Consider the following 64,798-nt stretch of genomic DNA (forward strand, 5'->3'; position numbering starts at 1 on the left):
GGTATGCATGAGACTCCTCGTACACACAACTTTGTTCCTTGATAAGTGAGTAGTGGAAAAGCCAGCCGCTATCCATGTATTAATCGCATGATCGGTGTTCCAAGCTCATACGCATCGACGCTCACTGCGTCACTGCTCCTTTGTGGGTTTTCACAGAACAGATTGGCACTAGAGAAGTTCTTGGCCCGGTTGCGGCTTAGGCCTTTACCTCCTTTGGAGCCTGTACCAAACCACCGCTAGTTTGGTTAAGGGGTCGAGCGCATCCATCACAGTAGCCAGAGATAAGGAATTTGTTTAATTTTCATCCCCTTCCTCAGCTTGGTTTCCCTGGTTTTATGACTTGATAAAATGACCAGGTCTTTCCCCCAGATGATGAACTAAACAGGCTTGTTACAAGAAACCTCTGTCCCAGGATGCTGCCTTATTTTTATCAGTCTCCCAGTGATCAGATGCAGAGTTAAGGCAGGGGGGAGGGGGATGTACCCGACACAGCGCCTGTACCATCAGGCACGTGAGACGCGCTCCTGCAGTTCTCTTCACGTCCCTCCTGCAGCTGGAGCAAACTATCAGCTCCCTGGGTGGGGGTAAGCTCGGAGGGTCGCTGGCTGCCTCGGGCACATTGCACCAGCTGTATGAAATAAGCTACCTCCAGAGGGACAGGGTGCCCGGCTTGGCTTCAGCTCAAATCCACTGTAGAGTTAAAATTTAGAATAAAAGAACTGAAGCCAAGGCAGTTGGTTTGACCTATGACACCTTGCTAAGTTCCTACCTGGAAACTCCACAAAAGCAATTCCCTCCTTTTTTAGAAGGTGGTTAATCAGGAGTGGAAATGACAGCTCTTTCTCAAACCAGGGTGCATCGAGAGAGATCTTTCCTCTCACACCATTTCGGCTGTATCTTTTAGGGGGCCAGCTCAGATGATAAGAATCAAAGGAGTTTCTCTCCCCTATAAACCTGCTACCTAGAACGGAGGTTTAATTCCTTGTTGTAGTAAGCTGACTGCAGGTAAGTGCCCAGCACTGTCTTAAGCAGTGCTCTTCTTAGGGCTGGCTGCTTATAATTAGCCATTGCTGCAGAGTGGAATTGTTTCTTGCCATATGAGTTAGTTGTTTACATACAGAGTGACTTCACTTCCTTTGGCTGTTAGCTTAAGGCAGTACATAGCAGGGCCTGTTATCAGAGCCTATTATACAGGAATAGCTTAGGATCCGATCGCCACAAAAGCTTCCCTGGCCCACGGTGTGGCCTCTTTGTTTGGTTGATAAAGACCGCTGTGGACTTCGACAGCAGAAACGGCGCGCGGCCTTTTTTTCCTGTTGTTCCCACTGAATGCTGACAGCAAAATAATTCAAAAGTCAGAAATGTCTGACACAAAGGAACAGAAAAACCTGAAGCAATTTTTGTCTCTTTCCAGTGAATGTGCAGAATCTGTGCCTGGTATGGAACAGTAAATATTTATGTAGTTAGAGGGAGGGCGATTCCTACTGAGTAGTACCAAATATCACTTGTATAAAGTACAGTAGGAAAAAGCCATGCAGCTGGTGGTCAGACAGTTTAAGTGAAGAGGATGCTGCAGAAGGCAGCATGATTTTTACTACTACTCCATCGCGTTTCAAGGTGCCTTCAACTTCACCAAAATGTCCTAGTAATTTAAGTATTGTTTCCAAGATCAGCTTGTTAATAGATGTTGAAGTTGTTTTGATGCCTTTATAAATTATTGTAATATTACTGAAAAAACATGTATTATAGGTGGTTTTTTTCAACCTTTCTTTCCAGTGTATCAGCTAACGCCCCCAGAATAGGTCACCTCAACAACCACCTCCAAGAAACTGACCTTGTGAGGCAGGAAATAGCGTAATCGTCTTCTGCTTTTCCCAGGAAAGGAGCTGGCCTGTCCTGAACTATGCTATGGCTGTGACTGGGGAAAAACCTGAACAAAAGTAAATCCCACATACCCTTCCCCTCCATTGTGCCCCTGCTCCTGTCTGCGAGGCTGGCCACAGCCCACTAGTGCCTGTGGGGCTCAGAATTAACTGGACTGAAAAGCTAACCCAGGGAATAAATAAAGCTTTATTTAACGAGGCTTAACTCCCCGATGCGGCGTGCTGCAGAGGTCAGCAACTAAGAGGCGACACCGGGGCTGCCGCTGTTGCTCCCAGAGGAATTGCGTGTCCAGGCTGGGGGCTGGGTTAGGTTTTGTTGTGACTTCTACTGCTGCAGCGCAGGCAGCGCAAAACACCCCTGACTGGAATGGCAGCGTCTGATGGTCTGGGAGTAAGACATCATTGCCATTAACTACATGCTGCACAACCGTAATGAAGTTAGCCTCTCTCCTCCGTAACGCTGTGCCTATTTCATACTGTCAGGAGCTGAACGACCTGCCAGAGGTTCCCCAAGATGCCCTACACCTTCTCTCCGCACTAAGCTGGCTGGCGCTTGCGTAATAAGACTTGTGCAAGTGCTCGTCTCTGGCTGTGAAATTCACCCCCGCAGCAGTGCTGGGCAGCCGGGCATTCTGCACTCAGTAACGCACAGGCCCGTTTCTCAGCTCCAGCTTTGGCCCCGTACACGTCCTGATGCCACCAGCGCAAGAACTGGCCTCTTTTCTGGGAATTATTAGAGTCACCATTCAGCATCCCCAGGGAACACGACCATGAAACCTGCAGTAGTTGCCTGATGCAAGTAAAGATTATTTCCAAAGCCCCACCTTTAGACTTCCCTAATGCATTAAAGGTAAACACTTCACCTCTATTTATTTCATGAAAATTAAACCATTTCAAACTATTTCCCTTAAATTCACAGCTGCTGCTGGCAGCGTAAGCCCGCTAACATCAGTGAAGGACTTGGGTTTGTCTGTAAAACATTCAAAAAACACAAGAGGAAGCTGCAGCGCTGGCTCCTCAATACAAGATTCTCCATCCCCTCTCACACCACCACCGATAAGCCCCGGTGCAGAGGGATGCAGGCTGATGCGATCACCATTAATTATGGCTATTTACCAGTTGAGTAGCTTCTGTCACCTCCGCAAACAGAGCAAGAGACTAAGGGAGTGGACGCAGAACAGCTCTGCCCACCCATGGAGAGCTCCACATACACCTTAGCGTGCAAAAATGGAAGAAATACTGCTGACTGGGGGCCAAACCCTAGGCTCACCTTAGCGTAAAACTCTATTGCCAGCACTTTCCCCTGATTCAAGAGAGGCAAAAACCAGCTCAGGCTGGTCTGGGGGGCACCGCCCGGCCTTTCCTTCGGTGCGAGCTGCCCTAGCTATTTCAGAGTTCACGTTCCGGAAAACCCCCCCCCCAGATTTCATAACTACAGAACACAGGCTCTTTACGGAGGCAGAGGCAAGGATGCTGGGCCCCTCTCCCACCTGACGCTCCCGTGTCCTGCCAGTGAGCCCGCGCTCTGGAAGCGCAGGGCGAGCACGTTTGTCATCGCACTGCAGACGAGTGTGGTTCCAGGGGACGCGTACCAAGCACTCTTGAATCCTTCCCACCAGTTTTGATTTCTCCTCCGCCCACGCCACGCCACAACTGGATAAAAGCAAGTTCATCCCAAGTTTCCGCAGCTGACACCCACCACCCCGACTCCAGGAGAAGCCTGCCGGGAGGCTTCCCCTCGCTCCACCCGCTCAGCGCCAGGAGCTGGGATTCCTGCAGCTCGCCTCTCGGCGAGGCACCGCTGCCCTCGTCTGACGCCCCAACAGGCGACCCAGGAGAGATGCCGTATTCCTAAATCGTGGTGTTCCACCGATCTCGGACGCGGCTGCAGAGGAAGGAATACTTTGCAGCCTGATTCCAGGCCCTGCCCTTTAACTCTGGTTCAGTGCACGCACCTCCCCACTGCACACACATTTCCCATGATCTCAAAGCACATTTAAAAAGCTACATTAAAACCAAAAACCAAACAAAACCCCCACTCTTTCTTCTTCTCCCCACAGGTTAGACTCATCAAATGCGCTGTCATAGCATATAAACTTATCACAGCGCTATACTGGCCAAGTCTCTGAGGTTGTAAGCTTCACATGACACTCAGACTTGCAAGATTACAATACAAAAAGAAAAAGTAACATTTCAGAACCATATTACTTTAGAGCAAAGATTTAAGACAGTTTTAAGTAACAAGTCAAAGTAGTGGAAGATTCTTAAAAATGAGACACTTGTAGACTCACACAAACAGAAGTGCAGTATCCTAAGTATTAGACATACCAAAAACCCGCAAAATTATTTCCCCTGTTCTTCCCACCCAGGAACATCTCTGTTGCCACCCTCCCCAACCAATACTAAGTCCAAACAAACTTTGGGATTTGACTGAATTTATTTTGAGATCTAGGGGGAAGGAATTGCACAGGAGTGTTGGTGATAACCAAATAGAAATAAGCCGAACCCATGGGGGCAAACTGCTAAATGGGACTTCACGTTCTCTACTGTGCTAGATTATTCAGCTCAACTCTTAGTAAAAAAAAAAAAGTTAGTCAAATCTAATTAAAGAGAAACTCATGCTCTTACATGGGTCTTCCGTTATTTCCCACTTAGAGGTGTAATACATGATAGAACTATTTTTGCAATGAATAAAAAAAGCGCTAGGTTTGAAGTCTTTGCACGCCCTGTGTAAACACACGTGACAGCTTCTCAAAGCCGTCAGACCAGAGCAGGATCTTGTGACCCACCAGTAAAAGCAGTTCCTCCTCACACGCTGCCCGGCTGGCCACAGAGAAATCAGACGACGTTTTTGTAGCTATAAAGAAATTTATTTGGGGATGAGACTTTTCACTACGAGAAGCCAGACTCTAAGCTGGCTCTCAGGATCTAAATCACACTTTTCTTTGGACAATAAATTTCAAGTCGCGCTTACTGTCCTATTTTTCAAAAAGGAATGATGATGACAAAAAATAAACAAAAACTATTACCTAAATGAGTTAGTTTCAGCTGAAGCCATCTTCCATCAGAAACCATAGGATCTGATACGACAAAGTTCTCCCTAGGGATGTTTATGAGTAGAGTAGCTCAGTGCTCTGTATACTAGTACTGCTGTATTTTGTCTCGTATCAAAAAAAAAAAAAAAAAAAGTGTAACTGCATGTGCAGCCTCAGCTCTCAAACCACTGCCACATGCTTCACTGCTCCCCCAGAGTCAGCCTCTCTTCCCTTGGGGAAAAAAAAATAAAAAAAATCAACCCCCCAAAACAAAACATCACCAATGCCACGCTGGTTCGAAAGGAGTAAGTTCCTCCCGAGGGCTGACGGTGGGCCTGGGTCACTCCTTGGCATCCTGCTCCTCTCCCTCCTGGGCACCATCTTCACTGGCCTCCTTCTCCTCTTTGCTACGCTTGTTCTTTTTGTGCTTGTGACGCCGATGACTCTCCCCTTCCTCGCTCTCGTGTTGCTTGCTGTGGCGGGGAAGAAAGGGGAGAAGAAAGTTACATCAGAGCCTGCCTCAGCAGGGCCCTGCCGCAGAAGAGACCCAAACGCACCGACTACGGCATGGCGGGGACAGAGCGCTTTGATCTAGAATAAACAGGAGACAGATCAGACGTGCCGAGGGCATCACAGTGCCACTGAAAGGCTTCATCGTGTTTATTTGGGATGATCTGATATCGCGTGTGGCTGAACCAAGGGCAGGTTATGCAACCGCTGGAGGTGGCTGCTTTACACCACAGGCTGCATCAGCGCAGGGTTTAGGCAGGCAGCACACTAGACAGACTGCCGTCAATAATTTTTGGATAGTTTTTATAAGCAACATCTCTGTGTCCTTCCCACTCCTAAGGGAGCTCTAACAATTTTGACACATCTCAAGCTTCAATGGGAAGCACTGAGGCTGCTGAGGGAAAGAAGAGTCGTAAATCTGAGAGGTGTTTGAAACTTTCACTCTGAACGTCTTGGGGAAATCCCTAAACTAGAGGCAAGAAAGGGATCAGCGTAGCTAGAGAAACGTGGGTTTCCTAATGGGAGGCAGATCCTGTTTCTACTTCTGCTGACTCATAAATGACCTGGCACTTCACTAGCTTTGCGCTTTAAAACTCCTCTATCTCCTCACCCAGAACTGTTTTCCAGATGCAGCTGGATAGCTGTGGATGTTTACACAGGATTTCTGCGACGTGGGAGAAATCCCAGCCAGAAGTAACTCTGACTAGGTTGCGCGTGCCTCCGGGCCCTGCACCGCCGACCACAGCCAGCTGCACTGCGTGGGCACAGCGCGCCTGGCACAGCCCACGCACGCCGAGATCAGCCTCCGCCTCCCATCAGGGAAAGCGGAAAGGTAGGAGCGCTGGTTTTGCCCACTCTGGTTCTTGGCTCCTCCCGGGAGGAGATTTTCTGCTGCTTCTCAAACATGCCATTATTTCTGCTCACAGGTTGAAAACCAAGTGAGGTCTCTAGAGCTGACCGTGGTGTGGAGGTGGCAGAATTAAAACAGAGCACAGAGTACAGGAAAAAGCAGATTAAATTTACCGCAGGAAGACGTACGGTCACACAGTACAGACACCCACCTCCACGAGTGGGGAGAGAGTCAGGTGTAGAGAAAAATTCTTACCACAGCTGGGATACCAGTTTAGCAGCAGAGACACCTAACTGGCTGAACCACTGAAGCCCTGGCTGAAAAGCTTCTGGCTTCGAGTAATTTCCTGACTTGTTTAATAAACGGTTTCATAGTCATTAAAATGAAAAAAATGCCTCTCCTCAACACACCTTCAGCCACCTTGTGGACAGCAACGCGGCAGTGGCTTATGCTTGAACAATGTGACCGTCCTTCAATATTTAAACAACCGTCAGCGATTTCCTTCAGACTGTCAATTTGCAGTAAACTGGAAACAAGAAGGAAACCCTTTCATCTTCCTGCAAATGCCTTAAACAGGCTCAAATCTCGAAGTGCCTCAAGCAGAGACTCTGGTATGCACTTGAAGTGGCCTTAAACAAAAAGTATTCATCCATTTGCTTTAGCTAACGAACACTTCCCATCCTACCACTTGAGCAAGACAGAGAGCATCTGTGTGTGGTTTGAGGAGCAGAGGAAAAGTCACCTCATTCCCACCTCGTGCAGTAGCCCAGTTCCATAAATCGAGCTCTCAAGCAGATTCTGTCACTGCTTTGGTGAATTCCACCCTCTTCATGCAGCCAGGTATCTAACACTAGATTTCAATTCTAAGCAGAGGAAGCTGAGAAATAACCCTTGAAACTATTGGCTTGTTAGTCTGGTATCGGTTCAGCTTCTGTTTGTTTTGTATTCAGTTTTGATTATGGTCCTGGCCTTTCTTCCCATCACTTTGTTTCCAACCCTTCAGCAATCAGTCCTTTCTTGAAAACTTAACTCATCTCCTTAAGGATGAGAACAGCCTTTTGCCTCCAGTCACTACGTAGGAGTTCTTCTGATACCAACTTCAAAATAAGGGTAGTTACCTACAGAGCTGCCATGAATTTCATCTAAAAGAAGGAAGTAAGTTGAAGCACCAAAAAACCCAGCAAGCCTGCTCAAGTCATTACCAGGATGTAAACTGACACAGGAACTGAGCATTGCCTCAGACCAGAGGCCAGACCTGTTACTTTGCTAGAAGAATGCTCTCACAGGAAGATCATCTGCAGCAAATACATTTTCTCCAGAAAAGCTGGGACTTTAGGACTTTAGCACTGCCGTGCTCCAGAAGTGTTTCACCTTTGTCCAGACCATCATCATCCTCTCTATCAGAAGCACTGGGCACAAAGCTCTGATCATGCAGCGCTCAGCCTCCTGCTCCAAGAGGAAATTTCAGATTACAGGCTGAAGAAAGCTCTTCCCTTCTGCACAAGACCACATAACACTGAAAGCTGATCCTTCTGTGATGGTTTTGCATTTTACTTTGTGTGTACTTTCTTAACAGTGGGAGCTATGCTGTTCTGATGTGATGTTTAGCACAGGTTAACCTCTCCTTTGTCAATCAGTGCTGCAATTCTGTCGGCAGTGACGCGGCATCCTGCCAGCTGCCTTACTGAGAGCTTACGAACACCAAGGACTCCTCTCCCTATCACAGACAGTTCTGCCTCTGGCCCAGGCACATGCCCGAGAGCGCTTTCTCTGCCTGAGCGTCACGTCCCAGGACAGCCACAGGAAGCTGGGATGACCCAGGGCGACAGTTCACTCCGAGAACATCAACCTTCTTGTCTGCACCTAAGGTGTGTTCCCGTCAACAGCCCTAGACAGCTCTTACCGTCTCGAAGACTTATGCTTGCTGCTCTCCTCTTTGTCTCTGTGCCTGCGCTCTCGGTGACGATCCTCTCGCTCCCTGCTGCGATCTCGACTCCGTCGGTAGTCACGCTCAAAGTCGTAGCTGCGCTCTCGGCTGTAGTAGCGGTATCGTTCATCATCACTTAAGGAGAGAAAGAAGAAGTGAGGCAGAGGAACACACCACTCGTGGACCTGAAAGTCAGGAGCCACGTTTACAGGACTGTAGAACCCCATCCTCACCAATAAAATCTGTCACCTCTTACTCTATCAACAGGCTGAGATATTCATGATGCTCCTGAAAAAACCTGTAACAATAAGCTGCTGCTGTTGCTTATTGAACCCAATCCCAGTTTCTAACCCCAGTGAAATAACTTCCTCCATTTGCCTATTACATAGCTCATAAGCCCAAAGAGTTGAGTATCATGGCTCTCTCCTGGCCTCTCAAGGCAAAGGGTTCACAAAATTTGTTCTCTGGATTTGCCAAGGGAGTACCTTAGCAACAGGCATGTGGCCAACATCTCAGGGCTTTTGCCCTCACAATCCTTCTGGAATATGTCCAAGACACCCAGCTACCTTGTTCAAAAACAAGAGAAACATCATGATTCTGCCTCCCCTGGTGCTGGATTTTACCTCACAACACTACTGTCCCCGATTACCTGTAATTCTTTTGTGTGAGTTTGACTAAGAGACTATTTTCTTCCCCACGAGTTCAAAAACTCAAATTGTGAGTACAGCTGACATGGTCTTTCTGCCTACACCTAACTACCTGCTCAAGGCACCTCATTCAATCCACATACAGGACTGTGGGCAGGATGTACCCCAAATTCAGACACATCCCACGCTCCCCTTCCCTCTACATCTTATAGTCCCTATTCAACTTCTGAAAGCCAAAATCTAAAGGTTGAACAAGTCCCACTGTGGGAAACAATATTCAGACTCTGAGAGAAAGGAAGTCTGAAACATCGTCCTAACACTCACGGAAACAAGTCAGACAAATAAATATCCAATATCAATCATCTGGGAGTGCTCCAAAGGACTCCACTGAGCATGGCTACTTGCTCTGCTTTGGCAAGCGTGATCTTAGAGGTCAGCACGCTCGAAAGCACCCAGAAATGCTAACAATGTGCTCAGGAGTGCTGATCACAGGACTTGGCTGCAGCATGAACCTGCTCAGGAAGTGTGGGAGTCTGAGCTCTTCAAACTGTAGCAAGTTTGTCTTCTGCTCTATTCCTCCCCCTTCCACCCACAGCGCCCACAAGCTTGTAAAGGAAAAAAAGGAGGGGGGGGGGAAGGAAAAAAAAATAAAAAGGTTAGGAAAACGTTGCCCTATTTGCTCACCCCCTGGGCCGGGAAGTTCCCCGGCAGGCAGCACCCCTCTGTCAGGAATGCGCATTCTGATCATGTTTTGAATGATTATTGGTATTTCTGAGCCTGAAGCCTGCAAAACACTGACGCTGCCTGTGACAGAACAAAAAAGTGATGGGTTTAGAAAGAGTCTTTGCAGCCTACCCTTCACTTTAGCGCCCTAGATCAACACTGGGAGGCTGAAAGCCTCCTCTCCCAAGCGCTCCCAGCGCTGCTGTCGCCTGAGATCAGTTCCCACCAAGGTGGTTGTCTCCAGCACTGCTCGCAGGGACGCCTGGCTAAGGATTTACATTTCATGGCTGACTCCTGGTGAATGGCACTCCTTGCCCTGAAAGCCTCTACAGGAGAGCTGAGCAAAGCATGGGTGGTTTTTCCTTTGATCTGACAGTTGCATTTAGAAGACAAGAAGCAGCAGCTTCTATGGCCAATGTTTCACACTGAGCTGTGAAATACCTAGTAAACAGAGAGGGGCTATTTCACTTACTGGCCTCACATTACAGGTGGGAGAGCAAGCGTAACTGGTTCTGCCGGATTTAAACAAAAAAAAACAGACACAGGAAATCAGCCAGTGACATTGGCTCCTAGTTTGTCCTCTAGTTATTGATCCAAAGTATCTCTTCCCCAGACATTTCAGAAAATTAAACTGGTCTAATCTATAATCCCATCCCTTGACCAAACACCTTCTTGCGCTCCAGGGCAAGGCCAGAGCTCCCTACTGGGTAGCTGTGAGCAGAAGCTGCCGAAAAACAGCACTCACTTGTTGTATTCACTAGTGGTCGGAGTGCGGTCTCTGTCTCTCTCCCTCTCCCTTTCCCGCTCACGCTCCCGCTCCCTCTCGCGCCTCGAGCCCGAGTACTCCCAATGGCTGCTGCTGGAACTGCTCGTGCCTTTGTCCACCGTTGTTACCCAGGGCGTGTGGGATGTGGAGATGGGTGGGTAGCTGATGAAACCCGAATCTGCAGCGAGAGAGCAGAATCCTTGCTCATCTGAAGCATTAACAGCATCCTCTCTGTCCGTCCTGTTCCAAAGATACCCTCTGGAGGTGCGGCTGAATCCAAGGAGACAACAATGACCCAGCTCCCTCCTGTCCTCACGCTCCCTTTTTACTTTCAGCAGTTTGCTAAGAACACGTGAACACCTTTTCCCTGAGGAAGACGCAAGCAAGACCAGGTATTCACAGACGTCGCTGCAAAATCCCCCCAGCCCCTTACACAGCACGTTAATGCAAGAGCTATCCACTCCTCCAGCTCTTGCTCTCTAGCTCCTGCTATATAGGGCATGCTATAAGGTCTCCACTGAGAAGAGTTTCAATCCATCCCTCCCAGACATCCTGGCTTAGAGGGCAAAGGTGCAATGCTGAGACACCCCTCTCCCACTGCTGAGCCAGCTGAGTTTAGTTGGCCCTAGGCTCTTGGCCACCCTTACAAGGTCTCACCTCTCGCCTAAGGTGGCAGCTGGGGAGGGCCAGGGCCACCAGCTGTTAACGAAGGATGCCACCTGATGAGCCCAGAGCCACCAGCACTTCCCCATCCAGATGCTGGCCTGCTGGGGCCTGCTCAGCTGGACCAGCGAGGTCACACCCCGAAGCAGCGCCAGCTGCTGAACAGCTGCACGTATGGCAGCACTGGAGGCTCCTGCTTCTCAGGAAGGCCTCACACTGCCACTCCTCCAACCACCTCCTGCAGAGGAGACGGCGCGGTGCTGCCTGTGATTCTGTCCCTTCGGCGTAGCGAGGAGGTGCCACGCCAAGTGCTGGTCACTAAGGAAATGGGAGAGGACATGGGCATTGCTGGCAGGGCTGCAAAAGGGAAGGAAATTTGCTGAAATTCTGGCACTGCCTCTTCCATTACAAAACAAAAGGAGACAGATGCCTGGATGTGCCTGTAGGCAAGGAAGATGACAAAGTCGGGGAGAAGGGCATTCAAAAGCTCAGGGAGGAGATGCGAAGCTGATGGTTGTGCTTGTCCCTGAGGGTGGGAGAAAAGGAAGAGAGCGTGAGTGAATGTGAGCAAGTATGTGTGCAAATAAGCACAAGAACATGTTGCTGAGGCACATGGGGAAGCTTCCCTGTTGCTGGGTATCTGCATTGAAAACAAGCTTAGCACTCAACTACAAAATTACATTCATCATTGCTGCAAAACATCCAACTTTCCAAACACCTTATGGTGTAGTCAAACTCAGCATGTGTTTCTAGTGACTGGGATAGTTTGGGGCATAAGCAAGACCCTAAAGTTAAAGCAAGCATGATGTCCATCAGCTTAAGAAAAGTCTAAACTACCAAATACCAGAGAAGAGAGATACAAGCAGTTTGACTGTGTGTGATCTTCAGTGCTCACCTGCAGAGTTGTAGCCAAATGGAGGAGGCTGCCTATTATTGTAGCTGGCTGGCTGGCTTTGGAGAGAGAAAAGGATGCAAGTTACTAACATCAGTGACCCCCTGCAGGTAGGTCTGTGCTGCAAGTTTAGCCCATGTTTTCTGAAGGTCTGTAGAACATCCTCAGGGGAAACCCATGGTTTCTGTGAAATCTGTTTCACTTTGCACTGCAAACTATCAGTTTGCAGTTGCTTTGCAACAGTTCAGAAACTGCTATAACTCAATTGCTTGCCCTGCTTTACCTCTCCCTTCTGTAAATCAGGCAATTTCCCAATCCTGGGAAATAACCAGTGCTTACAAAGTACCTGGAGAATCTTTATAGAAAACATCTGGAGAAACATAACATGCTATCAACTACTCTGCACTAGACCTAAGCACACGCCTAGATTTTATTGACTCCTTCCAGTGCCATGAACATGACAAATCAAGGCAAATGCACAGAGGATTCCCTACGGACTCTGCTCTCACCCCCCACCCCAATCCATGACCAAACTAAGAACTACTAGCACTGATTTTAGACCTACCCTCCACCCCTCCTCACTACGGAGGAGCTGTACCGATGGCCCAGTGTATGGTGAGGTGTGGTCTTACCCATCCAAGGTCGGAATGAGGAGAGCTGGTGGTGGTGCCAGAGGAGGCGGGAACAACCCTAGACACAGAAGCGTAAGTCGTCATAAAGATCTCGCAGCTTGCCGTGAGGGAACAAGACTTCATTGCTGTTTACAGTTAAAAGCAGTTAAAGCATCTTTTTACTCTAAACAAGGCCCTGTTTGAAATGGAATAATTTTCCTTCAGGGTTGTACCTCCTACCAAAATTAAAACCCTACAGCTATGTTAGATCTGTAGGGGTATGGAAAGAGAAAAAAAGGCTTCTATTTTGGCTTATTCATCATAAACATAAGATTCATTAAGGAGTAAACATTAACCCTTACAGTCCTGTGGAAGACAGAAAAGTCTGGTTCTTGGGATGCAGACACGCTGCAACTACAGCAAAGGTTTTATTGCTCCATTGATTAAAATGAGTAACTTTGTCTCTTACAAAGCACGTAACATAGAATTCACCTGGTTTTGTTTGTTTTTAAAGAAAGCCAATTTTCTGAGCACATATACATTTAAAAATCATGAGAAGACACAGCACCAACGATGCAGAGAGAGTTGTCTGAAAGGTCTGACACTTTACAAATGGGCCCAATGTCAAACACGTGAAGAGTTATTATACAAAAACCACAAGGCAGTACCTTCAAGAAAGCAGAATTAAGCATAAGTTTATGAAGGCCACTTCCAGAAGCAACATAAGCCTTGGAAGCCAAAGGCCTCAACCTTGACCAATGTGAAAGTGAGAAGGACATGCTGACTGTTCCTAAGGGAACGTCTTAAACTTGTATCCGTAACTATAAGCAACCTTTATTTCTCTAGGCAGTTACCAATGCCAACAAGAACAGACTAACCACCCATTGGCTTGACTTCGCATAAAAATTCCTGTTTATTATTAAACAAAAAAAAGGAGCAAACTGTACTGATACAAAGGATAGGTGTCATCTGACTAATTGCAGTCATCTACGTTGAAGCTAGCAGCTCCAGGTTCCTTTTCAAGTCAATGGAGATTGAGCCAGCATAGTCAATGAAACCGTGGGACAATTCATCACCTCTTACTGTGAACACTTAAAATGGGTCAGGAGAACCCCTCCCTAGAAGCATCTCACTGCAAAAGGAGGTAGCCTGAAGTCTCCAGCTCAGCTAGTGGAGATCTATGCTGCAAACAAGTTGGGGGACACATTTCACTCTTAGATGTTTTTTTTTTTTTCACTCCTTTTCCAAAGATCTTCCAATAAAACATAATGCCTAGAGCATTTCAATCACACTTGCTCACCAAGCGCAAGTACTCCAAAGTACTACTGTTACAAGCACCTAACTCTAATGGTGGTGGATCACCATCATTATCATAATTAGCAGGTTTCTTCCTCATCTCCCTTTCCAACCCAGTTACCTGGAGTGGAAGTTCTTTGCAACAGCCTGGTCATTTCGTCCACCTCGCTTCTCCCAACCCAATCTACATGCACTTGACTAGCAACTGGGCGCTGCAAGGTCTACAATCAAGACCAGTTTGCATCCAGTTTCATTGCAATATAGTTCTTCTAAACCCAAGCTTACTATGAGCAGGTTCCTTCTAGTACAACAATGAAAACCAGCTCTGCAATATTATTGTACATTGAGAGGAGTATGAAAAGTGAGATTTTAACAAACACAGGAATTTTCTCATTCTAAGAGACAGCCCAGCTAGCGTAGGTTTTCCATATTTCCATTTGGGAACCCCAGGGAAGAGGATGAATACAAAAGCATGGACGCAAAAGCTGTGAATCAAATCCAACATGTCTGACATGAGGACATGCACATCAAGTCCAAAGTGCTTTGGGTGCAGACCTTTTCCAAGTACATGAATCAAGTGTACAGTATAACGTAGAGACAGTGGCCTGACTGCACATACGCAGTCACCATAGGCCTTGGATTTCCAGATGTATGGCATCCGGTAGAACTATTGCTCCAAATGGTCTGCTATACAAACAGCTAAATTTGTTCTCCCTGGACTAGACAAAATTTCCAGTAGGAAAAAAAAAAAACAAATTACAGCTAGAGAAAACTCAGTTTTATAGTAGTTCTGAATTAGTGGGGTTCTTAACTTATGCACAAGATCGTTGTTACATTTCTTTATTAGTATTCACCATCTCTACTGTACACCAGGGAGCAAAGGCTTTTGATGGAAATGGCACTTGCTCTGCTCAGTCTCATACTCCAAATTCCTATACAAAGCACCAATTTGTCACTCAGACTTTTGCTGTGCAAATGCCATAATAAGAACTAAACCACTTCAAATCTAAGTGGCTTTTGCCACCTGAAGTTCTCCATTTCACTTTCTAGATTGGTCTTCAGAGACAAACCAAGACAGTATTAAGAAGCCCTACAGATGATTATTTAGGTCCAGAATATAAGATAAACAGCTAGAGTTCAATGCTGCATTGGAGTTTATTAGCCTTAAATTAACTGTGCTCTAAAATGGGTCCTGGTGTCATCCTATCTCGCGTTACTTAATCCAAATGCTCAGATAGGGCCACCTCTGTGTTCAGAATCATTGCTGTTAGTAAGAGCAATTAACACCTACCTGGAATAGGACCGGGTGGCGGCAGACCTATGGAAATAAACAAACAAGCAAAACAAGTGAGGACAACAGGTAAAGCATGTCATCGCTGTACCTCAAGCTAAACCTAAAAGCATATTTCTGAATAAATTTCACATATTTGAGCAAACAGACCAGCAGAAAAATTGGTGCTATTAAGCAGTAACTAGCCTACAAATGATATAATTTTCCCAAATGATGATCTCTTTACTTTTATATTATAATTTTAAATGTTGCTGCTCTCTTATATTGGAGAATTCCTTTTTCCAAGTGTCAACACACAAACAATTGATTTGGCCTTCAGAACAACTGAAGGAGCTGGAGAGAACCTGCTGCAGACATCAGTGTGTCCTTTTGCTTGTTTGTTGTTGGTTGGGTTTTTTTTTTAATTTTAAAAAATAATGTCAATCATAACTGCATAGTGAAGTCAGACACCCTGGTCAACAACTGAAAGAACGAGTGAATAATTTATCTTGATTTTCCCAATCACTTTAACAAAAGGCAGTAGGAAAAGCTACCCTGGTCCATCAGCGCGTACTGTAGTAATAATCCTCCTCAGATTAAAGGCCTTGGCGGTATTTTTTGTTCTGTATCTTCTGCATGTGGAGCCAATGCAAAATATAGGAGTTACTGCATGACATGGTCTTGGTGACTTCTCAGAAGTCTGGCTGCTGCCTACAGCACCAGGGAAAGCCCAGAGCGTGGCCTTCGCTTCAACCTCAATGCCCTATTTAAGCCAGAAGCAACAGGGGTACAGACGTGACTCATAGTGGATCAGAAGATGCACAGACTTAATAGGAAGCGAAGACAGAAAAACGTGTCTTAGGCTGTGGCCAGTATGTCTGTAAACTTGCACTGAAAAGGGTCAACAGAAAAATGACCCTACGCGCCCTGTAAAACGTTGCACGAGTACACATATTTGGCCTTTTCAGTTGCAAAGATCTTTGTTCTCTCCACCAGTATTGCCCTATTTTGCCTGGTGCCCAGAAAGAGTACTACTGGTCTCCACGTTGCAGATGCGTTAAGAACCTTTGTGGAAACTGAGTTATTACATGCACAGAAGAGACAGTGAAACTGTTCTGTAACATGGTGCTCAAGACAACGAAGTAGAAGAAAATTAGAAATTTTACCTCCGCTATCTCAATAGGTTTCAGGACCCAGTCTGTAACTGCAGAGGCAAAGGGCATTCCTGCAGACACAGGACTTCTCTTCACAGTGTCTTCTCAAGTGCCAGGTGCTCTTAGCACAATACAAACCCATCTGGTTATCGATAAGAGCACACAAACTTGCCAATGCTGAGGACTGACCACAGCCAATGGGCTAGAAACCCATGGTAAAGACCTCATTTATATTATTTATATTTTGCTTTTCAAATGAAGCACTGCTCTAATGTCTGCACTGGACACTAGACTCCTATCATCCTGCGGTGGCAGTTGGTACAATAAAATGTACAAACACAGAAAGATACAGATCTTGGTATTTCAAGGCATAAACCAACCAAGAACTAACCTGGATTAGGAGGAAAGTTGTTTGTTAGAGCTGCTGTTGCAGAATTGCCAATTTCAGCATCACCCTTGAAACATTTGGAATCGGTCATAGCCAGACAGGATCCTGAACTAAACATCCTGCTGATCTGACACAGGATAGCAATTCCTACGTTCTTAGCTTCCTCCACAGATAAACAGGAACCCATTTCTTTACATTTATCAATAAAGCAAATGGATCGGTAGCACCCAAAGGCACCTTCACGGAAACAAAGAGTATTTTTCAAGGAACAGCTGCCATTTTTTAAGTTTTCAAGGGCAAATGTTAAATAGGCTGATGGAGACACTGAACAAAGACTGGCCATGTCTAAGGACCTGTTACCTGATTACTCCACTGTCCCATAGTGTTTAATGATTAAACCTCTGATGTGCTCCAAGCCTGGGACGTCCTAATTTGCAGCCTCAGACTGCCATATATTGCTGTGTGAACACATACCTGGAGGATGCAGGGGAGGTGGAACAGAAGTAACTGGTGGAGGAGGGTGGAGGAAGTGTGGTGGAGGTGGCCCAGCGAGCGGGGGAGGCGGTGGGCCTGCTGGTGGTGCGAACGGCTGTTGCTGAGGTGGCTGTTGGGGCTGTGATGGCTGCTGGGGCTGCTGGGGGGGTTGTGGCTTACTTCCGTGGTCTCCAAGGACCTTAGAAGGCAGAGGAATGAGAAGAGAGCATTTTAATCTCTTTGCTCCTGCAGCTAGAACCTCACTGCGCTGGCACAAAGGAAGCATATCACCAAAACAGGCAGCATTGCGATACCTCGAGAGACCAGGTTATGCTATACCCAGAGGATAACATCTTTTGGGGAGGAAGGAAGAAGGTTGATCAAAGCAATCAATATGCTTAGCAAGGTATCTTCTCTTACGCAGAACAGCAGCGAGACGTGATTCTAGCTGTAGACACAACTGTGCAAGACAGTTGACATTTCAGTGTTATGAACACCTTTTGTTCATGGGAACTGCCACTGATACAGGCTTCAGATTAAAAGCTGCTGTATGAGGGTGACACAACAGTGCTTCCTTTTTTTTTTTTTAAACCCAATTTATCTTTCCTGAGGGCAGCAAGAGGCCAAATTCTGCTCTAAATTGTGCCCACGTAGGTCAAAGGAAGACCGGATTCACAACTGTCTGACAAAAGCAGGTCACATACTAATGGAATGATCAATATGCAGAGATACCAGAACGACCTGGAAATACAGGTATCAATGCTTGTAAGTGGGAGGAACAACAATCATTTCCCAGCAAATTCTTTCTCTTAGGCAAACTTTTTTGGGCCATTGTCGGCAAAATTTGGAAAACTGACTAGTAAGAAAATAAACAGATCACAAAAACACACGTAAAAAAACCCCAGGAATTGCATCTGGACAGGGGAAAGGTTCCATATTTGGGGTTTTTTTTTGGTGAGTTAGGAGCGGTTGGTAGGCGGAATGTGGTTAAGAGAAGAGTTCTCGGCAGATGGTCCTCAAACCATACATATAGCACTTTTCTTCCTACCTAGAAGCCAACGAGAACATTATGGTCATACACTGGACGTGCAACATCAGAACTGAGTCCAGTTTTAAACTCCAGGCTTTTATTTCTTGTAAGGGACAACATTCAGTAACACAGGCCCACCCTAAGTCTGAAGTGTGGGCTGCATCTAATGATGCTTAGACTAAATGTTACTTCAAAGTACAAAGAAACACAAGCCCCAAGTAGAAGTCCTCCACTGCAGAACTGGAGATTCCAACCCGACAGTGGAGGGGAAGGGAATAATCCACACAAAAGCCTCCCAGCTATGCACTCCGAGGAATACTTTGGGAGACCTGATGAGAAAAGGAACTTGGGCCTTACCACTCAGATGGGAAGGCTAGTCTTTAAAGGACAATCCCTAGCTCCGAGCAAGATAAAGCTTTCAACATAGAAGTTAATTCAACCTGCAGAAGGGAACGATACATGCATATGCTTCGACAGGGTTGATATACTACCTACTGCTTTGCAGATAGAAACAGTGATGTGGGAGGTCAGGAATGCACAGACATTTGCTCAGGGTTCACTAGAAGCGCAATAAAATCAGTAATTTGTCAAGACGGCGCCAAACATTTACCTGAATTGGGTTTTCCTCAGAGGCATGCTTATCACGACGTCTTCCTTCTACTCTCCTAATTGTGCCTGCCTGGCCACCGATCACGTCAATTGTCCCACCCAGCTTCCTGGTACAAAGCAGATGCATTTTTTTAGGCTCAAAGACATTAGAAGGAGCAGTTTTCCCCACTATTAGACAGATTTCTCTCGTACATTCTTTTCCACCAGGGAAAAATCTCTAGAGGCAGCACTCAAACTGGACAAGAAGTGAATGAGAAGTCCTTTTCCACTTTTGAGCAATTTGAGCTCTGCTTGCAGGGGTGAGTTAGGTCTCTCTGAACACCTAGAAACATAATCCAAAGAACTGCCACATACGGGTGTGTAATAACACGGATTGCACACTTCGGTTCAGAGTTGAAATCCTTTACTCACTCTCCAGATGTGAATAATCATTCCCAGATCAGGCTCAGAGAAAGTGGAGAATATTTATCAGGAGAAGCCTTTAATGTTATCAGCCCAGATTTCTCCTGCTTTCTGTCCAATCTTCCAAGTGTTGCTGATACCACTGAAGTTATTTACAAATCAGATTCTCAGATACTTTCTAGCCATCTTCCTGGGGTCTACTCCGTTTCTATTAAAGAAAAAGTTTTGCCACCGCTTTCAATGAAATCAAGGCTAGATCCTTGAACAAAAATACATTCATGTAGCCAAGAAACAGTGCTGTTTATCCACTAGTGGAAATCAGTCACAGAACCTACAATTTTCCATGTTCTTTTATCTCCATACCCAGATCACACTTGGGGGAAGAACATTTTTACAGGAGCTCGTTGGAAGGTCACCGCAAGTAAAGGTTTGTGAGAGAGAGAAGCACCCGCAACTGAAGTTTAAGAATCCCTCATCCTATATTCATGCAACAATTGATTTGTGTAAGTATGCCTTAAACATGTTTTCCTGCAGTGAGGACAGAAAAGCATCACACTTTTCCAAGTCAGACAGCAGAGTTTTCTATCTCAGTAGGAAATTTAGACAAAATGCTGGCTAGTTGGTGAGATAAAGTTTTCTCACTGTAATCTGCTCACTTTTGTTTGGTTTGGGTTTTTTTTGTTTTGTTGGGGTTTTTTTGGTTTGTTGTTTTTGTTTGTGTTTTCTTTTTTTTTTTTTTTTTACTTAAACAAAAACCAAACCCAATTCATTATTAAGCCCATGGTTTTGATGCTGCTGCAGTGTATGAACATACTCGTTTTGGTCCTGACCAAAAGCTCTGCTGCAGGAACAGAATCTCATGTGTGTGTCAGTACTTTCAAAATCAGACTGCAAATTAACATGGACAAAAATGCTGTATAGTTACCATAGCATCAGCTTATTTTGCAATGGTGTAGATTTTCGAAAATCTCAGGAGATACACATAACAGCTGGAAACAAACCTGACTGATTTGATGGCACTACGAAGGGGGAGAGAAATGCCAGCAAAGTGCTGAAATGCAAACAGACTATGTAAGGCTTTAAAGCTTACACTTGAAGCATATAGTTGGTTCTCTCTCCGACAAAATGGAAAGTTGGAATGCAAGACTGATTTCTGCACGACAGGTGTGCCAAAGATGTAACGTGAATAAAGCAATACAAACACCCAGATCCCAAAGCTCTGGCTTTTCTTCATAGCTTTGTTTTTCTGAAGCTTTTTATTAAAAACCATCAACCCCATAAGGTCAAAGTGGTTCTCCCAGTAGAGGCTACCAATCAAAATGACTCAATGTTTTCCTTTGTCCAGCCTTGTGGATCCTCTCTCTCATTGGAGAAAATAACTAATTAGTATGCATCAAGCAGCATAGCGTACAGGTACAGAAACCAACAGCTCCTCTTATCAGCCGCCAAACATGTAATCCAATTCCACTTCAGGAGGCAAAGATTAACATCGTGGGAGTAAGAATAAGCCAAGTAAGCACAAGCAGCCAGCAATGTAAGCCCTCAAAGCTGAGGTATTTGCCTTGTTTCTCCTACTCCCAGAGATGTGTCCCTTCAGCTGGGATATAGGTTTCCCTCCCTGTGCAGCACTATACTGAGGGTATCACCGAGGAGAGGTAAATGGGTAGGTAGGGGTTGCACAATCCTGAGGAGAGCACTGCTAAAGTTAATGAGTGACCACAGCAGCTTCCTGTAAAGTTTAAAAGCTTCTTCTGTTTCAGGTTTGAGGAGATTCAGATATGGCCCAGGTGGATCCCAGCTACCCCTACGAAGAACGCAGTGCATCCAGGCTGTATGTCTGCATCATCTCTCACCTATTAGGAGGAGGCCCAGCCTTCATGCGTCCTCCCACCAGAGCCAAGAAGTCTGTTTTGAATTCTGTTTTGATGATGTTGTTTTCCACTTCTTTTTCAGCATTTCCTGTTCTTCCTTGCTGAACCTATGGAAGGCAATATATAACACACAGGTTTAATGCCCTTACTTTCAACTGAATGTAGCGTCAGAGATTAAATCTCAGCAAAGGAAAAGGGCTCCCTCGAGGAACAATCACAAGGCTCTTGCAAACAAGTAACCTATTCTTCAGTCAAGGCGGCAGACATTTCTGTAAACTAGTTGGCTATTCCAGCCTCAGCCTGCTGTCCATTGTCTCCTGTTAGAAGTCCAAAAGTTTAATAATTTCATATCCTTTTTCATGTAGTCCTTAAGTCAAGACTGGAAATAGTAATACTTGCTGTATTGACTCTTCGGCTGAAGTTCTGATTAACAGCTGTTAGCCACCTGATGGACTTCTGCAAAGGTTGATGGCCAAAGTAGTCTCCAAACACAAAAGGCAGCCACACAACTGCAACAGTCAACAGCAACAAGCAAAACAGCCACGGATGCCCAGGTCCCCTCTCTACACCTCTCACATCCACAGGATCTTCCAACTAGACATCCTTATAGCTGGGTAGCCTCAAAGTCAATTGAAATTCACTCAAGTCTTACTACTGTAGTGGTTTGAACCTGCCAGGCAGCTGGAACTGTTCATTCCATAGAGAAAAGATTTTTAGCAGAGAGATTTAATCTTTAAAGATACATTTTTGTATTTGTCATCACTGAAAGGAACACAGAACAGTTAGGTAGTAAAGTATCTTCTGCCCTTATACTCTCATCTCTGTGATTACAAAAGCAAGTCCCAGTTTTATTGTAGCCATCTACAGGAGTAACATGTCACCTACCGTGATCTTATTTTCAGTGCTGATGGGAGGAGCAGGATCCAGTCCAAGCTGAAGCCGTCGCTGCTTTTCACAATAAGCTTTCCATGTTTCTTCATTGAATCCATAATTAAAGTAATCAGAAAGATCAGCACCTGACAAAGAGAGTAGCAGCTAACATAGGGATTCTAGCAGACTTGCATTCTCAAATTGTCCTTTAACTGCTTAAATGAAGACTTAAGAAAACAAAAATCTTCTAGAGAGCACAGCTCCATTTCATTCTCTCAGAAAGCCACTGCGTGCCACCAGCAGAGATGGCTGCATCTTTTGGTGGGAGGGGGACTACAGCCTGAACAGCAGTGGGACCATTTGGGACATAGAATAGAGCACGTATGCAGGCTATTAAGAGATGCTTGCAACCACTTATTCACCAACTGGATTTATTCAGACTGGTTTCTTGCAATAGTCCAAATGAGTTGAGTGCTGGGGAGAGCATGGTTCCAGGAATGATGGTTCCAGCTACCACCACAGAAATGGGATGGTGCCACAGAACCGTTTTCTTGGCAGAGCTAAGCCAACATGTTCCACTCCTGACCATCACTACCTTTGCTGTTTTGAGAAGAGATTCTGGGACTCACCCGTTCCGTGAAACAGGGCTAAAGTGGAAGTTTTTTATTGATACATCTCAGACTACAGAAGTAATTACAGTTCAGTCATGATCCTAACTATTGCCTTCCAAGATTGTTATCTTTGACAGTCTTCTGTTAAATGTGCCAATTCAGCACGAGCACTTCTGAACAAGAGAGGTGGCCACAAACGGCTTGCCAAGAAAACGTAGATGCAGAAGGACAAACACAGCTGCAACTAACTCTGTAAGGCATACCTCACATCAGGAAGCATTACAAGGCATCTCCTAGCCCTGCTGAGGTGTCCCTCAAACATCTCCCTTGCAAAGGTATTCCTAGACAGACCAATTCTAAAACAAGGAGCTGATACATAAGGGCTAAGAAAAACACTTTGACCATGCAGAACTTGGATCTGTACAGCAAGGTTTAAGTTTATCTTCTAGGTAGGCCGCTCTTCCTGTTGTACCACACAAATATGCAAATTTCACCAACACAGACTCAGCAACATGACATTTACATATCTATTTTATCAACCTATATTTCAGCCCTTTATCAGTTCTTCCACACTATATTTCTTCTTCCTCTCCCTCACTTAAAGAGATACCAACTTGCTGAACAATTAACTGCAAAGGATATAAACCTGAAAGGCTGTTGAGTAACAAGCTACTTGCCATCTAAAATAAACTTACAGGCCACACCTCTGCAGACATCTTCCCTCTATTCGTACTTCAACACTGTTTTAAGGCTAGCTGGCTTCATTTTGGTCCAGGAATGTCAGCATGACCACAATGATTTCCATGCTTTATCTCTGAACTTCACTTCATTGTTTTCCTTCGAACTTATTTCTTCCTAGCCCCCTCTTTCTCACTTCACAATCGATGGGAAATCCCCTGCAGAAGAAAGGCTACGTTTTCTATTATGTCTGTACTAGCTACTATTCATCACAGAGTGCTTTGGTGCTGGTTTGATACTATGACACGCTGATGCAGTTATTAGCACTGTCATGTACTCTGATGCCCTTCATTTCAGGTGGGCAAGAGATATCAAAACCACACCACAGACAATCTTATAATAAAAGCACTACTTACTTAGCATAGCAATATTTCTGAAAGATAAATAAAGTACAGGTGCTGGCAGGAAGAAGAATTATTTCTGAGAAGAGGCAAGTGGATTTTTTGCTTCAGTTAACATTTCAACATAGCACGTTTTATGAGAGTAGCACAGCAAAAATTTGGATCTCTTTGGTTCCTTCATTTACTTTTGTATCAAATTCAGATGAAAAACAGAAGTTTATTTGTAGCATCCTACAGCTGCCACACAAGAGTCGCTTCCAAGTAGAAATCTCCCTAATACTAACCAGGAAGACAAAAGAGACCATGTACATATTAAAACCTGCTGTGCAAAGTACTATTCATCTGGACACAGTCTAGATAATATTGTCCAGAAGAAATAAGTGGGGACTGCTGACTCACAGTTATGCACCTAGGGGCAGAATCTGGCAATGAATTAGGCAATGCAGCTTTTCTAAAAGAAAAATCCTAGCCTTTCTTGTCAGAATAGACAGTGTTTTCCTTCCTTTTATTCAATTATTTGCAGCAGGAGAATTCAACACAAAAAGATGGTTTTCCTATCATGACGTGTGCTCGCGTGGTGATTCCCACCATCGCTGTCCTCTGCAAGGGGTACTTTCCCGCAGAAGTGTGGACATCCCCAGGACCCAAATGAGAAGGGTGCATGGGGATGACTCCGAGCTTGGCCATGGTGAGACAGAATAAGCAAGCTGCTGCACATGAAGAGGAGATCACACATCATCAACAGCCAAATCCTGATCCCACTCAATTGACTTTAAGGCCAACAAACATTATCGTATTGATATCAGTGCAATATTTTCTGGAACTAGGGAATTAATAAAATAGAACATTAAAAAAATAGTTGTTCCCTTTAGGGAAATTAAATTAATAAAGTAAATGCAACCCAATTTTAGGTAAAGCATGGCTTGATCAATCAGTAAATGTCACTGATTGTCTAGGCAGGCATAAGAGGCTGAGCAATACACATTGTTCCAACCTCCCTGTTCCCTGGCAGCAATAAATGGACAACAATTACACGTGAAATTAAAGAGAGACAACTAAAACTGTAGAAAATATTTACCACAAGAAACTGTGAGGCCCCACCTGGTTTCCTCCACGGTTTGTCTTCAAATGAATCTAAATCCACTTCTATAACAGGCAATCCATTTATATTCCCTGCAGCATCTAAGTCAATACCTTTGGGCTGCAACTTGGCTTTAGAGAGAGAGAAACTGTTACTACTTTTAATGCAATGTCTTTAATCCACTAATTTGCTGAGCAAATTACTCCAGTCAAAAATAAAGCGCTACTGTGAATTCATTGCTGGCTTTATAGCACATAGGTAACCACAATCAACTTTTTAATAAAAATTACTTCAGTCACTCTATAAATAAATAGCCAGGGTATACAGCACTTGCAGTTGAACAGCAGAGAAGCAAATTCAACTCAGATTGGTACTACAGACAAACAGAGTAAATTACTAGAGCATGCGTGAAATTTACCCCAAATGAAAAAAATTTATTTTTCTCCCCATGCAAAATACTTATTTTTCTCTCCCAAGATACACACATTTTCTCATAACGAGACTTTTTCAGGATCAGTCTTAAGCGAACTGTGTACTAACTAGAGTCAAAAAAAAATCTGACAGCTACAGAATCTTCAAGGGGAGTTTGTTCTTATTTTCTCAATCAGAAGATAAGTCATTTGCATAAAGAAATTGATGGAAGGATGTATATGAAGCCCACGAAAGGACAGTCTCATATATGAGGAAGGACAGAATCCAAGTCTCAATATACAGTATAAACTAAACTGAATGGTGGGAAAAATTTCATCTGCAGAAATACGCATAGGTAATACTCAAGGCCAGAGTTTGTTTCTTCTAGTATCTTACACTGCAAGTAGCTCAGTATACTGACCATAGAGTTAAAGTTCTTCTCCAGGCAATTTAGAATGTTTGGCCCCAGTGCAACAATATAGTTTAGAAACACTCTGGTTTTTTACTATAAAAGTAATAACCAATGTATTTTTTTTCTAGTTTAAATAGAATTATAATCAGCTTGTTCAATAATGGGTAATTAAATCACTCCATTGCACCCTGGACCCTCAGACTGTCCTAGGAGTGCTTTTCTTTAGGAAACGCACTTACTATTCCTAGTTTAAATAAGATGCACTAATTTTATATTCTTCCAGAGACCAAGTTTTGCAGCTACTCCAGCTGCGAGTGCCAGATAAGTGAAATATTGCAAAAGGCGAAGGATAAAAATAACAGCAATACCTGAAGCAGATGCTCCATAGCCTCTACCCGTTTTTAAGTTTAGATTCATAGGAGTTCCCCTATATGGAAAAGAATCACTACATTGGTATTTGAAAAAATTACTTGGTTGAAGATTTTCATGCAAAATATATTCAAGCCCCGACATCCTTCAGAGGATGCTTAGTTCACTTGGGTTTATTCATGCCTCTCTACGATTTTAGTACTCTCAACACCTTAGAAGTGAGATTCATTTGCCACATAAGTTTCTCTAACCCTACAGAAATGCAGCAAACATACTTACTGACCAAGAACAGAACACAAGAGGATTGTCTTGAACATGAACAGAAAGGTTATTTCAAAGAGTGGTAGTTACCATTCTGCCCAGGAATGTACTTAGTATTTAAATGCAACTGAACACCATGGAAATCATAGCTGCGCATAGCTCACAGAATGAGGAGAGAAAGGTAGAAGCAGATTTCGAAAAGGATGTCTGCAAAATCTAGTGAGCGGCTAACGGATGGAGCATTGCTATTCAGAGTAATCCATCAGGCTGAAACCACCTCTACAACAAGAGAAGGAAATTACCCATGAAGTGGAAAAATTAGAATATGCTGCAAAGCACATGTAAGTCATTTCCTTAAGAGGAAGGCTGCTAGCAGCAAGCAAAAATGCTGTCTTATTATTTTTATTCAATGCAAATTAGGTAGAATTTTAAGTCAGTGACATAATTTCCTGGTTCGCAAATCCAGCCTCACCACTTCTGAATCATGAAAAATTAAGACAGCTGAAAATTAGTAAATTCACAGCTTATGCAAATTCTTACCAATACAAATTTTGGTTCTTGAAGTTTTCACAGATGATGAGTTAAATGTAACTTCCGACCTTTGATTTTGCCCGATGAAGCATAGTAATTATTTGATTAATTTTCCAACAGACGACCCATGAATTATCATTCCTATTTTATAGATGGATTCTCCAACAAGCATTGCAGGACAGAGCTGCCCATCAGCTTCTAATCCCATTCCGGTGTTCTAGCCATTACTCCCAGAAGACAGATCAGCTCTCATCCCCACTTTCAATCCCAATCAACTCTTTAGAGCTACCTCAGATCAAAAATCGACACCATAATCAGCAATACATACATGTACGATGGTGCTCCCGTTTTAATGTTGCCAATAGTAACTTTCACGTCATCATCATCACTGTCGCTATCGCTGTCATCTTCATCATCTTCACCACTTGGAAGGGCCTAGTAACAATAAAAGCACGCAGGAGCTCATTAACACATAAAACTGATAAATTCCCCAGGACAGTAAGCCAAATCTTACAAAGCTTGGATGATGAAGGACTATTAGAAAGAATGATTCTGATATAAAGACATAACTTTCTACTGCACTCCAAGGATACAGAAAGTTGTCTCTGGAGGCAAAAACCATGGAAGTAATCAGCCTTCAACATAAATGGACAGGTGCCCACAAAGAAACTGCCATGTCCTTTGAAGAAGTGATCCTACATGAGAATCAGGATAAGATTTCTGAAGGGGGGAAGGTTTAGCTCGGTTCTAAGAATTTCATCGTGTCCCACAGCTCCTCTCCCCTACTCTTTTTGAAAGAGCTAGGGCTTTTCTGACACATCTCCTTCACAGCTCCATGGTGAAAGTATACAACCACAAATAAAAATCACCAAAATACATTCACCAGGCTTTACCTAAGAACCTTGGAGCAAATAGTCTCTCAACACAACTTTTGCGATAGGAAGCTGCTGAGGAGCTCGGCTTGGCTTATTTAGCACAATCAGTCCCCAAGTCACTTAATTTTACATAAGAACTTTACAGCTGCCGATTCAACTCCAGTGCAGCACCACTGCCAGGGCACAAAAGCAAAGGAAGTCTTCCAGGTATCCAGCAGTACAGTTTTGCAAGATGCATGAGCTGAATTAACACCTCACTGCTACAAAAGGGTATGAGGAAGGTGTTCCTAACCCTCCCTCCTTTTCCAGGGCACACGGGTTTGTCAGAACTCTGCATGAGCCATCCTGACATACCACAGCGGCAGAAAATAAACCCATCAAAAAGACTAGAGGAAGAGGGGGTGGAGAAGCAAGCCGCCTCCTACTCTTTCAGCACTGAGCCACTAGATTGTATTCTAAGAGGTCTGAGCCTGAATCATAACTGATTCCCAGCACTTTGGACTTTCTATCCCAGTGTTTCCCATATTTTACTGACCCTCAAGAAATGGGGGAGCTGGAGGTAACATCATGTTCTGCTTTTCCTGCCAGGCTGCAGTATCAGAGGCCCTCACCTGCCTCTTCAGTGGGCATAAGCAATACTTAATTAGGGTTCACTACCCACTACACAAGGTAGGCTGAGAAGAGAAGCCTGTTGCTGTATTTAGCATTGGGACTTGACTATCAGCACACTCCTACAGTACAAATGTAACGTATTAGGCAGTACTAGCATCTTTACACTTTCATCTTTTTATCCATGAGTATTGAGAAGCACAAAAATAACTATGTCTACCATTTGCAGTGGAACACATACATGTTGTGACATCTCTCGGTCTTCATTGCTGACAGGCCGGTTCTCCTGAGGAGCATCTTGCAAAGGATGAGAAGATTCTGCATGTCTAGTAAATGTGACAGATAAAAGAAAGTGGACAAGCCCAATCTAGAGGTTCACCTATAAACATTTCTAAAGCATTAGTCCAGGTGACTTTCACATAATGGCTTTATTCATATAGTGTGTTTATTCTGCTGGCAGTTAGCTCAACTATATGACAAAAAATTAATCATCCTTGCTTGGCTTTGCTTTTGTTGGAAAGAATCCGTTTAGCTTCCAAAGAGCGCCTGACAGACAGCATGGCTGCCTAGCCAAACACCACTCAACACCTAATATATAAGTGGCAGCTATAATATCTTTCAGCTTCGGTTCAGCACAATCACAACTGATAGGAATAAGACCATAATAAGCAAAACTTCACCTTGTTCTTAAGGATGCTAATAATTATATATATATTTAGCAAGCAGCAAGGGCATCTGTCCCGTAGAAATTAAGGAAAAAGTGATTTTAGTGTTTCTACAAATAGCTTACATTAATGAGTAGTTAAAATTGAAAGAAAAAAAGACAGTTATCCACCCAATCTTCTCATTCATTACAAATTCGTCCTAATGCAACAATGGTCAAGTTCAGATTTACCTCCATTTAAGGAGTTCGTACAAATGTTAACATTGTTTACTGCATTAGCCAAGCAAGAAAGTCAAATTGGTATACACATGCTAGAAAAGAGTATGCTAAGTGTTACAAAACTAAAAAACAAAGAGATTTTGTAATGTTGTAGGTAAAACCTAGTAGAACTTCAAAATAATTCTGGCTTTTCAAAAGAGACAATTAGAATAGCCCAGGCCCAGGAAACCCAATTCTCCACCAGTACTTTGTAGGGACGTTGCTATTAATTTAAAACCCTATGTCGGATAATGAACATACACAAGAATATCTTCAAAAAGAAACATATGTAACACCTAACAGAATCCAAACACTGGTCAGATTAAAGCCATTTCAGAGGCGGCAGGAAAGGAGAACACCAAACAAGTAAGCCAAAAGGTCACGCTAACGCAACTCAGAAAGCAGTTACTGAGCATAAAAAAAGAACAATTTGAGCAGTTACTGAAGGTCCCATATTAGAAAAGCTCCATATACGAAGAAATTCAACAATCAAGCCAAGATCAAAAAGAAAGAATGAAGCTTCAGCAGCTAACCAAGGAAGCACAGGTCCCATTTTGCCAAGTTCCTGAGGTGACAGCTGAAGATACTTTAAGTTATGAAAGGTAGCCAAGATGTCTAAGGGAAAATCAGCCTCTAAAAGTACTTCAAAGTTGCAGACATAGGCTATTACTTAAGGACCAAAAGATGTACCACTGGAGAAAATCTCACAGATGGCTCCAAAACCTTTTGCATTTTGTTTGCCAAATCCAAGCAAATCATAACATTGACCTCAACCCCAGAATTTTCTCAAGAATCCAAGATGACTGAATTAAGGAAGAGTGACAAGTATTACCTTCAGCTTCAAGTCACATGAAGTATCTGTGGGTGTGCATTAAAATTTATGAATTGGAGTTCAAATAAACATTTGCTAAGTAACAGTCTTTCCCTAACCTGTTCATTCCTGGGAAGCAAACAATCTGACAGGTCCACAGCCATCATCTGCGTGCAAAAAAATGTCGCAGCTATTTCATTTCCCCAGAATGCCAGCATAACCCTGTGTATTGCTGATGTAACAGCATCCTGTACAGACTGCTGGTATTTAATGCATCCTTTAGGCTAAGGAATGTTAATGGATACTGCATGCCGCACTATACTGATTTCTGCTTCGCGGGTAGAGACAAACAAGCTAGCAATGTATCCCTGGAACTGCAGCCCTCGACAACGTAGCGAACAAAGAGTCATTTTTCTTAAAACACCCCACAGCTCTTCATTTAGGAAGACTCTCATTGTGCAACAAAGAAAAGGGGAAAAAAAAAAAGAGGGGGGGGGGAAGAAAAAAAAAAAGGAGAGCTAGCATGACCATGAATACTTTTCCTTCACACATCTTGCAGTTATTGGAGACAGTTGCTGGAAATTCAGATTTTTAATCCTGCTTGTAAAGTAAAATTACATTCAGATGAAAGTGACAAGGAACAATAGATTTATGCAAGTTAGCAGTAAATTTCTATCTAAACTAAAAGTTGTTCCTTCTCACAAAACTCATTTGATGATTTTAGGTAACAATTTACCAAGTCTGCCTAAAACTTGTTTTTGAACAAGTTTTCATATTCCCTAAGCACAGGACACTTACTACAAAAGTAGGACAGTATCCGAAACAATGTCAGAAATTCCAGATACTGAATTCAAAATGACCTTAAAGGACAATAAATATTAAACTGAACTTTTGAAGCTGCTGAGCACACAGAAGTCCAGTGAAGATCAAGTCTTCTGAAAACCATGTTACATTTAAAAATAGCAAACAGACAGTATTTCTGCTGAGAGAAAACGCTGCTGGTGCAAAATACACTGCTACAAATATAGGGGAGTTATGATCAAGGACAGACAATACTTTCCATATACAGAAAGCAAAACTGATCATTGAGTTGTCCCCAATGCTTTTATCTCAAAGTCTTACCGAAACCACATATTTCATAGATCTTGTATAATTTGTTGATTTGATCATGTCAAGATTTTAACCTAGCCTCAAGGTTTTTAGCTTTTCCAGGCTAAAGCACAGGCCACAATTTTACCAATGCCAGGCCAGCACAAAGGCCAATCCTCAAGGCACCATTTTTCCCAGGGAATTAAACTTGAAACCAGAACCAATTTAAAACTAATCGGGGAGGGGGGAAAAAAAAAGGGGTTAGAAGTTAGTTTTAAGTCAAATCAGTTGACTAATCCGGTTCACCTTCCAAATCCATAAATGCTGTGCCAGCCCAAGCGTGGCAGCTGGGATGACCCCATGGGATGGGAAAAGGATAGGCTGCTGCTTCTGGCAACAGCGTTGGTCTGAAGCATTCATGAAGCTATGCTTAACATGGCTTGACCTTCTCTGCAGCATATATTGTTATAATGAATAAACAGTCTCTGGACTCACCCAGAAATTGGTCCATCTTCTTGCTTACCAGTGGTGTCATCTGCAATAATAATAATAAAGAAAATTATTCAAGTGAAAGAAAAAAAGCTACATTTAAGCACAAAATGTGTCACAGCTACAGAAATACCTAGTAGTGCCAAGGCACTATAACCCCAATGTTCTCTTTTCAACAAAGTTCAACTAGAAACGGAGCAGCTAAAAAAAAACCCCAATAAACAAAACCTATCTGCAGAAGTGAAGTCTCACACCACTGACACAGAACAAAATTCAAAATACATATCCAAAGTCTCAGAGCAGAAGGAGTAAAGGCAAACATCACATAAGGAACTTAAGTCTGCTGTGAAGGTCTTTATATAGACTTTTAACACACCAGGGAAGAAGAAACATAAAAGTATTCAGCTGGAAAGTCTATGAGGAGGACAAAGACGTTTAAATAAAGTCCTACACTTTTTCCTGAACACACACACCCCAGTCCCCTGCTAGCCCAGGGGTTCACCTACATCAATCAGGTTAATAAGATCTGGATGATTAGGAAACTGAAATTGTAACAAAGCATCACTCTGTGCATCACGGTGTTATTGTTAAAAGGACAATAATCCACCCCACCCCCCAAAAAAAAACGGCAGCTAAAGCGCCTGCCCCCGAGAGGGAAGCCCGGGGGCGGCCCGTAAGGCGGGGTCGGGGGAGATGCTGGGGGGCGGATGCGGTTGCATTGCCCCCCACCCCCGGCCCGGGGCGAGGCCTGGCTGCGCGGCCGGGGGCGGTGGTACCTACCCCCGTAGAGCCAGTGCTCCTCGTCCTCCTCCGCCTCCAGCGGCGCCGCGCCCGGCACGGCGCCAGCCGCCGGCGGCTCCAGCTCGGTGGCCATGGCCGCCGCGCCGCGGGGCTGAGGGGAGCGGGACGCCCCGAGCTGCCCGCCCTCCCCCGCGCCCGCAGCAGGAGGAGGCGGCGGAGGAGGCGGCGGAGGAGGAGGAGACGCGGAGGCGGCCTCCGGGGCCCCGCTAGGCTTCCGCCGGGGCCTGAGGCGAGGCGCGCATCCGTTGCGGTCGGCACGGGGCGGGGAGGACCGCAGCCGCCGGGCCGCGCCGAGGACGCCTCGCTAACGCGCCGCCATTGCTCTTTCTTTGGCTCCCGCGGGCGGGGAAGGAGGCGCGGAGGAGGGCGAGACCCCCCGGCGCGGGAGCGGGGGCCGCCGCCGGGCCTTAGCGCCGCCCGCTCCGCCGTTACAAAAGGCGCCGCGCACCGGGCCCTGGGCAAGCGCCGCGGCGCAGGACGGGCCGGGGCAGCGCATGCGCGGCGCCAGGGCGCATGCGCCGAGGGGAGCGGCGGCGCCTGAGGCGCGCGGGAAGGGAGGTAGCGCGGCTCGGGCGGGAAGGGGCTCCCTCAGCCCGCGCTTCGCAGGGGGGGCTGCCCGCTGTACCGCAACCCCGGCCGGCAGCGCGGAGCGGAGCAGCGGGGGTGGTTACACTGGTCGCTGCCCCGCAGCCACACCAGACGCTTGCCAGCTGAACAAGCAGGTTTCCATCTCGCAGTCAGGCTGGAGCCTTGTCCCGAGAGCCCAACGGCCCGTGAACCGCGCTGGGTTTCCCTGTCACTAACAGCCAAATCAGTAAGTCTTTCATCTTTACATCATAAATCTCACCGATGAGATCTGGCGTGGTGCTCTGCAGCCACAGCCCTTGCAGGACTCGACACACACCACAGCCTTGGTTTAACAACGGCTTCCCAAGCAGAGCCAACCGCCCGCATTTTACAAGGGTGCTGTTTGGCAAGCTGGATGTCACACTTAGACTTTTCTAAAATATCAAAATTTTCTTCAATCTTTCACAATGAGTCTGGTAACATTGAGACTCCAGACAGTTTCGCTACTGAAATTAGCTCAACGTGGAGAGCAGAAGAGCACAACCAACCATTGTGGTTCTCGTGCCTGACGCTCACAAGCCTCCTGCTGGGAGCTCCCCGAAGGGCTCGAGGAGCCCAGCGGAATTTCCAAAGAGGTATTTGGAAGTGACCGGAGGCAAATAATGCCGCTACTTGTGTTCATTTCACAAATCCTAACAGCTGTTCTGCCAATACAGCGGTATTCACAAAACAGTTGGTGACACTATGAAAGAGTTCAGTACTTTTTGGGTGGGATTTACATGACCCATTTCTGGCTTTGCAGCTCTTAAGTGAATTTCGTATTTTACACCCTCAAGGTGTAGCGCCTGATGCTTCTGCAATTCAAAGCCATCTGGTAGCTTCTGCTTCAGAGTAGCTGTAGCAGTTAGCATCACCCTCTGTCAGTTTCAAGGCTCTTAATTCCATCAGTACTACATGGAAACTTACAGCAATGTGATTTTCAGCACTACTCAATGCTACCGAAAATTATAAAGAATGATAAGGCAAGTTACCTTTTCCATGCACTCAACAATGAAAAAAAGTACTGTATCAAAAAGTTACCTTGGAAGTGTCTCGTCTCTGTGGTTCAAGTGTGGCTAGGATCCATTCCTCCCCGTTGTCCCCTGCTTTCTGCTCCAGGTGGAAAGAAATGCTGAACAAATGCTCACCGTAGGAATTGGAACAGGAATTAGACAACAGTTGCACAGGACTCCCAAAGTATATTGAGAGTTGACCCTTGAGATCCCCTGGTCATACACTACCAATGGTTTCTGATTAACTCACACAGAGGTGGAAAATCGCCACTCATACGAAGAGCCTCAGCAGTGGCCAACAAGTCTTGTTGCCTGTTAACAGATTTTAAAATAGTTGGGTTTTTTCCCAGATGGTCCCAAAACAGCACTCGAACCTTACAAACACTTGAGAATTATCTAAAAAAAAAAAAAAAGCCCAATAGGAATTAAATTAGATTTGAAAGGAACTTACTTGTACTTTGATGGAAACAGCAGTTGGGATAACTGGCTTCTTAGTTTTCAGTTTACAACTTTCCACTTCATAATCTAGCTCAGATTAAGATGTGGACTGACCCTCTGTGGCTACAGATTTCATCATCCAATAGACTGTCATTTTAAGGTCAAAATAAATTTGTCTTTGATGAAGGATGAAATGAGTGTAGGAAACTAGTGTGGAATTAAGTTCATAGGCTGCCCCGCACTGCTGAGCTGTACCATATCACTGTGGTTTCTCCTAACTCTTCCCATTATTATTTGGGCACTCTGAGCCATTTTAGGCACTCAACCACAGTGGTGGTGTTTGCAGAAAGTCCTAATAGACCATATTCTGCAAGTCATATGGCTTCAAAGCATCTCAAATTGGGCACCCATCACAACCACTAGGCATGTTAGTGCATTGTCTACAATACTGGCAAAATGAGAACTCCTTTTTACTTTTGTTACCCTATTCAGACACTTCATTGTCATCAATGTCCAAGGATATCCCTGTAGGTATTGTCTGGAGAACCAGTAATTTTCAATTACTCATTTAGGCTTGCACATCACGTAATTTACACTAAATACAGATCAGTCATTACCTTTTGTTTAATATATGCCTTTTAATTTAATTTTAAATTCCTTTTAGTCTGAGAGCTACTGTAATTCCTCCTCCCAATTTTATTACAATTTTGGATATCCCACGTGACCCAGAGTGTTCTTAAAAGGTGGGTTTTTTCCTAGCAGAAATCTCAGGTCGTATTTGTTATCAGTGAACTTAGATTATATAAATCTACTTCCTGCAGAAATTTTAATTTACTGTTCAAAAGGTGGCTACTATGGATCATACGGCTTATATAAAGAATGTGAAATAAAATGTGAATATATTAAAAGGATAATTCTCTAAACAGATCCAGTGATTACAGAAAATGCAGAAAATTCAGTAGTTTAGCCTAGACCCCAATCTGCCCTGTTCACATGTTTACAAAACAAACAGGTGTAAATCAACAAAGTCCAAATAGGTTAGATATACCAGATAAACTACAACAAGCAAATTACTGGTTCAGTCGGATAGAGAAATAATAGAAAAATTTAAATCAGGTAAGGGACTAAGTAAAAGTGCTTTTAGAAAATTACAAGCAGAATTCAGGCGTCAGTCTTGGAACTAATCTTTTTAGTAAAAACATTTTTGTTAACTTTGCAGATAAAATCAGTCAGTGACAAAGATTTTTTTACAGGAGGAATGAGAGCGCATATACAAGAAGAGTTGGAGGATTGAGAGGACCACTGTAATACAAGTATCGAGAAATTCAAGATACAAAGTGTCAAATGACGAGTCTGGACTGATGGGACTAGTAATGAGAGTGTCTGTTCGGAGCTTGTATAAACTGGAGTGACTTAAGAGCAAAAGTCCCAAATTTATCACAAAATGGCTATGAATGAGAAATACAATACAGCCACAGAAGAGAAGGAACTATCTACATTGAAATACCTGGTGCCTTAGCCATGAGCTAATATCTGGCATATCCGATTGTTTCTGGTCACTCCTATTCAAGGAAAGTGAATTCAAACTAGAATAAATGCAAGCAAATGCAAGTAGGATGATCAGAAACAGAGAACATCGCTTTTGAGAGGAGACTAACATTTCATTTTGTCTAGCAAATGAAGACTAAGAAGATTTAAGTCTCTATAAGCTTAACTAGAAAAATAAACTCAGCTGGAACACTTCAACTATTTATGCTGAAGAACAATACTGACGTGACATGTATAGAATTATAAATACATTGGCACAGACATTATAGTAAGCTTCACCACCGAACAGTTCTGAAATTGCCTTCCAATAGAAGTCAGGGCCAAATCCCAAATATTCTTAAAATGGACCTTTGCTAGTAGTCTAGGCAGTTATATCTCATAAACCCTAACAGGGGATTAACTTCATGACTCAGCCCAATGTTCCTGTATTTGGCCTAACACCACAGTAACATTCTCTAAATTTCTCAAACAATATTCAGTAAAAGTTCCATGCTTAAACAGCATGTCAACCCAGATGCTCCTGTGTTTGTCCAAAACAACTGAGGCCACCAACTTTCAACAAAAACATTGCACATGCCCATTTCAGGAATGCAGTATTTTTCCCTCAGGGATGAGCCAAAGGCTTTAAGTCCTGCTTTCACAGCTACAAAGCTAGCCTGTTAACGCACACAAAAGGCTGCATTGTCCTACGTTCACATCCTCTGTATAAGCCAGTGATCTACTTCGCTAACACACACTATCCATGCTCAGGTTAGGCTCCCTTTGAACACAACAGCATAGGAGAAAACCCTCTGCTTTTCAGAGAGGAGCTGCAGCAAGAGACTCCTACAAGAACTCCTTACCACAGAAGGTCTGTAAGCCAACCAAACAAATTATCTGGAAGACGAAATGTGATGATCATTCTGCAGTTTTCTTTTTTGGAAAGCCTTCCTAAGCTTTCTAAGTCTTGTTCTTTAAACCAGCCGAACCATAAAGTCCCAATAAAAGCACCTGATCTGCCCGCATCAGAAATGCATCTCATTTAAAGAAAACCCACCACTATTGCCATTCCATTCGCAGCTGATCGGCACACTGCTTCAGGGAGAGACGCAGAAGAGGGTTTTTTTTTTCCCCATAAACACATTGCGCTATTCAAAGGTTTTCATCTTTAAATTTAATTAAAGAAAAATGTCTCAAAGTGATTAAGCATGTCTGACTTCCAGCTTCTTTTAATGGCACAAGCCAGTGCAGTAAATTGTAGAAAGCGAGCTCAGTTAGAATTTTATTTTAATTTATAAAAAAAAAAAAAAAACTCTCAAGATGTGAGGTCCTATTAAAAAAGTGGCTGTTCACTTGTAAACAGAATAAAAATGTTAAGAACACAAAGTGTCATACAGCTTAAACAAAACCACTTTTCTTAAGCAGTACAAGTAATATTACATCATAAGAACACCAAAAGCAGAAAACAAAAAAAAATGGCAGAAGAATCACATAACATTACTTACTAAAATGATGAATTACTTACATTGAATATTAATAGCTTGACATTTTTATTGCTCTAATGGTAGTGTGTTGACAAGTAAGTGTAGTAAACTGTCACAGTGGGACAATAATAAACATATGTTTATGTTTTTGCATATGGAGTTTTGTACCTATCAAGGAAAGCATAGGAACTTTTTTTTAATTTACCAAGACCACACCAGATTTAGCAAAAATGTTTTCTGTTTTAAAGTCACCCATCTACAACTGAATCCACACTTCCTAGACTTGTCTGTGCATGTCTTTGAACACTTTTTTTTTCCCTCCTATAGTAAAACAACTTCACAGATGCAGGTGGGGAATCAGTAGGTAAGAGCTTTGATGCTCTGCCAGTAATCGTTAATACTTCAATACTCCTTAGATACAAAAACTTACTAGATACAAAACCAAATATTTCCCAGATAAAAACTAGAAAGGAAAGTTAGTGTCAACATGTTTATATGAAAAATTAAACATTGACTTGGTAGACAGTAACTGCTTTTAAAAATCTGCTGCAAACTCACACTATTGATAGTTACTAGTTCCTTTTTCTCCTTACTCTCTGCACAATGTTTTCTCTTTTGTTGGAACCAGTCAAGGCACTTTCTTTACCACTTCCACTACACTTTGCTACCATTAATCTCTGTTATATTGCTACAAATTCTTTCTCCAATTAACAAGTATCCTCCATAAATAGGTTTGCAAATTCATGCCGACTTCTTATTGTCAAAAATGAGATTTTCAGGCTCATGAGATACAATTACCTCTGAATGTTTTTATATTAAAGCAAAGGATAGCCCAGGCAAAAAAGAACCTGTAGGCAGAACAGAAGTGCACGGAGTTCACAGCAGTACTTACAGCTGCCTTCATCTTTAAATGAGGTATGGAACCTGTGTCTTTCAGATGCAAATATAATACTGCGTGCTGGTTTTGCATTTTAATGCAAATTTATCTACTTATTAAAACATGTAAATGGCAGGTTTGGCTCTCATATTTGTTACTAGTTGCTTTATGGCCACATATTTAAATGTCTATTGAAAGACAAAAAGAAGAGACCCTTTCATGGTTTGAAGACTATATAATTAATAATTAAGGACAAAGTAAAATGTATAGAATTTACATACTTAAAATGTAAAGTTTAAAAACTAATATTCTGTGCTTAAGTGCCTCGTGGTGCCCGGCAGAGACCCAGGGCAGACAATCTGCTGCAGGCAGAGCAGCCTGCGGCACTGGACGTGGCCGGCCCCACGGGAAGGGGACAAAAGGATGAGGGTGGGAAAGCAAAGCCGCCGTCTTGTTCTGCCTTGGATCTCTGGTTGTATCGCAGCACGGGGTGGCCAGGGAGCAGCCCAGAGGGACTGGGGCTCCTGTAGCTCAGGGTATTCTCTCAGCTTGGCACAGCACTTCACAGAAACAAGACGAATCAGTTTGAGAAATTTTGAACTGAATACGATGAAGTCAGCACAGACTGAAGAGGATTTCTTTTAGCAGGGAGACTGAAGACTGCTAGGCATTCACCGCTGGCAATTACTAGAACTCTCATTTGGCTTGCCTGTTCTCTCAGTTGGAAAAAAACATTTTGAAAATATAGTCACTAAAGAAGAAAATAAGAACCTGCTGAGATTTCTTGAGTTTCTTACACAAAAAAAGAAAATTACTACAAAGTTCTGGCATAGCAGTAAGAAACTTCCATTGTTTGGTTAATTAAGCTACGCTCCTTTCAATTACTCCAGAAATTTATTTGTAAGGGAAATACATAGAATTGGGTGTGCTATTTCACTTTTGGCTTATACTGCATTTTTCTGCCATTAAGTATTTTCTCTGCTTCCAGTTAACACCCATCCAAAAAAAAAAAATTGGAAAAGAACACTTTGCTTGGTTCTGTGATAGAAATCTGAGTTGCAAGGTGTAGCCAACGTTAAATTCAAACAACACAGTAGGTTTTTATTCATTATGTTACAAATGCAATTACACAGTTAGTTGTCACCAATCTTACCAGTCAAATGAAACCTCTGCACTAAGTATACAGATTTCAGAATCTGAAGCATCAGTCTGTGATTGGAAACTACTGCAAGCACTGGAGTCTGACACTCCTCAGCTGTGTCAGTAAGAATAGCACAAAATTTGATTCCAAGTAACAACTTGCATAAAACTGGCCTTCTGTAAACACTGCATACAAGAAATCTGGCCTACTACAGTTATTAGAATGCAATGGTTTTACAAATACTGTATTTTAATACAATATTGCATACTGGAAAAGATGCAAATACATTCAGAGGAAATCCCAAGTCGCCCTGGAACTACAAAGCAACTTGGGATAACGTCGCAAGGGGTCAAGTTGCTGCAAAGAAATGCCTGGACATTTACGATGATACTCATCACAAGATACTCAGTCATTTGCTGTTTTTTCTCTGATTTCTTATTTCTAGTTAGGAAAGGGAGGGAACTTGCATCAATTTTCATCTGCTTACTATTATTAAGTGGTCTTGCTTAGGCCAGCCATTACAGGAAGTTTTTCTACAATTACTTCCCTTCCTGAGATCAGGCAAACAGGGAAGAATTCAAAAATACTTGTGAATTCCACAAGGCATTTGTGGCTCTTCAGGCTGTGCCTGAACGGCAAAACATATGCATGAACCCCTTCAACTGATCCACTTCGTCCCATCAGCATATTTTGAAACACTACTCTGATTTAGATAAAGTTTATTACCACTGGAAAGGATGCCGTGTCACTTAACTGTTAAAATGTTGAAATACTATCACACTACAAAAATAATGAAAGTGCTACTTCCGCTTTGATTTGGCAGTTCCAAGTTTTTCTCTTTAGTAACGAAGGTTTCCAATTATGAAACATTTTTTTCCTTACTTAAAAACAAAACAAAACTTGACATCCATACAGCTGCCATCTACCCCACAAATGCAACTTTTTCAAAGGTGAACAGTATTTAAACTTCCTATTTCAGGTGCTACAAACAACACCTGAAATACTTTTTTAAAAAAAAAAAAAAAAAAAGACAGAAATGCTATGCATTTTTCATCCATTTACTAAACAAAGTGCAACTGAGCCCTACACATCTGATAGTATGTACAAACTCATTATGGCTTTACCATAAAAACAGCATGTGAATGGGTCTATACAATCAGAGGAATACTAGCAAATGTAATGAATAAAACGGTGTCGGACTGTTGGCAATAGAGTAAGAGCTATATTACATTCTGTAAACCTTGGCATACCACACTTTACATTATGCAAAGAGTCAATATTTACAAATCCATAGTGGGTAAAATAATTAACCCCCTAATGTAAATGATGATTTTGCAAAGTGCAGGACAAAACCAGTGCTGTTGATTGCAAGTCCTATGCAAGCAAGTTATACTAAAATCATTACTACTAGACGCTTACCTGGACATTTCTACTGAGGGTTTATAGGATTGCGACGTTTAGAATGAAATATAGTATGACACGGCATTAGGATGCATGTTTGAGGACAGCAAATATAGAAATTAATAAGGCAGCATGCTCAGAACAAGTTTAAGCAGCACTGATGTTAGATCCCTAGTGGCAACTATATCAGTTAATGTTAAAAATTCAGAGTGCAACATAGAAGCCTCATTTAACATAAAAAAAATGTGCAAATTGTTCTCTTCTTAACAAAAGAAAATAACGTAGCAAGGAAGATATTCTACTGAAGAACATTTTTAAGTCACAGCAAAGTAGACCATCTTCTTTCCAAAATCATCTACAAGGCACTAAGGGTAGAAAATGACAGGTAACATGAAAGATCAAATGCTGTTCCTCAGTCAGGTCGAAATATGGGATATTTTGGTAAGAACTCTATTAATATTACCTGTTGAAGAAGGGAAAAAGACAAGAACAGAACACAGTAACCAAAAAGTTCAAACCTTCAGCACAATTTCCATGCAACATTAGCTAGTACATAAGACTAAACATATCTGAGATATCCTGTAAGGAGGGAATGTTTCCTAGAACAACAAAGCAGAGATTTCAGTCATTTTGAAATAACAGGGCTTCTGGACACTTGACTTTTTTGGGCTAACTATCTCTTTTCTTCAAGCCTACACAATCTTCATGACTATACATGAAAATGGACGGGGGAGTAGCAGGACCACAGAAATATTTCGAATTCTGCTTTCCTAAATGGCCTGTCTGTCTTGGTTAAAACTTTATGAAATTCAGAGCTAGCAAAAAAGAAAAAAAGATCCGGACAAAGAACACACTACTATAAAATTGCAATATTTCTGCACAAAGAATTTGAATCAAAGTAATTATGAATATCAATGGAAAAGGTGGATAAGTGTTAAAGAACTATGGACTGGTGTGGGAATCACACCAATGCACAAACTCCCAGTGGGTCTCCCTCATTACAAATTACAGACCAAAACAAGTGTACCCGCTGTGCAAACATAGAATTGTTATGAAGAGAAAACATGTTTAGAGGTGACAATTTCCAAGTCTCAATGTATGCCATGGCTGCTCTTGTTAAAAGTGGCCTTCACGGGTGTATGTCAAACACGACTGCGTTTTTTCTGAGAGATTTTTTCAGATAGGTGACAGTCTAGTAAGTTAAGGATTTTCCCTATGAAATCATACGTATGTTGAATACCAAATAAGTAACAGAAGTAATACTTACATATTCCATCATATTGCTAGTTTCGCATTTCCTTTTACTCAGCTTCCAGTGCAAACCAAGCTAAGAAAATAATTATCAAAGGATTAATGCATACCACAGCATTGTTTTGATGAGTAACGTAACAAGCATAAGCAATATCAAATTATTAGGATCTGGAACACTTCAGACACAGGTTTAAGATCAGTATACAGTATAGAATTATAACAAGAACGTAAAATTTCTACGTGCCAGTTATGCAAAAAAACCTACTATTCTTAAAGCTGAAGAAAACAAGCACTCCAACTTTTCTTACCTTATGATATAGTCTGTTATTTTCCCATTCTAATAACTTCTGAATTGATCTTCTAGTCTAAAAAGTAAGTCAAAACTGTATTATAAATGATTCAGTAGCCAGCCTCATCCAGAAGAATCTTACTATTGCATTTCTGGCTTAAGATTAATTTAAAATAAGTTAGTTTTATAAAAGTAGAACCAAACAAAAGAGAAATTATAAATGGAAGTCCTACCATTTCAACTCCCCACACCTCAACATCAGATCTGCTTCAGAAAAAAAAGAAAACACCCATGGGTTTTCTGTTAACTTAGGACTGCAACTTTCCCAGAATTCATTTACTTAGTAAGAGATCCTTTTGCATTTTGTATTTTTGCCTCCCGTAGCCAAGCCAACAAGAGAGACTTTCCCATATTCTCTTGGCCAAATACTGCACTCTCTACAGGTGGTCTACTGGCAACATGTAATCTACATACATGTAATTTCCAGATTTTGCTAATGTAATTGTTATCTGAATCCTGAAAAAAATCTCAACACCACAGAACTCCAGCTCACAACAAACAGTGCCTGTATTTTCAACTCTTGGATACCAAAGTGCTTATGATCTTCATGTTCTGCTCTTTCCAAAATTGTGGGAGAGGAGAAGATTTTGGGAGTTTCAGTGATTTTTAAGGTCACAAAAAGACCACTGTGATGATCTACTCTTGTTCCTGCATGGTATGCCATAGAATTCCATCCACCAATTTCTTTGCTAAAGCTAATAATGGTAGGTGATCACCATCTCATTAAAAAAAAGATACAAAGCTATGCAATCCTGAGTCAAAGACTTAATGGTGGACGATCCGCCACTTCTTTGTAAGTTTTTCCAATGACGAAGCTATCCTTGGAATTAAAAAGTACATGTTGTCTCCTGTTTCAACTGTCTTAGTTTTATATTCCAGCCTTTGGATCTCATAATGCTTTTGTTGCTAGACGAGTGTACGGGGACTGGCTGGGCTGGAGTTAATTTTCTTCACAGCAGCTAGTACGGTGCTGTGTTTTAGATCTACGACGAAAATAGTGTTGATACCACATCAATATTTTAGCTATTGCTGAACAGCATTGACCAAAGGGATACTTCCATACCATATAACGTCATGCTCAGCAATAAAAATGAGGGCTATTCTTTCCAAAGCAGCCAGAGACAGGCTGCGCATCAGTCTGCTGGTAGGAGGTAGTGAGTGATTTGCCTTTGCATCACTTGGGTTTTCTTCCCTTTTTCTCCTTTGCTTATTAAACTGTCTTTATCTCAACACATGAGTTTTTCTTACTTTTGCTCTTCTGATTCTCTCCCCCATTCTGCTTGGGGTGGGGGGGATGAGTAAGCAAGTGGCTGGTGGGTGCTTAGTTGCTGGCCGGGTTCAAGCCACCGCAAGAGAGAATTAAAACCTATCTTATACTTGTGATTGTTAGAGTGATCAAATTGCTCTCATGTATGTAGACACATACCCACAGAAGTAACATGATCTTCCCTACTCCTACTTGATACATATTATTTGTACCCTTGAGAATTATATTAACGCTACATCACATGGGCATTTATTTAGATTTTCATTAGCACAAGAATATTAAATATGGTTTTAAAACTGCAAATACTCCATCTGTATATCTCAAGCATATTCCTCTGCAATAAGAATGTTTATAAAGGCAGTTAAAACGAGCTAAAACAAGTCCTGTAACTTCTTAGTAATATAGGCTTCAGTGATTAGCAGTTCAACAAGTTAACATACTATGCCTTTAGTGCATTTCATTTTTTTTTAACCAAAACCTCAATGCCAGTCAACGCAACTGTTATTTTCTTGAGCAAGTTGGAAAGTTTGGCAAAACTTCTGTTTTATTTTCTCTGAAAAGCAATGCCTACTCCTAGTTTTTGCTTTCAGCTTGTTTTATTAAAGATCAAACTCTCAAAAGCCAGAAGTATTACTTTTTAACAGATTTTTACTTAAGATCTTTTCCTGTAATTAAATTGACAAGCATGAGAGTTTTTTTTCCTCGTGCACTTACAAACTATTTACACTAGTGGATAATAAGACTTATAGCCATAAATCTTACAAAGTATGTAGCTGCAAAGAATATCATGACACTATACCTATTTATGTATTTCCTAAACATTCATTGCCTTGATAATAAACTCTAAATGTAAACCATAGAAGTAATTAGGATCATGTTTACTTGATATTGCTAAAGTGCTTTTCAGAATTATTGCTTTGGAACTGATTACAAGAGTTGTCAACTTTCTGTTGAAAAAAATTGAAAGAATAAAAAAACGGAAGTCTTTAGACTTCCTGAATAGAAAACAAATTTGTGTTTGTTCTTCATAGAAACAGCACAGTAAAACATGTCAAATAAACCACAGCTCAGAAATGTTACGGTAACTATTATATACAAAAAACTGATTTTTTAATTAAAAAAAAAATTCATTCTGGAGTGTGTGGGGGGGTGTGTGTGAAGAGGAAAAGTAATTTTCACTCCAGTTCAGTCTTTGAAGGTCAATGTCCAGTTCTGCACTCATTTAATTCAATTCTTAGACCTTTAGAAATCCTGGAAATTCAGGTGTCATATACTCCATCCTGTTCTTCGAACCGAAATGGGATTAGCTATTCCTAAGACTATTAATTCAATTGGTAATTTGGTATCATTTACTTCATCGACAAATATATTTTTTCTATTTTCTAAGGAATGGAAAATGGAATAACCTTTTGAATGCAAGTGAGACAAAAAAAGGGTTTTGAAACGGGGTGATACTATTAAACATTATTTAATGTTATCAGTAATTGCAAAATAAATAGAATAAGAAGAATAAAACATGTACTTACTCTTTTGTTAAGACAGACTACAGGCCACAGGCTACAGCCCAGTGTGCAGCAGCAACACAGACAGCCACAAAGCAGCCATTTTACATTGACAGGGAGATTCTTTCTTAAACAGGCATTCACACGACTGATACTGGTCTTGAATTCTTCTGGGGCAACCTGCAATAGAAGTGCTGAACTTTAGTGGAAAGCCATTACAGGTATATTTTCTCAATAATTGCCTCTACAAGTTAAAATGTAAATGAAACATAATACCATTATACAATATGACCCCATCTTCTAAAACACTGGTCACCCAGTGAGCATGAAAAGTCACTTTCTTGTAACAACTTTATTTATGGTGCATGCTTTGCAAAAACTTGCATTAAAAAGCTAAACATTGCTTAGATGAACAGCCTCATCCTTATTTATTGCACCATTAATAAATCAATTGTCCTGATAACATAGTGGCCCCAAACAAAACTAGAAGCGGGACACAGCTGTGCAACATATGCACTGGCTATGCCAACCAAAAAAAAAAAGGAAGAATGACAGATAACTGGTTTCCAAGGTAATGTGGGACAGCTTCGTAGTAAAAACACTTGTGTGTCACATAGAAAAAAGCATAATATTGTCCAAATTAATTTCATACCAATGCAAGTCTACACTGTGCCTGGGTGAAGGTGGACCTCTGTCCACAAATAAATTCCTGAAGTGGTCCATATCGACACGAGGCCACAACTTCACTTGTGGCTGCTTCCTAAAATAGGGAATTATACTGGATTATATTCAAGGCAAAGAAATGCATCTTGTACAGGATTATGTTGAAAACAAACTTATTTAAATTAAGGAATATTCAGCAGAGCTTACTCAATATTTTCTGTATATTGCCACCGTAGAGTCACAGTGGAAAAACGTATTTTCTATCAGAAATAAGCTCCTTTCTCTGATAGAAGCATGTTTCTTACAAAAGAGTGAGACCACTTACCTATTTACATACCCCAAATCCCTCATCTCTCTACAGAATCTAAATAACTTGTATCTGACAAGTCGAATACAGATTTGTGATATTGACTCCAAGATGGCACTCTTAACTGTAACACAATCCAGCATCAGAACGCACAAAGCAGAATAATCAGATCCAACTTCAATAGACTTGACCAGACAGGCACAACAACTCAAAAAAAAAAAAAACCCAAAACAAACTTCCCTAACTACTTGCCATGTTGAAGAAAAAAACCCCTAGAATTAGTCAGTATACAAAGCTGTGCAACTACTACATAACCCTTCCAACCAAGCAAGCCCACCTCTGTTCATTTGATTCTGCAAACAAGGGCAACAACAACAAAAGCATTAATTTAATGACAAAGACTCCTTTCACCAAAGGAGCAAAACTATGGGACAGGAAATGGAGAGGACCTGATTCTGCTACCTCCGCCTATTCACAAGAGCTAAATTCATTAAAACATTGCAGGAAAAGGGAGTAAATAAATACAACATCTGTTTCCTGGCCATTCAGATCACCATGCAGTATAGAGTCAGAGGTCATCTGGGTTTGTACACAAGCCAGGCCTACAGTTAATAATATAAGAACATAATTTAACATTGTGATTATTTTATAGCTGGAATTAATAAGTGTACAGAAAGTATTTCTTTTGCAATTGTACAGACTCCCCCCCGATATTAAATAGACTTTCTTATAAGTCTTTTTACATATACAAATGGAGCAAGTAAAAAAATTTTCTTTAGACTGACTGGAACATCAACATTTAAATATATTTTACAACAGACATCTTAGTTGGGGGAAAAAAAAAGGAAAATGGCAAAAAAACCCAGAAATCCCATGTATTGGGACACTTTCAATGAACAGAACAAAAATCACGTTGCAATGTGGAAAACTAGCCTGTCCTTGCGTTTATCTGAAGCAGAAGGTTTTACAGATCTCTTTGGCAATGCTGACTCTTGTATTTAGGATACGACAAATATCAGGTGCACGTGAGTAAGACCATTTCATCTTCAATGGGGGAGCAAGTTTTGTAGTGAAGTACAATTGGGTTGTTGTATGCAGTACAGGTAACATTGTACAGCTTCTGCAGTCAGACATGCTTCAAAGTAAATTGAGATTACGTATATTAACAAATTAGCATTCTCAGCTCTTAAGGAAGTTTACATGTTCTTAACACAGATGTACACAAATGGCACCTTCTTTGATAAGTCTTTTGAAATTTGTACATGCACCATTCTGTTTATTTGAAAGATAAAAATAAGTAGTTTCTTTTCTTGACCCCATTAGTACTTTTGCAATGAATCCCACTAAGAAAAGAGAATTTTTCCTTTTTTTATTAGACACAAAGTTTACTGGACCTTGACAACAACACACCCCAACCCCAAAATACAGCTGTACAAACCTACCGAAGACAACGGAATGGAACAGTCTAGAATTTAGTTTAACATGAAGAAACCTTATCATCAGTGATAACATCTAACATGAAAAGAAGTCAACCAGATTCTTAGATCACAGCTGCCAGAAACATTTGGGACCTAACAAGAAAGCATAGGGATGGTGAGATTCCCTATCTCTGTGCTACTTTCAAGGGAGTCACTGTTCACATCAGGTTAACGGTTTGATGCTACTTTGTAAGAACAATGTTGAAGTACTCGCCTTCCTGTAGAGCATAGCACTGCAAAAGGCTAAACTAGAAGCCAACTTTGGATGCCACCAAGAAACAGAGAAAATTTGTATTTCAGAAATTTTGGTATGATGTTTACCTTAATATAGTATTATGAAAGCACCATTACTACCTGCTAATGCACCAAATACTTTCATGTAAAGGTGCTGCAACATAGGACGAAATTACTTAAGATGGTTTTGGCTAACCCAAACTATTGGATATAGTTCTCCCTTTAGGAAATGTAATCACAATAAATATTTCTGTCAGTCAATGACACATCTTCATTTGAAACTAAAGGAACTGGTGACCAAGATAAGCATCATTCTGTGATTAATAGAAGCAAAACACAGTTTTGTTGCTCTCAGTTTACAGCTCAGTAACAGTTAAGCATTGTTACACAGTGACAAAGAATGAAATATCTGTAAATAAAATAACTGTTCCAATTTAATAATAAAATGGTATCCAAATGAACCAGTCAACAAAGAATTTTGTTGATTTTCTGGCATAATTTTAAATCTCATCTTTCTTGCAGATACAGATATTGAAAGAGTAATATGAAATGACTAATGTATTTCAAACAAACAGAGAATTAACAGCGCCTCCTGCACAAAGAAAGCTCCCTAAGAAAGCCTAATTTTGAGTAATTTTGGAAAGTCTCTTGGAAAGTTTCTGTCTGGGTCTTGAAAAGAATGAGATAAGTACATAGCTCCTGGCTGTGCAGTACACCTTGTAAAGAGACATTAGTTCCTTTTAGGTCTTTAAGGGAGGGTAAAAAAAAAAAACATAAAAGGAAAGGAGGGGGTGTCATAATATTTTACAACAGGATGCAAGAGAATCTACAAACACAGGAAGAGAGCAAGTAAAGCCCAGCAGGCCTGATCTTTCTCCTTCAATCATCATGATCACAAACCCTATCAATCACATGTTGCAATGGGATCACAATACCAAGAGCACATTTTATGGCTTACATTTCCCTGCATTGCACAGTAATCTCTGGGTAGGACCCTTACTGTTTTAACATCAGGGCAGGAAACTCTGCTTTCTTCCTTAAGGTTCACTGCCTCCATCATTTTCTTGTCACCTGGAGCACTGTGAGCTATTGTGCCATATATCATAAAGAGTATTTTGTTAAAAGCTTTTAATGCTTGTTTTAAAAGAATTAATAATCCTATAAAACTGTAGCACACAGAATTTAAATTTAGCTAGAATTTAAATTTAGGCCAAAGTTCAATCACATTATTAGAAGTTAAATATTGCCTCTGTATTAAGTGTAGTCAAATCTTTTCTTAAAATATTCCATTGAAAAGAATGCACTGTTCGAAAGCCTAGCTCAGTATTTATAAACCAGCTGAAGCTTGCGTCTCATCCTGCAAGATAAATATTAAGTCAATCTAGCTGAACTAGCTAGGCCCAACATCTGACCTACCTGATATTTTCCTTCCCTTTCTTGTTTTATCCTCAAATATACACATTCACCTCTCCCCAAAAAAGCAACAAACATGTCTCAATTAAATATTTAAGATGTAATTACATGCATCTTAGCTCTAGGCTAATTTACAGTAACTATCCAGACTCTGTAAAAACTGGGAGACGAGGAGGTAGGGGAGATGGGTGAAGAAGGAGGGGTATTTCAGATTTTAAAAATCGAAAATTAGCAGAAGGTTTACTATCATCATTATGTAGATGGACAAACTGAGGGTCAGGAAGCTTAAGTAACTTCCTAAGACTACACAGTGGCATAAATCCAGAAAGTTAGTGCTTCTGGGAGAAAGGTGTAGCTAGATATTTTTATCTATTTAGGATTTTTATCATGCATTGGATAGCTTTTCATCCTGTGTTTAAAAACCTAGATCTTCACCTGCATTTATTAAAAATACCATAGAGAAATTTATCAACCCCACCTAATGGCTTCATCTTTTACACTCCATTAGCAGATGGGATATATTATTAATATCAATTCACATTGGACAACAAAGCCATTAAACTTAATGTTAAACAGACATTCTGAATAAAGTATGACATTGCCTTAGCTATGTACTAATCCAAGTTCATTGTAAGCATTTTAATCACAAACTGTTAATATAAACAGTCACTATGCTATTCATAAATTGTGATTTCATAAAAAGTAAAAATTTGTATTTTAAGAACAATAAAAGATCTTAAAGTGGTGTATCAATTGACTACAATGCTTATTACTGTGAATTATTTATCAGGGTATTTGAAGAAAACCTACTTACTGGAAAAAACTGACTGAGTTTTCATTTTCAATAGGGATAAAGGTGATTGACTGCCACAACCAGTGGGAGAAGCAGATTATTTATTTCTTGCAATTCATGAAAGTATTAAAAACCAAAAAACCCACAACTGTGGTTTTTAATGTCTTTCATGGCAGCGTGTGGCAGGCAGTGAGAAAAAATGTGTTTACTACCTCATTTGATTGGTGTTTTCCCCTCACAAAAGGGAACTAATTTATTTTCAAGGACTTCTTACTCAGAAAGCCCCTCCAATCCACATATGAGAAAAACAGGGTATCAAGATTCTCAGCAGAAGCATACCTATATACAGCAAATCCCTGCTCATGTGATTTATGCTGTCACTGATTAGATCTATAGAACAAGAAGTGTAAATGCCAAGTAGAAGCAAAGAACTTCCTCTTTCCTCTTTTTGCTAGATTAAGTCCAAGCAGCCAACTGAACTTTAAATTAAACTTTTGTTCACTGTCTATTTAACAAGAGGAGGACAATAAAGTAGAAAATGTGATAGGCATTGATGCTCGTATTAAAAAGTATAGGTTTGGGGGCTTGGGTTTGTTTTGGTTTTTTTAATACACACAAACATATTTTAGAGAGACAGAAAGAGAAGATATTAAATAATTAAATTAAGTTTTAACATTTCCTGCTAGGTATTTTCTATAGGCTTATTTGTAACAAATTACATCTTGGCTAAAAGAACACAAAACCTGTTATTTCCAAAAAGTATTCTGTGGCTTTTCAGTGATCAGAAACAGCTTCGCAGAAAAGAATAAACCTTAGACATGCAAGGTAGTGAAATGCAAATGGTGTTATCACCAGCCCTCACATAAGACACTATGGAATCAGTAAGACGACTCCTTTTGAGCTCAGTGAGATTCTGAAGCAAGGCCAGAGCTCCCAGGCTGTCTTTTAAGAGCCAAAAACTCCAAAGAGCAACCTGCTTTTCAATTATACTGGTGTCAAAAAAGCTGGACAAATTCAACACAAGTATTTTATTCATTATACTCTAGGGTGAAAATGAAGGAGAAAAACCCCAGATGGATTTGGCAGAACCAGGAGACGCCATCCAGCTGCATTTTAGATTATTTGTTAATATGACTCAACAGCTACTGCAAGAGGCTGCAGAGGTAGTGTAACTGTATGGTATGACATTAGAGAAAGTAGTAAGTGCCAAATAAACTTTTTCCTCGCAAATTCTGGAAAAGATACACAAGAGGGACATAAAATGAAGCAAAAGAAAAGCACTAGAGAGTAAAACAGCAGAAAGAAAAAATATCCAAGAGAAAAAGAATTCAAAATTTAAAAGTCAAAAAAAAAAAAAAAAACACCCCAAAGTATTATGAAAAGAATTTAGGACCATAACGAAGAATTTTGTTACAAGATTTCATGAATTAATAGCTACAAATGAGTATTTATTAAACTTGCATTTAGTAAGATGACAGGACTCCTGAGAAAGCAAGAGACTTGTCACCACTAATTTTCAGAACTAAACAATTACTATATTTCTGAAAATACTAAAAACCTACTTAATTTGTAGACTTAACACTATAATGTTTTGTTCCTTAAAGTTTCAGATAAGACAGATTCTCTTCCCGAGATCTGTCTAAATATAAACTCAAGGCTTGCCAGACATATTAAAAAGAGAGGTCTGGTATTTGAAATAATTTCATTCATACAGGAGGTAGCATGAACTCCAGATATCTATAAAGCAAGGTTAAATGAGTCTTGCTTTCATGTAGAGTGCCTGCATGAAAACAGTATGATGCCATGTTGAACTTTTCTGTGTTTAGCATGTCAATAATGACAGCGATCACTGGCAATCACTTTTTCTGGTTTCAAAGTACACTATAGAGACTGGTCATCAACCAGCTAGTTCATACAGGACAGAGTTAATTCAACAGTCTTCAGTGCAGTGCTGGCCTGCGCTGCGGATTCATGACCACATATTTGTAACACAAAAATCACTGGACGCACTGGATCTTTCCATTTAAAAGAACAGTTTAATCTCACACTTACCTTCCCTGTCAGAACAGAAGGAAATTCTGTATCAAACTTGTTGCTCAAGCCAAACCTTGAAAACAAAAGAGACAAACAAAATATATTCCACCTAACTTATTTTGTTTCCCTTAATAAAAAAGTAATAGATTTTGTACTTTAAAAAAAAAAGAAAACTATTAATTTCTTTCGCCCTTACATTTACATTATTTCATGAGCCTTCAATCTTTATATAAGGTCTCGTGTATTATTCATAACGTCATTTATAAGACAGAGAAATACAGCTTGTTGCCTTACTTCAATACCTTCAAGTTGCTAGAAGAGCAAAAATTTTTTTACAATTGGATGGCAGTAAGTTTCAATCTTTGCTTTCTTTAAGAAAAAAAGCTCCAGCTATTAAATTCCAGTTTTATACGTTCAATAATCCTTTTACTGCTATTTTTCTTACTCATGCAATTTATTCACATGCAACAGATAAAGCTAGGTATAAGGAACCCATTCATCATCATCTTAGAAATTTATAACCATACAGTTTTAAAAAATTGCTTTGGGCTGAGTTAAACTATCTCATGCAAAACATGTAAGAGCCTACAAAAAGAACAGTTTTAAAACAACTATGAACTTCAAGAAAATTAAGTCTTAGGTATCACTGTGACTATTCTTCATTGAAGTGTTCTTGTTATTGAGCAAGACAAGTCTTCATTATAATCAGCGAAACCTACAGGGAGCTAGAATTTGCTTGCACACTTGTGTTACCACTAGCTCCAAAACTACTGAACCAACTGAAATTTCCAGAAAGCTAGTGGTGTATATCAGCAGGATACTGACAGTGCAGGCTGACTTGACTTTTTTATTTTATTTAAAGCATGTAAGCAGGCAAGAAGTTAACTAAGTTCTGATGCTAAACCTGCTAGCTTCTGCAGAACAAGAACTCTGATCTTCCATCCCCTCTACCTCATTTGAAATCTTTAACCTTTGCAATTCAGTAATTTAACAAAATACAACAGTAGCTGGCATCTCAGCTACAACCTTGAACAGAGCTTAATGTTAAGTTTGTAAAGTTAAATATACTGTACATCAAGTTCACTGTCAGCTCTGCTAAGCTATCTCCTCAGTATTCTTGTTCAAAAAAAGAAAAAACCAAAAAGAATCACAGCCAAAAAGAAGAGCCCAAATACATTTGGTATTGTAATATTTATTGTAGCAACAAACCTTCTGGAGAGAGAGTATTTGTTCTGAGTCAAACTGACACCTGAAATACCCCTTACTGGTCACTTATACAAATACTAGTATTGCTGAAGTGTCATCAGTCCCGTCATTATATGATACATACATACTCATGTGCACAGCATAATAATTCAGATATCCAAACTTGGCAATGTAGCTTGTTTAGAAGTAAAAAAATGTAAAATAAACCTTAAAGAAGAGGGAAGCATAATAAGAGAGCTTGTGCTGTCTTTAGAAATCCAGTAAGCTTATTAAAATGTTTGTCAACAATACTGGTGAAGTCCAATCAAATTCTTCAATGACTAATTTCAGTGAGAGCCTTGACTCTTGTAAAGAGCAGCATATCGGAGCACTAGTTATGTAAAACGTTAAAAAAACCCCAAAGAATAGATCTTAATTGAAGTGTTTCTCAACCTTTGTCTGTTAAGCTATTCTAAGCATTATAACGAATTGCCACCTATTTGTGTTTGTTTCATTCAACACATTTTCACTGAAAAGTTTTTAAGAGTGAATGTGAGTGAACTGAACATCAGCACAGCATGGGCTACTGCATATTCAAGTGAACTGGAAAGCCATGATGTTAAATTAGTGCTACAAAAACAAACAGTAAAACCAATAAGATTTTAGGCAAGCAAAAGGTTACTAATATAAGCACATTTCCATTCTCTGTGAATGTAATCTGGCAAGTCAGCCTCCACATTTTGTAGCTTTTCTTTTTAAGCTGAAATCTTGCAAGTTTTGTTATACTATATATTTATTTTTAAGGAAGCTTGGAGATCAATGCGTCTTTAAAAAAATCCAGAAGAGAGTAACGATACGAAGCACATACACAAGCTTGTTTTGAGGAATACAGACTTTTCTGTACATCAGCAATGAAACTACGTGAAATGATCACAGTTGTAGCAATCAGACAACATAATAAATGAAGTACTGGAAAGTTCAGGTAATACTGCAGAATTATTTACTCTACCCATATAACAGACTAATTCCACTAAACCATGCCAAAGGTCCACCTAGCCCAGAACACTGATTCTTGCAATGGCCAGTCGCAGATGCCTAGGAAACAGCAAAAGGAAAAAAAAAAGCAAATGTGTACTAGCATTTCCCCAGAATACTCTTCTGACCTTCAACAATTCATAGTTCAAAAACTTCCTAAGCCATAGGTAGTGTCTTTTACCTCATTGGTCACATATACACATTAAAATTCCCATTGCACCACCAATTTCCATAAAGAATAACATAAATTAGTGCTTTCTGATTTAGATCTATTAAGAATACAAAACCACAATATATTTTATTACGGTAAATTTGAAGGCTGATAATGTCATGAAACATATTTAAGACCCAAAACTTTTAACAGTTGCCAAAACACTCCATTCAGTTATAACACATTCAAGAAATCTCAGTTACAGAAATGCATCTCTTTCACACTGACATCTGCAAATGGCTAAAAGAATATAAAAGATTTTGTCTAAACTGAAAACAGGACTATGCTACATTATGACACTCGTTTAGTCAGCATCACTGATGGCCTTTAGCACAGTTTTACTAAAGTGTCTCTAGAAGTTTTACAGACTATCCTCGTGATGATTTACCACATAGTTCAGAAACATTAAACTCCTATTAGATGCGGAGCGGGGGAGAATTCAAGAACCAAATAAAAAGGTTTTTTTTTTAGAAATGTTAAAAGCAGAATGTTGTATAGTTCTATAGCTTTGCAAGCAACTTTGTAAAAGTACTGAAGTCTTATTAGAATATTTAATGTAAAAAAGTTAAGACCTAAAGTCTTGATTAACAGATAAGTAACTTCATTAGAGCTTCTACAACAGACTAATGATCTAGCATGATTTGGCCTATGAAGCCTTTTAAAATTCAGTATATTTAAAAATCGCTATGTAAAATAAATTCCAGTACTTGTCCTTTAAATCATTTAAAACATCAATTGGTGGCGACTTATTTCTGGGTTAGTTCTCTGGCTCCTCAGTGAAAGCTGCCCAAACATTTAGAAATTCAGGTAAGTCACCCATGTACTTTGGCTGCAATTTTCTCGCTGCATGACAAATATCTCTAAAAGCAAGGCACTGCTTCCTACAGGCAACAACACCGGAATAGAACTAGGATGACTTCACTTTCTAGTTCTTGTCTCTCTTTCCCTGTTTTAATGTATGGCACCAGACGAGTCCCATCATCTCATTTTCCGACATTTGTAAGGTGGGGAGAATGCAGTTTCTCATAGGGAGCTATAAGAAGATATATTCGTAAATCCCTCGAATTAAAGACTGAAACGAACACCCTGAATCATCAGTTGCAAACCCCACCTGCAACATTATATATATCACATTATAAAATTCTTTCCGTTAGTTTACAAAGCATAAGAAGTAAGGTTTCCTGTCCCCAGAACCGAAATAGGAAGATTTTGGAAAACATTTTCTCATATCTAGAGCAGACATATTTACAGGTGCTTAACCTTTTTTTTTCTTTTGACTTAAATAGCACTTCATTCTCCTTTATCCCACTACTGTATTTATAGATAGTAATCAGTCTTACTAGACTACACAAGCTAAACCCGTTCAGTCAACTCTCGTACAAGGGGCTCTCCAACCTCCATTCAGCATGGCTCCTCTCCCCACACCTAATCCAGGTTACATTTGACCTATCTTGAACAGACGAACTCGGATCCTACATATTGTTCTTTATGACGTATCATCTAAGCTTTGTCCAGCATTAGAGAATAAAGAAGACATTCATCAAGAGCCCTGAGCTGAAATCTCCTTGAACACTTAACATTTCTCTTCCTAGTCTAGGACCTTTTCCTATGAAGCCAACAGAACTACTGAAAAGCGTCCTTAGCCATGGATGATGTTTTGGAAAACTAAGTTTTTGATAACTAGTGGAAGGCTGAGGTCATTTGCTACTTTAAATATGTGGAATCTGCTATTTTAAATAGGCGGAAGATGGAGTAATATCAGACAATAATCAAATGTCATCTTATCACAACTGAGAGCACCTGGCTCTTCCCTGCCTTCCCTAATTGATGACAATATGCTTTTCATTAGCACCTGGATTGTGGATCTCTGGGGCACTCCTGCAGAAAATACAATGGAATAACAAAAGTTAACTTGTATCCAAAACTAGGAGGTTAGCAGACTCAAGCAGGAATCACAAGCTGCATACTGAGGGCAAAAATACGCTTAATGACTATTTCGTACCTCATTACATCCATCCACATGGACTTAATGATATGGAACAATTACATCAGATAAATAAAAACTTATAACCAAGTTAGAGTTTGTTTACTGCTCTGGTTTTGAAAGTTATTGCTGTTGCTTTGGTAGGCATATGACTCAGTATTCACTAAAAATGTTTATGTTGAGATATTTGAATACCAACCAGAGTCACACTGCAAGACTACGCAAGAAACAGTGAAGAAGGGGTTTATAACTCATTTAAATGGAATTTCAGAAGCAAAGAAAAAGCATTTACTAGGTCCCAGTAATTTCTCTGTGCTATAATTCAAAAGCTTTCTGATAATAGGACTGATGTTAATTTTTTCAAAGTAAGAATCTTCTAGAGTGAAAGAGCAAGATGAGCATAAATTTTGCTAACCACTTTCACATATATTCTCCCTCTCTCTTTGTGAGTAAAATAAAACAAATACACTCTACATGATCACTCTTACCATGCACACGGGTAAAAGGGTTAGGAAAACAGTCAGTGGAAAAAACAAGAGCCTGCTAAAAACCCTCAGAAGCTTCTTGGAATTTATATTTAGTACTGTTGGATACTGCAATAGAACTATGTTAGGGTCAGCAGCTCACTGACAAGGTCATAAGAATAAAAATTTTCATGCAAGAAACTAATACATAGTTTGAATCTACTAACTTGGGAGTTTAACAAGAGGACTGTACATGAAAAGCTGGACCAGAAGATGACCCTGGAATTAGAGAATTATCCCTCCTCTAAACACCAAAAGTATCCAAGAAGGCCAGTGTCAGATGAGGAACAGAAGGCATCTGAAACAAAAATCCAAGGAAAACAATGGCTTTTTAAAAATAACTGGTTTTCTTTTTTTTAATAGAGCATCTGACTTGTCAGGACAGAATTTTTTATCAGCAATGTTCCCTACAGGTTCAGAAAACAAACACAAGTTTTACTCGATGATGTATCTCACTTCAGCAACTAGAGCAGGCTGCTTCTGAAGGCAACTGATTTCAAAAGCAGCAGCATCTGTGGGATCAAAAAGTGACAGAAGTTCAGTGCTGATACATACTAACCAGAAACTCTTCAGGAAGCAAAATATTTCCCATTTAATAAGCAGGTTAGAATTACATAGTATAGTGTCCAGGGTTTATTTGCATTTTATTGATAACATCCACTGTTTTTATTAATATAAGAAGATTTAAAATTACGTCATGAACTGATGAAAGCTGCCTTCTACCATTCAGGTAGGTATACTTGTTACAGGAAGAAAGCTGGGAGGAGTGGAAAAAAGGGAAAATAAGGAGGATGGGAATTCAGTTCAGGCAGTACAAGTGCTTGTATGCTAGCTCATGATTTCCGCATCACTTGCAAGTATTGCTTTCTTTTGATGTAGACATCACTAGTTGACAGAGTTCCTGGAGATGCTCCTGTCCATCCCCAAAAGATGCTGGAGCCAAGAAGGAACTTTAAGGAACATCACTAATATACAAAATGCATCACAGCAGACAAAGCAAGTAAGTGTGTAACACTTTCCAGTTTAGTGCTTAAAACCAGATAACTGATAAGATGGGTATGTGGTATTCTGATCATTTTGCTTGTGTTACATCCCTCCTTTAGTCAGGCCACATGCTATTTGGGGTCAGGACAGAAAGAAATTCCATCAACACACGCAAGTACACTGCGGAGCAGCAGAGCAACTACCCACTGGCACCAGCTCAATGCAAACCTGATTTAGACTTACATGATGGACACAGTATCAAATCCAACATTAGTTCTCTTAGGATGAGAGAGCCTTCCCCACCCAGTGTTTTTGCTGCAGATAGCTAGATCACACTGCACCTATTTACAGGGAGAAATGTGCATTCTTTTATGCAATCCAAAGACAGACCCAAAGCAACACACGCTTGATGGATCTCTGCAATACAAAAATTTCAGTACTTCCCTCCCTGCCATGAAAATGAATGTAACAACCAACAACTTGTTATGGATGTACTGTTATATTAATTCCTCCACTTGCAGGAGTAGGAATATTAAGAAAATCCCTATGAGTAAACATTACATATAAGGTCACACAGTTTGCTCATCTTCTGTTCCAACTGTTTAAATGAGTAGCAAACATTCTGGCTCATGTTGCGTTCTAATGATAAAAACACTTAACCTAAACCAAACTCACAACTAAGTTTGGAGCAGATAAACTACAACACAGCCATGCGCCTCCTCTGCAGTGCAGTGCGGGGGCTCCACGGCTCAGCTGAGACAGAGAAGGGTCATAGTGAAATTGTTTGAACAGACTGCTGATCCTCGCATCGTGTGGCGTTTACTTTTTATCTAACAGATCGTTTGGAAAAAGTACACCCAGGACTGTCAGGGCTGATTAGCTGCCGCTTCTGCACCGAACAGCCAGCTGAACTTCAGTTGTTCATTCATGACTTTGGGTTGCCTCAAGCTACTGGAAAACAGGAGGTTTCCCGTGACACGTTAAAAGCAAAACTCCTCTCACAAAACAGGTGACGGGGGGGCGGGGGGGAGCAGGGCTGCAGATCACGGCAACGCGGGCAGCTCGCGTCCGCGGGGGAGGGGAGGCTCGGGGCAAAAAGGGATGGGGCTCAGTCCTCCTCGCGTCCTTACCCCCTCCCGGCACCGCCAGCGGGCAACCATGCCCCCGGCAGCGCGGTGCCGCCGGCAGCACGGTGCGGCAGCACGGTGCTCCCGCCCGGCCCCCGCCCCGCCACACCGGCCTGTCACGCTACCTCGTGCCCACCGCCAGCCCCCACTCCTTACACGGTGATGTGCCCGGCGCCCCGTACCGCTACGGGATCCGGCGCATCGCGGGGCCGGGGCAGCTCCTGGCTCCGCACCACAGGCTCGGACTCCTCCTCCTCCTCCTCCTCCTCCAGCTCATAGATAGTGTCGAAGTCCGCCATATTGGGGAGTAGTACGCTCATCTCAACCCCTCCCCCCGCGCGGCCTTGCCGCGCGCCTGCGCACTGCGCGCCGGGGGGCGGAGCCCCGTGCGCCTGCGGCGGCGGGAGGCCGGCGCGCAAGCGCAGTGGAGCCCGAGGCGGCGTGCGCGCGCGGGTGCGCGTGTGGGTCTGTGAGAGCGTTGAGGGGAGCGCGCGCCGCTGGCTGCGCTTCCTCAGCCTCGCCCCGCGGGGTGGAGGGAGAGCGCCGGGTCTGCCTTCCCGCCCTCCTCCCGCGGCGGGAGCGCCTGCTGAGGGGACGTGGGCATCCCCCGCCGCTGCCGCGGTCCTTCGGGAGGCGGTCCCCGCGGGGGCGGGCGGAGGAGGAGTTGCGGCCGGCCCCGCTGACAGGAGGCCGCCGCCGCGGCGCTCAGGTGCGCGCGCCTCTTCCCGCCGCGCGGGGTGGTGCAGCTCCTGATCCCCCTCCTCCCGGTGCGGGGGGTCACGAACCGGCGCGAGGGGGCTGCTGAGGGAAGGAGGGGGCGCCCCGCCGGCGGCGCGGCAGGTGGTACTCCTCTCGGTTTTACCCCTTTTCCAGGTGGATTTCTGTGGCGTTTTTAATAAAAGCAGACGGGTAGATATTTTCCCCTCTTCCCCTCTCAGTTTTCGTCGCTTGCTTGCTTAGGTTTTACTCGCGCCACTCACCGGGGTGGCCGAGGTGAAGGTGAGGGAGGAGGGGACGATTTTCACGATGAGGCCGGAGGCTGTTGAATTTTCCCAAGGCTTTGAGATAGTTGTGTGGGGTTTGTTCGTTGGTTTGGAAATTAAGTTCAGTTCCGTGCAGGGTAATGGGGTGGTGAGAGGGAAGAAGATCCATGAAGGAGGAGTATCAAAATTGGGGAAGAAAAATCTCTAGTTGAGAGAATAGTTGAGAGCAGAGAAATGCCCCCTCCCCTGCACACAGGTGTAAATTATTATTGGGGTAAGTTTAGGCACTTCATTAGTCACCTACTGCAAATGGAAAGTAAGCCAAAAAGGTATTGGTGTTTGTAATTGCAATATAGGAATCAAATAAAATTCTGAGAGGGTTTGTGGGTCGTTTGGGTTTCTTTAATATTCATGTAGCTACCATAAAGTGATGTGTTGGGTCTGGTACGTGGCCAAATCTGAATTCCTGACCCACAGCTACTATAAGGAAGGGAGCTCACCTCCTCCTGAAAGAGGAAGAATGGGTCTCCATCCCTGTCTGCTGTTCTTAGGAAAAGACTTCCCTCATAAATCATGTTTGCTGTTTTTCAGGACTTTCTAGACAGCAGCAAAATGCAGTTGACGTGGTGAAAATTTTTGCTGCTTCCGAAAGCAAAATTGTATGAGCTACAGTTTTATCACTGCTGCGTACTCTTACTTCAGCACATTATTCATTTTGTGTGGAGTTGCAGGTAAATCACACTCTAACGACTTGAGAAAAAAATCATAACTAAGGGAGAAGATGTCATTATAAAATGAAATTAAAATATATGTTCTATGTTCTCTCATTTTTGTGAAAAAAAATTTTTTTCTTGTTTAGTGATGAATATTGTGGATAAATTGCAGGGAAAGTAAGTCTGGGACAGAACATATCTCACTGTCATTTACCAAATATTAAAAAGATGTCCTATTTAGAAACATGTCAAAAAAGTGAAAATAATTCTATAATTGAGTATGTAATATTTTTTCCACTTACCTTCAATTGTATATACATGATTGCTATTCATAACCCATAGAAAGAAAGTCTTGAAACCACTGAAATAAAGTTCTATATGGGGTTACTAATAAGGTACTGGCCTTTATTTTACTCTCTGTTAAATTCAGGATGACTGCTTTAACTGATGTGAAAGTCAAAAAGATAAAACTTATAACTGAGAACACTTTAAGAAATGACAGGTCTGATGCTGTGCATTTACATTACAGGCTTTAGTATTTAGTTGAGATTATCTTAGTTCTTGGCAGCTTTGGTGAACTGTCCATGAGAAAGCTAGCTATATTTAAAATACAACTGCAGGGTATGTAACCTGATGTCCTTTTGGCCAGCATTTCCTATGAGAATGAGCTAAATGCAAGGTATTGGGCTTAAGGTTGTGTGCTGTTCTGACCAGAAGTCGGACAGCTCTGGGACTATTCCAGAGCAATCCATGGAACATGTTCTTAGTTTATTATGGAAGCTTTTTCCAGTACTGTCCCTGCAGAATGCTAAATAAATTAGTAAAAACATAATTGCTTTATCTTCTTCACAGTGCTACAACACGTCTTGTTTTCTCAAAGCTTTGTATGACCAATGATTTTTATAAACCTTGCTTGTGAATTTCCATTTCTTAGAATATTTTAAGCTGACAAGTGAAGAGTTTTTACAGGTGCTTCCATACTCAAAGGAATAATTTGAATAGAAGGCCACAGGTAGGGTTTCTGACTCTTACCCAGATGGATGTGAAATGCATTGTCTTAAATAATTAGATAATTAAATAATTAGATTAAGGCATGTTTGTAAAGATATTTGGTATCTTTTTCTGTGTTTAACTATTGGTGTCTGTACTTCTTGATTATCATCACTATTTCATCTGGACTGTGGCTTTGCAATGCTCCCATTAATGGAATTGTGAGTACATCAGCAGCAAGGATTTCTTGGCATTGAAAGAAATAGCAAAGATTTCTTGACCAGTTGTAACAGCATCTCTGTAAGCTTATGAATTGAGAGATGCTGTCCCTATTTGCTAAAGTATGTGTGGTTTTGTGTGTGTGCGTTTTTATAAAACTAAAATGATACTGGTGGTGATTCCATTGATATAAAGTATTTGAATTTCAGAATAGTTTTCCACAAAAATGTCTCACTGCTGAAACTAAGCTGTTTTGAGATGAAGGATAGCTTAATGACCAGTTAAATGATAGAAAACAAAAGATAGTGATAAAGACAGTCCCCATAACAGGGAAAGATTACTAATAAAGTCCAACAGCCACAAGTGCTATTCAAAATGATTATAAATTATTTGGAATAGGAGGGTGACAAAGTTTGCCACTGAGATGTCTCACTGTCTGTTGGCAAAACTGGCTCGATGCTGCACAGAGCTAGGGAGGGTGAGGAAGTTAACCCTATTTCAATGTTGTCTGACAATTTATGCATATTGCTCTGCATAACACTTAGATACATAAGGGGGAAAGGTAAACCATGGGAATAGACTATTACAGGTGGCTAAGGAGCAGTCCACAGCCTGTGTATGAATAAATGAGAGTGAAAGAGGCAACTTGTGAGGGTTGTAGTCTGGGATTTGACATGGTCATGACACTATGCCTTACTGGCATGATCCAGCTTTTCACTGGGATAAGCGCTTCTGCACTGACTTGGGACGTGGATCAGGCCCTTTAAGAAGATTTGTGCTAGATTTTTTTAGAGCGCTTAGGACCCCCCTTGGATGCTATAAAGCCAAGCCTGCTTCCTGTTCCTTGCATGTGTTTAGTTTTGTTTAAATACAAAACTTGAAAATTTTAGAAGGATGAAACAAAATGAGAGACAAACAGTATGTGTACTATAAAGGGAAATAAAGAAACCATGTACTTGTCTGCAAGGATTTACAATTTTAACATTAGATCTGACAATGATGAGATGCAGGTGGTAGGGAAAAGTGTGCCGAACAGTGAGAGATCCAGCAGCAGTATCATGCACATTTAATTGAAAAGCCTACATTTTAATGCAAGTGGTGTTCTAATTTAATAAATAAGCTAATGTTAGAGACATTTAAATGGACACTGTGACAGAAGTGAGCAGTTGGTGGAATTAAGGCATGGATTCTATTAGGTGCTCAAACAGGTGGTATAATAATTTGCTGAATTGAAGCATAAAATGAGGAAGTGTAGAGTTTTGGCATAATATACTGCATGACCTCTTTGTAATGAGTGTCTGAGGTATTAGCAAACCGAGAAGGGAAGTCTCTAATTCAAAAAGATACTTTGCTACACTAGCTTCATAATTAACGTCTTACACTTTTTAATTAATAGGTTGAAGTCAAAGTTCAGCTGAAGTTTCAGTAGATTTTTTTTTTTTTTTTGGTGGGTTCTCTCCTAGCAGGAATGATGACTATCTGGGTAAAAATAGACCATTTTAGCAAAACACCTTTTGTAACCCATATCTGTATTTGAAGAATGCCTGCTTAATATTGAGTTTCAGATGTAAATACTATAGGGAATTTTTGCAGTATGATTTATCAAACTTCATGGCTTCACAGGAAGAAGTATTTAAATGCCTCACTTTCAATATTTTTTTAGGATGCCGTTTATTAGATTAAACAATTATGTCATAAAAACTGAATGACTTGTGGAGAGATGATTGTCGCTGGCAATGTTTATCCACCCAAATCACTTCCTTTCTTGGAATAAAGGATGTTCTTATATAGAGCATGAAACACAAAAAGAGAGTGCAGGAAGGATAGGAGTTAAAACAAAGCCCAGTATTAAATAAAAGCACTGTTGAGAGAACATGGAAAGTGAATGCTAATGTGGGCCTGAGAGATACTGAGTCTTCCAATATATTTTTTCCTGCTTTGTTTTGTATAAATCTCCACCACACAATCATTATTCAGAAGGAAGAATATGCAACAAGAGATGTCATGTTGGCTGTCATAATTCACTCATTTCAGACACTTGTATTTCAACAAAGGAAGATGTCGGATAATAGGAATATACTCTTGGAGTTTGGAGAATGTATTTTAAGGCTGGTGGACGAACCATCATGTTTCTTGATCAACATCAGCTCAAGAAGTGGAGGGGATTCAGAACTTCAGGGCCTCACTGGAGATGTGAATGCCTCAGTTTTGATACAGCAGAAGTATTCTCTTTTTCAAAAAGAGTGAACAGAATAAACAGTATTGGACCTCATCTGTAAGGTACCCCCTTCCTGGGTCAGTTTATACAAGCTGAGATTACTGATACCTTTTTGAGAGAGAGAGTTCAGAATACAAGTTCTTCAGAGTTGTTTGTTGGGGGCGGGTGTTGGAGGGCGGTTGGTGTTTTTTTTGTTTTTGTTTTTGTTTTTTTTTGTCTGGTTAGCTTGTTTCTTCAGTTCCTACTATGAAAAGTTCTGGAAAGATTGAAATAAACTTGTAGAATAAATTAACTGGTAGGATGTGATGGGTGGTAATGAGGTGTCTCTTGGTACAAATTATTTCCATTGATGTTAAATCATTGCGTGATGTAAAAAGAGCAGTTTTCATAAGAACTGTTTCCACCTATGTGACACATGAGCAGCTTTGGAGAACTTACCTCGGTTGTAATCAGGATTAACTTGACACAGGAACAAGTTAAGCTGTGGTAATGTCAGAACGTCTGTGTTTATGCTTCGTAGTGTTTTGGCGAACAACCGCTTTCTTTCAGTGCTGCTTTCAAACCTGTTTCAGTTAAACTTTCTGTTTTCTTGGCCACCTTGCATGTGCTAGGCTGCTTGTGACTT

The 64,798-nt window shown here is 41.4% G+C and overlaps 2 protein-coding genes across 9 annotated transcripts; both read right to left on the reverse strand.

The window, feature by feature from the left end:
* Positions 1 to 4,301: 4,301 nt before the first annotated feature.
* Positions 4,302 to 34,153, reverse strand: LOC142087827 (uncharacterized). Of its 3 annotated transcripts, none has more exons than XM_075162501.1 (16): positions 33,870 to 34,153; positions 31,428 to 31,467; positions 28,352 to 28,436; positions 26,955 to 27,061; positions 25,834 to 25,892; positions 24,663 to 24,773; positions 21,887 to 22,017; positions 20,984 to 21,108; positions 18,730 to 18,835; positions 17,090 to 17,288; positions 15,095 to 15,121; positions 12,529 to 12,586; positions 11,900 to 11,955; positions 10,321 to 10,519; positions 8,182 to 8,340; positions 4,302 to 5,391 (listed from the first exon to the last, which is right to left on the reverse strand). In XM_075162501.1, the coding sequence occupies exons 3-16, from the start codon at positions 28,361 to 28,363 to the stop codon at positions 5,259 to 5,261; spliced, it is 1,482 nt and encodes a 493-aa protein (XP_075018602.1). In that variant the 5' UTR covers positions 28,364 to 28,436; positions 31,428 to 31,467; positions 33,870 to 34,153; the 3' UTR covers positions 4,302 to 5,258. The 3 variants fall into 3 exon arrangements, with proteins under 3 accessions (XP_075018602.1, XP_075018601.1, XP_075018603.1); XM_075162500.1 differs by lacking the exon at positions 33,870 to 34,153 and adding an exon at positions 32,202 to 32,706; XM_075162502.1 differs by lacking the exon at positions 33,870 to 34,153 and adding an exon at positions 31,928 to 31,946.
* A 48-nt stretch (positions 34,154 to 34,201) lies between these two features.
* On the reverse strand, positions 34,202 to 59,438 carry CHIC1 (cysteine rich hydrophobic domain 1). 6 transcript variants are annotated; one of them, XM_075162505.1, is made up of 7 exons: positions 59,207 to 59,388; positions 52,019 to 52,073; positions 45,731 to 45,838; positions 45,103 to 45,258; positions 42,269 to 42,325; positions 41,977 to 42,036; positions 34,202 to 34,237 (listed from the first exon to the last, which is right to left on the reverse strand). In XM_075162505.1, the coding sequence occupies exons 1-7, from the start codon at positions 59,368 to 59,370 to the stop codon at positions 34,217 to 34,219; spliced, it is 621 nt and encodes a 206-aa protein (XP_075018606.1). In that variant the 5' UTR covers positions 59,371 to 59,388; the 3' UTR covers positions 34,202 to 34,216. The 6 variants fall into 6 exon arrangements, with proteins under 6 accessions (XP_075018606.1, XP_075018605.1, XP_075018608.1 ...); XM_075162504.1 differs by lacking the exon at positions 34,202 to 34,237 and adding an exon at positions 36,966 to 41,172; XM_075162507.1 differs by lacking the exons at positions 34,202 to 34,237; positions 45,731 to 45,838 and adding an exon at positions 36,966 to 41,172 and having other exon boundaries at positions 59,207 to 59,438.
* Positions 59,439 to 64,798: the final 5,360 nt, after the last annotated feature.

The sequence above is a fragment of the Calonectris borealis genome, chromosome 13, assembly GCF_964195595.1.
Source record: "Calonectris borealis chromosome 13, bCalBor7.hap1.2, whole genome shotgun sequence".
NCBI classification, from domain to species: Eukaryota; Metazoa; Chordata; class Aves; order Procellariiformes; family Procellariidae; genus Calonectris; species Calonectris borealis.

Bases quoted from the DNA above. Each gene is read 5' to 3' on its own strand.
- LOC142087827 (XM_075162500.1), bottom strand. From the start codon at position 32,295: ATGGCCACCGAGCTGGAGCCGCCGGCGGCTGGCGCCGTGCCGGGCGCG. The intron at 31,468-32,201 runs GTAGGTACCACC...TTATTATTGCAG, and splicing joins GGAGCACTGGCTCTACGGGG to ATGACACCACTGGTAAGCAA. The intron at 22,018-24,662 runs GTGGGGCCTCAC...TCTCTTTGTCAG, and splicing joins CAAACCGTGGAGGAAACCAG to GTGCTGATCTTTCTGATTAC.
- CHIC1 (XM_075162504.1), bottom strand. From the start codon at position 59,370: ATGAGCGTACTACTCCCCAATATGGCGGACTTCGACACTATCTATGAG. The intron at 45,839-52,018 runs GTAAGTGTGAGA...TCCCTATTTTAG, and splicing joins CTTCTGTTCTGACAGGGAAG to GAAGCAGCCACAAGTGAAGT. The intron at 42,037-42,268 runs GTAAGAAAAGTT...TTATTTTCTTAG, and splicing joins ATAACAGACTATATCATAAG to CTTGGTTTGCACTGGAAGCT.